Source organism: Xenopus laevis, chromosome 7L, assembly GCF_017654675.1.
Source record: "Xenopus laevis strain J_2021 chromosome 7L, Xenopus_laevis_v10.1, whole genome shotgun sequence".
Classification (NCBI taxonomy): domain Eukaryota; kingdom Metazoa; phylum Chordata; class Amphibia; order Anura; family Pipidae; genus Xenopus; species Xenopus laevis.
The window spans coordinates 129,125,962-129,198,050 of record NC_054383.1 but is presented as its reverse complement, the minus strand read 5'-3'; the positions used below and the strand labels follow the sequence as shown (position 1 = coordinate 129,198,050).

Below are 72,089 nucleotides of genomic sequence, written 5' to 3'. Positions count from 1 at the left end.
GTTCTGGTGATTCCGACCAGAAATCGTGCGCTTCCAGCTCCTCGTCACGCTGGTCTACAGCCTCATCTGTCACTCGTCGCACGGCACGCTCCAGGAATAAAGCGAAGGGTATTAGGTCGCTGATGGTGCCTTCGGTGCGACTGACCATATTTGTCACCTCTTCAAAAGGTCGCATGAGCCTGCAGGCATCGCGCATAAGCACCCAGTAACGGGGGAAAAAAATCCCCAGCTGTGCAGATCCAGTCCTACCACCCAGTTCAAAAAGGTACTCGTTGACGGCCCTTTGTTGTTGCAGCAGACGTTCCAACATAAGGAGCGTTGAATTCCAGCGAGTCTGGCTGTCAGAAATCAAACGCCTGACTGGCATGTTGTAGCGCTGCTGAATGTCAGCAAGGCGTGCCATGGCTGTGTAGGAACGTCTGAAATGGGCCGACACCTTTCTGGACTGGGTGAGAACGTCCTGGAATCCTGGGTACTTGGAGACAAAACGTTGGACTATTAAATTTAACACATGTGCCATGCAGGGCACATGTGTTAAATTGCCTAGTCTCAACGCTGCCAACAGATTGCTTCCATTGTCACACACCACTTTTCCGATCTGCAGTTGGTGTGGGGTCAGCCACCGATCGGCCTGTGACTGCAGAGATGACAGGAGTACAGATCCGGTATGGTTTTTGCTTTCCAGGCACGTCATCCCCAAGACAGCGTGACAACGGCGTACCTGGCACGTCGAATAGCCTAGGGGAGACTGGGGGTGCACAGGTGTGGAGGAGGAGAAGGAGGACCCAGCAGCAGAGTAAGAAGAAGAAGAAGACGAGGTAGAGAGCGATGGAGGAGTAGAGGTGGTGGCAGAACCGCGTGCAATCCGTGGCGGTGACACCAACTCCACTGTTGTTGTTGAGCTACCCATTCCCTGCTTCCCAGCCATTACCAAGTTCACCCAGTGGGCAGTGTAGGTGACATACCTGCCCTGACCATGCTTGGAGGACCATGCGTCAGTAGTCATATGGACCTTTGGCCCAACACTAAGTGACAGAGATGCGGTAACTTGGCTCTGCACATGTTGGTACAGGTGTGGTATTCCCTTTTTAGAAAAAAAATTGCGGCTGGGTACCTTCCACTGCGGTGTCCCAATTGCTACAAATTTGCGGAAGGCCTCAGAGTCCACCAGCTGGTATGGTAAAAGCTGGCGGGCTAAGAGTGCAGACAAGCCAGCTGTCAGACGCCGGGCAAGGGGGTGACAGTCAGACATTGGCTTCTTACGCTCAAACATGGCCTTCACAGAAACTTGGCTGGTGGCAGATGACTGGGAATGGGAACAGGTGGTCAAGGTGGAAGGCGGAGTGGAGGGTGGTTCAGACGGGTCAAGGAGAGCAGAGGTAGAGCAGTAAGATGCTGGACCAGAAGGAGTGTGGCTTTTAGTTTGCCTGTTGCCTTTGAGGTGTTGCTCCCAAAGTGCTTTGTGCTTGCCGCTCATGTGCCTTCGCATAGAAGTTGTACCTATGTGGCTGTTGGGCTTACCAAGGCTCAGTTTCTGACTGCACTCATTGCAAATTACAATGCTTTTGTCAGAGGCACACACATTAAAAAAATCCCACACTGCTGACTTTTTGGAAGTGTGCGATCTGGCGGTAACAGTAGAAGTTGGCGGCATTGGCGGCAATGGCGGGTGCGTTGGCCGGCTGAACACAGGTGCCGATACATGTTGTTGCCCTACTGATCCCTGCGGGCTGTCCTCCCTGCTTCTTCTAAGTCTTATTCTCCTACTGCCTCTCTGACTCTCCGTCTCTCCATCTGAACTACCCTCCTCTTGCTCTCTTCTACTAGGCACCCACAAAACATCAATCTCCTCATCATCATTCTCCTCAGATGCATCAATTTCTTCTGACACATCACAGAAGGAAGCAGCAGCGGGGACCTCCTCCTCATCACTCATTATGTCCATCTCTGTCGTGTTCTCTGCCAGAATTAAATCTGGTGTAAGGTCCTCATCTCCTTCATCTTCTTCTGGCAATAATGGTTGCGCATTACTCAGTTCAAGAAACTCATGGGAAAATAACTCCTCTGACCCCAGTGAAGAAGGGGCACCGGTGGTGGAGGAAGTGTTACGTGGGGTGGCCATAGCAGTGGAGGATGAGGAGGATGTTGTGGTAAAGTTAGAAACGGTAGAGGATGGGGTGTGCTGTGTAAGCCAGTCAACTACCTCTTCAGCATTTTGGGAGTTCAGGGTCATTGGCTTTTTAAAACTGGGCAATTTGCTAGGGCCACAGGATTGCATAGCAGCACGGCCCCTAGCACGGCCTCTGCGTGGCGGCCTGCCTTTGCCTGGCATTATTTTTTAAAAAACAACAACAACAACAAAAACTCAGTTGGTTTTTCTGGAAACGATAATACACACAGCTAGATGGCGGGTTGAAGAAAACAGTGTGCAAATAATGCCTACAAGGTCAACGTATACACTACTACAGCGGTGGATACGGATTACGTAAAATATATTATGGCTGCTTGAAAAAAGTCACTCCGGTGTTTTTTCTGGAGACGGTAATATTATGGATATTTAGACAGAATGTGAACAAGGTCACACAGCTAGATGGCGGGTTGAAGAAAACACTGTGCAAATAATGCCTACAAGGTCAACGTATACACTACTACAGCGGTGGATACGGATTACGTAAAATATATTATGGCTGCTTGAAAAAAGTCACTCCGGTGTTTTTTCTGGAGACGGTAATATTATGGATATTTAGACAGAATGTGAACAAGGTCACACAGCTAGATGGCGGGTTGAAGAAAACACTGTGCAAATAATGCCTACAAGGTCAACGTATACACTACTACAGCGGTGGATACGGATTACGTAAAATATATTATGGCTGCTTGAAAAAAGTCACTCCGGTGTTTTTTCTGGAGACGGTAATATTATGGATATTTAGACAGAATGTGAACAAGGTCACACAGCTAGATGGCGGGTTGAAGAAAACACTGTGCAAATAATGCCTACAAGGTCAACGTATACACTACTACAGCGGTGGATACGGATTACGTAAAATATATTATGGCTGCTTGAAAAAAGTCACTCCGGTGTTTTTTCTGGAGACGGTAATATTATGGATATTTAGACAGAATGTGAACAAGGTCACACAGCTAGATGGCGGGTTGAAGAAAACACTGTGCAAATAATGCCTACAAGGTCAACGTATACACTACTACAGCGGTGGATACGGATTACGTAAAATATATTATGGCTTCTTGAAAAAAGTCACTCCGGTGTTTTTTCTGGAGACGGTAATATTATGGATATTTAGACAGAATGTGAACAAGGTCACACAGCTAGATGGCGGGTTGAAGAAAACACTGTGCAAATAATGCCTACAAGGTCAACGTATACACTACTACAGCGGTGGATACGGATTACGTAAAATATATTATGGCTGCTTGAAAAAAGTCACTCCGGTGTTTTTTCTGGAGACGGTAATATTATGGATATTTAGACAGAATGTGAACAAGGTCACACAGCTAGATGGCGGGTTGAAGAAAACACTGTGCAAATAATGCCTACAGGGCAAATAATGCCTAAAAGGTCAACTTATACACTACTACAGCGGTAGTAAAATAAAAAAAAGTAAAATAAAAAAAAAATGAATATTAAAAAAAAAAAATTAAAGTTGGTGCTGCTGAACTACTAGGAGCAGCAGATTAGCACACCAGTCCCACTCCCCAACACTGCTAGACTAATAGCACTGGGCTCTTATAGTAGTAGTAGTAGTAGTAGTAAAACAACAAAAAAATAAATAAAAGCAGTCCTTACAAGGACTACTGTTATTGCAGCAGTCAGCAGATGAGATCAGAAGCAGGACAGCTGCCCACTGCAGCTACATACAGAGCACTGCAGTAGAAGGTAGATTACTAGCCAGCAAAGCTACCTAAGCTAAAATGTCCCTCAAACCCCTGCAGACTTCTGTCCCTCCAATAACAGAGCAGTATCAAAACGATTACTAGCCAGCAAACTTTCAACTGTCCCTGAAATCACTAACAGGCAGCAGCTCTCTCCCTACACTATCTCTTCAGCACACACAGGCAGAGTGAAAAAACGCTGCAGGGCTTCGGTTTTTATAGGGAAGGGGAGTGGTCCAGGGGAGAGCTTCCTGATTGGCTGCCATGTACCTGCTGGTCTGGGGTGAGAGGGCAAAAAAAAGCGCCAACAATGGCGAACCCAAAATGGCGAACGTCGCGCGACGTTCGCGAACTTCCGGCGAGCGCGAACACCCGATGTTCGCGTGAACAAGTTCGCCGGCGAACAGTTCGCGACATCTCTAGTTATAATCTCACATTTTGAATCTGCCCTTAGTGGCCTGTCTGGGGTAATGTACATAGAGTTCATTGCACTGTATAATATGCAAACCTTTCTCCATTGTAGGGACACTTTTGGCTGAATAATATGCACATAAGTCATTGCTATCCTGTCTCAAATGAGACCGAATATTATGCATGGCGTGCCAAAAGGTTACAACTAGAGGGTAATGTGTATCTTATCTCATATAGATTCCCAATACATTTCAATGAATTTTAAGTTTATTATCCAATATAAACCAGTTGTAAGTGCAATGATTTAATTCATTCCTGTTTTTACCAGCAGCAAAAAAAGAAGCTACCGTATATACTCGAGTATAAGCCCTCATGAGTATAAGCCGAGGTACCTAATTTTACCTCCAAAAACTGGGAAAGCTTATTGACTCGAGTATAAGCCTAGGGTGAGAAATACAGCAGCTTCTGGTAAGTTTCAATCAAAAAATTGAGGGTTTCTGCTCCCATTGGAGGTGCCGGCGTTTCGTTTTTGGATGCCGGCGACCATTCTTGGACGCCGGTGAATATTCTTGTAGACTATTCTTGGATGCCGGTGACTATTCTTGGACACCGGTGACTATTCTTGGACGCCGGCGACTATTCTTAGGCGCCGGCGACTATTCTTAGACGCTGGCGACCGTTTTTGCACTTGACCCGAGTATAAGCCGAGGTAGAGTTTTTCAGCATATTTTGGGGGCTGAAAAACTCGGCTTATACTCGAGTATATACGGTACTGGTTTGGATATTATTTGAACATGTTATATAAATAAAAAAAAGAGACTTACATTCCACTGTAACAAGTCACTGTACAGGTTAGTAAGGTATTATGGTCTGTCTGTGATGGAGTGAAAGTGATGTGGGACAAGTAGGTGATATTATTGCTTGAAGGCAGGAAGTAATTATTTCTTGCCTTTGTTGTGTTTATATTTCCATCCCATGTGATGGTTGAAGAAGTCTCCATACAGTTTCCAAAAGTTCTGCAAGTCAGTGTCACTTGTTTACCGGCGATCAGCTTCTTTTTAGGAAATATATCAGGTTTGTTTAGGTCTGTAAGATTAATGAGACAAAAGACAGAAAGTTACAATACTAAGCCCTAGACTACTGTTCTCTGAGTTTCTTACAACCAAGTGGTGGCTCTCCTTCTTTACACTTTTGACACTCTAAGGATTAATGTTTATCCGCAGGTAAGTGTCATACACAAACACACATACACACACCTATTACACATGTACTTACACACCCACATACTTTTCTACACATACATGCAAATATTTTCTTTGGAAATGTCAAGGCAATTTTTAGAAATATTAGTAGTTTATAGGTTGCAGATTGGGATAAGGTTAGTGATGGACGAATTTATTCACCAGGCGGGAATTCGTGGTGAATTCCCACGATTCGCCGCCTGCGGCGCATTTTCGCCATTGGGTCCATCCACAGTCCTATTTAAGAAAAGCGAAACAGGCTAAAAAAACTTTATGAGATATAGTTAACATCTTTATTCCGTTAAGGACAAGAATTTGTTTTGTAAAACAAAAATATTCAAGTTTCTCTTGAAAAACTCAACTTCCCTATTACTCTTTAGTAATAGGTGTGTTTAAATATTTTTTTCTTCTCTAAAATTCCTTACCATCTAATTTTATTTCAAATATTATATAATATTCAAATATTATGTATTACATTCCTAAAAAAAAGGTAAAGATCTGTCATTACACTCATCATACAGATGGATTTCACTAATTAAAGGGACAATAAAAAAATGAAATGTTCTCACATACAAGGTATGTCCTTATGTGGAGCAAATCAAAAGAGCGTTGTTCTTTTAAAGTCTAGATTTATGTCATATTTGCATTTAGGTTTGGTGTGCCAAACAGTAATTCAGCTACTCGTAAACTTAAAATTCTCTTGGTGTAGTTATAAAGGCACAGGCCTGAAATTGTGAAGTATCATTTTTGTAAACTTCTTTCATTCTATGAGACTAATATAATTAGAAACTGGTTAGTATCACTACCAGGCCCGGATTTCTGGTGAATAAATTTGCTCATCACTACTTATCTGTCATCTACTATGTATCCTGTGCTTGAATGGCTGCCCCCATGGCTACACAGAAGTTTGTTTATATAAACAATAGTAGTACTTATCTGTTATCTACTGTGTTTCCTGTGCTTGAATGGCTGCCCCCATGGCTACACAGCAGCTTGTTTATATAAACTATAGTAGTACTTATCTGTTATCTACTGTGTATCCTGTGCTTGAATGGCTGCCCCCATGGCTACACAGCAGCTTGTTTATATAAAACTATAGTAGTACTTATCTGTTATCTACTGTGTATCCTGTGCTTGAATGGCTGCCCCCATGGCTACACAGCAGCTTGTTTATATAAACTATAGTAGTACTTATCTGTTATCTACTGTGTATCCTGTGCTTGAATGGCTGCCCCCATGGCTACACAGCAGCTTGTTTATATAAACAATAGTAGTACTTATCTGTTATCTACTGTGTATCCTGTGCTTGAATGGCTGCCCCCATGGCTACACAGCAGCTTGTTTATATAAACTATAATAAAGTTTCTGAAGCAAACACACCATTTTTACCAGTGAAGCACAACAGTACATTATAATTTCATAACTTTTAACCATTAAACATTTTATGGTGTTACTGTTCCTTTAATGGAAGGAGTTTAATAACAATAAGAAGCTACTAGTTGTGTGTGTAATCATATTATATGAACAAAAAGAAAATAATACTTACATTCCACATCCAGGATGATGCCGTGATTAGTAGAGATTCCTTTACAAGTCACTGAACAGGTTAGCAAGGTATTATGGTCTGTCTGTAAAGGAGTGAAAGTGATGTGGGACAAGTAGGTGATATTATCTCTGGGTTGTAGCAACTGATAATTCCCTACTTTAATTATATTTATATGTCCATCCCATGTGATGGTTGGGGAAGTCTCCATACAGTTTCCAAAAGTTGAGCAAGTCAGTGTCACTTGTTCCCCAGCGATCAACTTCTTTTTAGGAAATATATCAGGTTTGTTTAGGTCTGTAAGATTAATGAAACAGATTACAGAAAGTCTTATTGAATTATATTAATAATTGCATTGATAAAAATAGGAAGTAATCGGTTTGGTGTATTATATGAATGTGAAGAAAAGGAGACTTGGTTTCCACATCCAGGCAGATCCTTTGCTTAGTAGAGATTGCTTTGCAAGTCACTTTACAGGTTAGCAAGGTATTATTGTTACTGATGAGCGAATTTTATCGCCAGCCATGGATTTGCGGAGAAATTCCACATTTTGCCATCTGCAATTTTTTTCTGAAAACTGCAGCAAAAATTTACGCGTGAGAAAAATTTACAGAGACAAAAAAAAAGTCACAATAAGAAAAAATGCCCATTGACTTTAATTTGGACAAAAAGTGCCATGTGCAATAGACCCTTTAGATGAGTTAGATCAAGGATGATAAGTCTGCCACCCTGGGGTAAAATTGCCTACTCACCAAACTTTCAAAGTAGGCACACATTAAGCAAGCTCATTCTGAACCCATGGTTTCCTCAAATATTCACGTATTCTGCTTTAACATAGACATGCCCAAAGCTCAAGGCACATCTGCTAGCGTTGGTTAGAGTAGTTCCCAGTGTAACATGTCCTTACCATGTTTACATATCTAATTGAATTGCAAAGAATATTCACAAATAGGGATGGGAGAATTTGACCCATTTCGTTTCGCCAAAAATTTGCTGCTGGCGAAATGTCGCTGACCGGCATTAAAGTCTATGGGCGTCAAATTTTTTTGGACGTGCAACGAAATTTTTTTGACATGCAGCTTTTTTTTTTGTGCACGATGCCATACAAGTCTATGGGCGTCATTTCCACGGCGATACAAGGTGAAAAAATTCGCATCACATGAAGTTGTTACCAATAGCTCACCATAAGCTAGATTGGAGAGTGGGTATGTTAAATTCCTTCTGAAGAGGCGTGGTCTTCCATATGAGATGCGTTAAGGTTTAGTGCAGGGGCAATTGACCTGTTTTCGTTGTACAACATTCTCAAGTTGCTCTTATTGTGTGAGTAGACCCAGCTGTTGGAGAACATTGTTTAAAAATAATACATCTGCTATTGTATATATTTATTTTCATAAATATTGCATGAATATTTGAGGACACCATGGATTCAGCAAGAGCTTGCTTGATGTGTACTTACTTGGAAATTTTGGTGAGTAGGCAATTTTACTATAGGCTGGCGGACTTGGTCTAACTCACCTTAAGGGTCTATAGCACATGGAACTTTTATATACATAATTAAGGGTACTGCACCATAGTACCTATTTTTTCACTTCCCTGCAGAGTTTGTTAAGGTATCATGGTCTGTCTTTGAGGGTTCTATGTATCCTTCTGTGATGTATGACAAGTAGGTGGCGTGACTACTTGGATGCAACTGATTTTCTTCATTAATATATATTTATATTTCCATCCCATGTAATAGCTGAAGAACGCTCCACACAGTTTCCAAAAGTTCTGCAAGTCATTGTCACTTGTTTCTTAGCCATCAGCTTTAGGAAATACAGTATATCAGGTTAGTTTAGGTCTGTTACCATACCAGTCTGTAACCTTCCTGCTACAAACAATATTTTATCAAATATTTATTTATCAAATATCTTACAGGTTTGCTGCATGATTCCTAAGCAATTTAATTTTCTTTATGAATTTCAACACATGTTATCTAAATGGCCCAATTGTAACACTTGCAGGGCTTCAGTAGCCCAGACCATCAAAAAAATGACAGGTCTCAGAATAAGGATCACATAGAAAGCTATCAGAAATATTAAATTTTTTTCTCCCAGCATCATTACATTATTGGCTGTATCCTGACTGCTACAGACAATAGGCACTTGTTCAAATTATGGTTTTTACAAGTTAAAGTTAAGATTTTCTCTTCAGATGAAACCTTTTCAAGGTTGCTTTAAAATGTCCAGTTGCTTTTTGGACGTATCAATACTAGATACTGTATGGCTAAATGAAATGCTTAAGAAACGGGCTGGATACATCCAACTTTCAAACCAACCATGCTGGTGCCTGCCCCCATCAGTAAATATAATACAAGTCTTACAAGGCTCATTTCAAGATTAAAGGAGGAGACCACTCTTGGGTAGTTAATACTACTTGGGACACCAGTCAAAAGTGGGGACAGGGACCTTGAAATTATTATTTATTTTTTTTCATTAAAGCTTAGGACATATAAGAGAAGGATCTTCTGCTAGTTGTGAATATTTAAAATTACGTTGTGAGGAAGACTCACATTCAACATTTAAGGTGATGCTTGTCTTTGTAGACTCTTCTTTGAATGTCACTGTACAGGTTAAGGAGGTATGATGGTGTCTTGGTGATGGGGTGAAAGTGATAGTTGACCAGTAGCTGACCTTTCCATATTGGTGTTGCAATGTATGCATTTGTGTTTTTTGTTTATTTACTCTTCCTTCCCATCTGAAGTTGGGTGAAACCTCAGGACAGTCTGTAGGAGCAGTGCAAGTCAGAGTCACTTTTTCACCAGCTATCATTTTCTTGATGGGAGATATATCGGGTTCTTTCAGGTCTGGAATTGTATTAAAAAAAAAAAATTCAGTACAATTACACTTCACAAATTATAATAATCATCAAGTCACTCTGGCTATTGCAGTGTCTTAATACTAGGTAGTACACTGTGCACATCTAAAAATCAACAGAAGAAAAATACAAACTGGTCAAAGTATGTGGTACACCTCTGTAATGTTTTATTGTTTTTGCTCTAAATAAATCATTACTGGAGGATAGTGATGGGCGAGTCTGACCCTCTTTGATCAGCAAAAATTTGTGAAATGGAGAAAATGCCTTAAAGTCAACGGGCGACAATTTATTTTTTCGCACAGCAATTTTTTCCACTCATTGGAGTCTATGAATGTGTATGTGGTTTTTTTTTTTTGAGATGAAACATGGCGAAAAATTTTGCTCATCACTACTGGAGGAATATGTTTGCACAATATTCTTGGACATGTGTGCGTTTATTTATTTTTTTAATAAACAAGTTAAAATGCAGAAGGGCCAAAGACAGAAACGAAGTGCAAATTTTATTTTGTAGAGCTTTTCTTAATTAATTAATTTAATTATTAACCTTTTGTGTGGTACTGTATCAAAAGCTTCAGAGAAGTCTAAATACATCACATGCTCTGCCATCCCAGTGTCTAGGTTTCTGCTCACCTTCTCATAGAGTGCAATGGATATGTTTGATCAGATACAGTATATAATTAGTATATTTATAGTTAATTAGTGTAACTCTGCAATGGAGTCAGGAGCAACACATTAAACATAGGGAAAGGACAAATTACTGTATGATAAAATGTGTATAGGCAAAATAACATGCACTGCACATGGACGCCTTTGTACAAATACTATATTGCAGTGCACTATAGTGTAAAGATCACAATTGTGGTCTCTGCACTAGCTATGTAGCCCCTTTCTTGCCCACATCTGATGCTAAACAGTTAAATGGGTGAGGGGTTGCTTCCCAGATATGCTGTTTTGCAAGCAAATCTTGTAAAATGGTAAGCACTGTTTTATAAAAGCCAACTATTACATTCATATTATTGCTATTGCTAGAATGTCCTATGCACATTTTGATTTCTACAATTTTCAATTGTTCACTTGTTCAGTCAGCTTGTTCACTTTTGAGTTAACCTTTAGTATGATGTAGAAAATGGTATTCTAAGACAATTTGCAATTGGTTTTCACTTTTTCTATTATTCTAAGTTAATTTAAAGGTGAACCACACCTTTAAATGAATGTTCCTGGTTTCTTTAAGCTACATGCAATTCAAGGAATAACTTGGCTTCATAAAATAAATTCATTTTTCATATGTGTAACAAATTCACAGACTGCAGATGTGCTTCTTATTCATATGAATTTGTATATGCGTAAGGGAGGGTTAATCTTTGAAATCCTGTGATAATTCAACAAGCCAATGTAAGATAATAGTAAACTGTGCAACTAAAGGAATCCTAAAGGGGTAATAAACCCTGCACTGCACTGATCAACCAAACTTTTCTCAGTTGAGAATGTATCATATAATTAAAGGGGTGGTTCACCTTTAAGTTAACTTTTAGCATGTTATATAGAACGGCTAATTCTAAGTAATTTCTCAATTGTTTTTTATTATTTTTTATAGTTTTAAAATTATTTGCATTCTTCTTCTGACGCTTTCCAGCTTTCAAATGGGGGGGTCGCTGACTAGTGATGGGCACGAATTTGAGGCGAATTCCCGTGTTTTGCCGGCATCAATATCCGATTTTCACTGTTCAAATTGCTTGATTTTTTTGTGAAAACGTTCAAATTGCTTGATTTTTTTGGTGAAGATGTAAGAATTGCTTGATTTTTTTTTTGTGAAAAATATTTCAATTGCTTGATTTTTTTGTGAAAACGTTCAAATTGCTCGATTTTTTTAGTGAAGCAGTAAGAATTGCTTGATTTTTTGTTAAAAACATTTCAATTGCTCGATTTTTTTGTGAAAACGTTCGAACTTTAAAAAAATTTTGTGAAAACTTTCGAATTTCACAATTTTTTTCTTCAACTTTCCAAATTTTGCGATTTTTCATGAAATTTTCGCTATTTCGCAAATTTTTTGGGAAATTCGCAAATTTTTAGTTGAAGCGAAACAGGAGAGATTCGCCCATCACTATCACTACCACCATCTAAAAAAACAAATGCTCTGTAAAGCTATAAATGTATTGTTATTGCTACTTTTTATAGCTTATCTGTCTATTTAAGTGCTCTCCTTTTCATATTGCAGTCTCTTATTCAAATCAATGCATGGTTGCTAAATTGGACCCTAGCGACCAGATTAAAGAAATTTCAAACTGGAGAGCTGCTGAATAAAAAGCTAAATAATTCAAAAACCACAAATAGAAAATGAAAACAAATTGCAAATTGTCTAGGAATATCACTCTCTATATCATACTAAAAGTTAACTCAAAGGTGAACAACCCCTTTAAGTTAAAGCATGCTGGGAGGTGTAGTCCAGGGTTGAATAATGCAATCCTGATGGATTACAACCCTGCACTACAGCTCCCATCATGCTATTCTTAAAGCAATATTGCAGAATAAAGCTTTACCAAAACTTTTCCCCAAATCTCCACAGCCAGCGACTTTAAAATGCAAAAAATCCTCCCTTATAGGGACAGTTATGGCAAAAAAAGAAAATGTTTTACAGTTACTCATCTACTCAAAAGAATGTGGTAATAAAATTGTGTCTTTAGTTGGAACAGAATCAAAAGAAGCTTTGTTCTATGACTTTTACTGTCCAAATACACACCCTTCTATCACTCTTTTACTGTATGTTGCTTTGGTGATGCCCAGATGCTGCTATAATGAATTGGCAAGGCTTAGCTCTAAAATAACCATAGGTTGAATCTGGGGAAATATTGTGAAAGATTTTTGAAAGTATCAATTTTTTTAAAACAATTGTTATATGAATTATTAAAGTTTTTATAATCACTTGGAGTTTGCTGTCCCGGACAGTGAGCATGCTCAGATTAGCCAACAGTGATCCTTCTGCAAATAGGTTTTTTATTATCTAGAGAGCACTCTGTGCGATGTCACTTGGGGGGTTATTTATCAACGTCTGAATTTATCTCAATATCGGCTGCTACAAACTCCGATCTAACCTGCTCAGGTTTTTAACGCTTATTTATTATTATATTTTTCCCGAAAATTACCTTTGCTGGAGAAACTCAGATTTTTTTGTGAATTTTCCCTGAAAACTCCAAAAACTTAGCGAAATTGCCCAAAACCCCCGGCACAACCAAAAATCTATGGGACTGTTCCCATTGACTGTTATGCAACCTTCAACAGGTTTGAGATGCCTTGTTTTTATATTCGGGCTTTTTAGCCCTCTGGTTTTAATAAATTCCGAAAAATTTGTGATTTTTTTAAAAACCTATTATAACACAAAATTTTTTTCGGCTTTTGAGGAATTTCGGGTACTCGGAGCTTAGTAAATAACCCCCTTGGTGTAGTGGTTAGGAATATGCCTAGAATTTTCACTGTTGTGAGCTTAAAAATGATTTTCCAGACTCTATTTCAATAGTAGTATTTTTTTAAAAGAATTATTATATGTTTTAAATATTTTCGCCTGGTACAAATTTACTGCAAATGTTGTGTTTTTGGCTTTTGCACATGGCAAAATGTTTCACGAATCTGTACTAAAATTTTGCCATACATTTTGTTTTGCTTGCAAAAAATGTATACTTTTGTATTTTAATTTTGGTATTGATTTTGGTTTCTATTGCTGAATATACCTGTCAGATGAGTCAGCTACAGTACATCCTTGTGTTTTCAAGGGTTGTAATCCCTGCATCATTGCACTGCTCTAACAAATTTACTGGTTGCTGGATGATTAAACTTTTCAAAAACTTTTCCCTAAATCTCCACAGCCAGAGACTGCATTTAATGCAAAAAATACAATGAGAATTTCAGCTGATCTGTGAAACTTTGTCCAGCAACAACTGAGCAAGGTTTGGTTGAGCAGTGCAGTACAGCAGGGTTTACTACCCTTTTAAAGGGCATATTAAGGCAAAAAAATAAAATCCCATTTTTACTTTTTTAATGAAAAAGAAATCTATCTCCAATATACTTTAATTAAAAAAATGTGCACCGTTTTTATAAGAAACCTGACTGTATGCAGTGAAATTCTCCCTTCATTTACTGCTGTGGATAGGAATTGTCAGATGGTCCCTAACTGCTGAGCAGGGAAACAATCATACTTATGAACAGCAGGGGGAGCCCCTGCCTTACTTCCCAGCCATGCAGAACTCAAGCAGCTTTGTTTATGACGATCCCTAAGCAGCCCAGACCACACTGAGCATGTGCAAAGTCTTGGTCTTGCAAAGATGTTTAACAAAGTTACAAGGTGGCAGCCCCCTGTGGCCAACTTTGAAAGCATAAATCATTTGTTTGATTAGGCTTCTGGTGCTGTAAGTTCATGTTTATGTTTAGTATATAAAATACAGCATTTCTAGCCTTATTCTATTTTAGACTTTCCTTGTCCTTTAAAGGGACACTAAACCCAACTATAAAGCTGTCCTACTGCGCGCTCTAGTTCTCTATTACCATTAAAAAAACTTAATTATACAAGGGAACCATTTCATACCAATGAGAATTCATTCATCCAAAACCCTAATTACAGAAGCATAAGAAGCGACCAGTGAGAATTCTGGCCAGGCTCTTATCTTATATACAGAGATTATTGTGCCATTTTGGCACATTTTGTGCCATTATATTACCCTGGAATCAAACATGGGGAGGAAAGACAAACTTTTTTGGCACTGGGAGACTGTGCTTAAAGTTTCCAACTTCCAATTGCAACAAAGAACATGGAGCTAGATTTGTACAGATCAGCTGGGATTTTCATTGGCAAATTATTTTGCATTTTACTGCTGCCACTGGCCCAGGAGAGGAAAAGTGTTTTTGTTCAATATTCCTTTAAGATTATAACCCTGAGGTTGCTGGACTACAGCTCCCAGCATGCCTTAACCTTAATTATATGTTAAAGTATGCTGGGATTTGTATTCCAGCAACTACCGAGGAAAGGGCGATTGAGCGGTGCAGTGCAGCAGGGTTTTGTGTGTATGCTGGGATCAATACAAATTATTCTAATTCATAAAAACCAAAATGTTCATTTGCTACTTTAGATACAATAATAATCATCAGCAAAACTTCTGGCTTTATATTGTTTTTATTTTCACTCACCTGACACAGATATGGTTGGTTGGACACCCATGTAGGAAAATTTTAAGGAATATTTATCCTCAAGTCTGAAAAGATAGTGTGTAGCATCTCCTGGTTGTGCATCACTGATAGAGAAGGAACAGTCTCCTGCACTCACTTTCCCAGTGAATATAAAGCGCCCGTTTGTTGTATCAGGGAACTGAGACGCGTTAGTAGAAGCTGCAACTGGGACACTTTTATATTCTTTATATCTAATATATCCTTTATACCAAATTCCAATGGCATCTCTGGTTATGGTAAAATCAGGACCAACCATAAATTTACAGGGGATGAGCACACAGAGTCCCCTCTGCACTGTCACCTTTGCTGGTGCCTCAATTTTAAACCCTGGTAGAATCTCTGTCTGTTGCTGACAGTTCCTGCCTGTGGGTGGAAATATTAATTTGTTAATCATGCAAGTTCTCTAAATGATTCTTTACAGTTGAGCAGCACATTGTAATTGTACAGTACAGAGATTTTTTCCCCTTCTTTACATTATCATATACTTACCCTCCCACTGTAGGGACAGCAGACAGAGTAGAACTGGACGGCATTGCCAAAGGAACTTGCACCGACTGGACAACATCTTGATGGTCAATGTGGTTGGCTCTGTATTTACATAGGGGCTTCAAAAGATAAGTGGAGACTATCACTGTTTAAAATGGAAAATAAGTGCTTGCAGTACAAAATATATTTAATTTACTGAACTTTGTGTTTTTCTAAAAAAAAAAAAAAAGGTTTACAATTAATTTTTTTTTAGGATTTGACTGGAGGCATCCATACTGTTGATGTAACAAGTATAGATTATAGCAGTGGTTCCCAATTAGTGACTCCCCAACCCATGTCGCTCCTGGTGACCCCAAAGCTGGTGCTTATTTTTGAATTCAAGGCTTGGAGGCCTTGGCTTGTGTACTGCCAAAATCTCCTGTAGACTAAGGGGCCTTCAAATAGTCAGACACAGCCTGTAACTGGTACTCCAGGGAATTTTTTTCATGCTTGTGTGGCTCTACAACTTTTTTACAATTGAATGTGGCTCACGAGTAAAAAACGGATGGTGATCCCTGCATTATAGACACCCATGCTTTTGTCACCCATGCTGTACTGTACTAAGAAAAAAAATATCTTTCAAATACAGCACTCCTACAAGAGCGAGGAAAATAAGTAATTTATTAAGGGGCCCATTTACTAAGGGTCGAAGTGAATTCAAAGTGAATTTTCGAATTCAAAAACTTTGAATTTCAAAGTAATTTTTGGGTACTTCGACCATCGAATAGGCCAAAATTAGATTAGAGTTGAAAAAAACGTCGAATATTCAACCATTTGAAAATCGAAGTACTGTCTCTTTAAAAAACGTTGACTTCAACACTTTGCCACCTTAAACCTGCCGAATTGCTACGTTGGCCTATGGGGACCTCCTAGAACCTATAGCCAGTATTTGGCTAAGTTTTTAGAAGTCAAAGGGTTTTTTTTTGAAAATCATTCGATCGATTGATGAAATCGTTCAATTCAAACGATTTATATGATCGATCGAGCAATTTGAACTGATCAAAAACGGCTAAATTCATTTAAAAAAAAACTTTGACTATCGAATTTCTACAATTCGATGGTTGAATTCCAAAGTTTTACCACTTCAAAATTCGACCCTTAGTAAGGGGCCAATTCACCAAGCTCAAGTGAAGGATTTGAAGTAAAAAAAACTTCGAATTTCGAAGTGTTTTTTGGGCTACTTCGACCATCGAATGGGCTACTTCGACTACGACTTTGAATCGAAGGATTCGAACTAAAAATCGTTCAAATTGAATTTTCGGGTACTTCGACCATGGAATAGGCCAAAATTCGATTAGAATTGAAAAAAACGTTGCATATTCGACCATTCGATAGTCGAAGTACTGTCTCTTTAAGAAAAAACTTCGACCCCCTAGTTCGCCACCTAAAAGCTACCGAACCCAATGTTAGCCTATGGGGAAGGTCCCCATAGTCTTGGCTACGTTTTTTTGTTCGAAGGATAATCCTGTGATCGTTGGATTAAAATCCTTCGAATCACTTGATTCGAAGGATTTAATCATTCGACCGATGGATTATTCCTTTGATCGTTCGATCGAACTTTTTGCGCAAAATCCTTCGACTTCGATATTCGAAGTTGAAGGATTTTCATTCCCCAGTCGAATATCGAGGGTTAATTAACCCTCAATCTTCGACCCTTGATGCATCGGCCCCTAAATGTGCCCCTAAGTATCTGTTGATAGCCCCATGCTTGTTTAAAGCAAATGGAATGCAAATCCCCACTTATTTTCTGGGTTTTTAAACAAATCCTTTCTACTCCTCTTAGACACATAAATATGACCCAGAAATGACTGTTCAGGCTAATCAACTAAATCGATAGACAATTCCTCTACACAGATGTAACAACCATTATCCCCAAAAGACTTTCGGGTTATTTTTAAACAATCTCCCTCTAATTATAAATATAATAAAGAATAATGTTTTAGAGATTTATATTAGGGATAGCCCATCAATTCGGCTATGTTAAATGTTTTCTTAGTTTAGTTACACAAACTCTTGATTAAGAAAACGATACCATTTCAGTAAAAGATACAAAGCACGACAACACTAATAATAAAGACTATAAAGTAGCTCAGTGGTAACATTAAAATAGAGAGAAATGCAAACTTACCTTCTCTTATTTAGAATTATGAAAAGTAGTTATGGGAGGCACAAAAAAATCCGGCAAACTTGGAGCCTTGGTTTTCCTTAGGTAAAGGGGTTTGAATAAACAGCGTAATTGTATTTTTAGAGATGATAAAATGTTTATTATGTTATGGAATTGATTGATACAAATAATACAATTAATTTGAGCATTTTGTGTAACTGCACGAAGAAAAAAACCTGCAATTGGAAGGAAGATGTACTTGGCTAAATTTTACCCACACCTTTTCTCTATTTCCTGTGGACTGAACCACAAACTAAAGTGACAGTTTCCTGATAAATGCGAGTAGCACCCTGGAAAGGTGGTCACATGCTCTCAGTTAAAATATAGCAACTTGCGGTCCTCTTTGTCAGATGGACCCTCAGAACTGCAGAAGGAATAGATTTATTGAACAACAAATAAAGAATAAGATGCCCCCATTCTACAGTCTCATCAGCAGGATCTATTTAAAGGATTTTATTTTATATACTATTTATACATGTACTAGCTAATGCACATTTTGTTTGTAAAAGAACTCTGCCTCTCAAAATATGGAATCCAGTGTATGGAAACAATTGGTTGGATAGGTAGTCTAATGGTGGCCATAGACTTAAAGATCCGCTCGTTTGGCGACATCGCCAAACGAGCGGATCTTTCCCCGATATGCCACTTAACTGCGTGGCTATATCGGGGGTAATTCGAACGTTCGGCCGTATGGCCGAACGATCGAATTACGATGCGCCAAGCGGCTCCGACGGGTCGGTCGGGTAAATATCCAACCTTCCCGATCGATATCGTGGGCAGATATCGATCGGAATGACCCGTCGGAAGCCGCAATACACGGGCAGATAAGCTGTCAAATCGGTCCAAACGACCGATATCGGCAGCTTTATCTGCCCGTGTATGGCCACCTTAAGCTGCACACAGGTTTCCTATACAGGTATGGGATCTGTTATCCAGAGACCCATTATCCAGAAAGCTTTAAATTAGGGATGCACCGAATCCAGGATTCGGTTCGGGATTCGGCCTTTTTCAGCAGGATTCGGGCGAATCCTTCTGCCTGGCCGAACCGAATACGAATCCTAATTTGTATATGTAAATTAGGGGCGGGTAGGGAAATCACGTGACTTTTTGTCACAAAAGAAGATTTTTTTCCACTTTTTCCTTTCCAGACCGTAAAGCAAATTAGGATTCAGATTCGGTTCGGTATTCGGCCAAATCTTTCACCAAGGATTCGGGGATTTCGGCCGAATCCCAAAAAGTGGATTCGGTGCATCCCTACTTTAAATTACAGAAAGGCCGTCTCCCATAGACTCCATTTTATCCAAATAATCATAATTTTAAAAAAAATAATTTCCTTTTTCTGTGTAATAATAAAACAGTAGTTTATACTTGATCCCAACTAAGATACAATTAATCCTTATTGGAAGCAAAACCAGCCTATTGGGTTTATTTAATGTTTACGTGATTTTTTAGTACACTTCAGGTTATGAAGATCCAAATTATGGAAAGATATTATTATCCAGAAAACCACAGGTCCTGAGCATTCTGGATAACAGGTCCCATACCTTTTACTTTAGAATGGTGCAGGAACTATCCAATTAACTTCCAAGAAGAGCTGTTTGAATATAGGAATGTTCAGTTTATTGCCCTCAATAGGAGCAAACAAATACATACAGGTACATGTAGTCTTGTCAGGACTAGAGATCCCATAATGCTCAGAGGAGCATATAGTCTTGAAAAGTTCCGAACATGAATTCAGTATGTGAAATATTGTTTAATATTATACGGTTATATACAGTACTTAAAAAGCACCAATGTATTTCAACAGTCTTGGACAATTACAAAAAGTACAATTAATGCCGAATAGCTAATGTTCAGGTATGGGATCTGGAAATCCGTTATCCAGAAACTCAGACATGGAAAGGCCGTCTCCCATAGACTCAATTTTATCCAGATAATCCAAATTTTTAAAAATGATTTCCTTTTTCTCTGTAATAATAAAACAGTCACTTGTGCTTGATCCCAACTATGATATAATTAATCCTTATTGGAAGCAAAATCAGCCCATTGGGTTTATTTCATGTTTACATGATTTTCTAGTAGTAAATTCCACTGGTGCAGTTAGCAGGATCAACAAATCAGCAATTAGCTTTGATTGGTCTTCCATAAGTTATTATTAAAAAAAAAATGAGTTGCTAAATGTAACTGCATCATTGCAATTTAGACCTGTCTTAATAGATCAACCCCAGTGTTAATATTCTTTATTAATAAAGATTAGAAGATATAACAGAGGAATATATTTTGGCATGAAGGGTGTAGCTGACTCATCTGTTATACTCAGCAATACAAACCAAAATCAATATTCCTTCCAATAATGTTTTTAAAATTGAAAGTCATTTTTTGGAGGGGGCGGGGCAGAAACCACTCAGTGAGTCCCGCTGACGGTTGATCCATTCACTGTGCTGTACATATCCAGAGGCTGAATTGTCAATGTCTACAAAGAGATAAAAGAAAAGAGTGAGATTCAATATGGCAGTGAGAGAAGTATAAAGTAAACTTTATAAATAAGTTTCAGGTACTGCGTCTGTGTTATAGATAATGGCTTCCCAGCCAAAATTTAAGGACCACTATATGTTCAAATTTTCCTGCAGAATTATGTAGAGTACACATAATAATAAGGCAGGAATAGGCAAGATTTATTACATAATTTTTCAAGTTCAGAGTTTTGCCCTGCAGGTCTACTAGGCCATCCCTTCTTCTGGCTCCTGGTTAGTGACTTATAACACAGTAAAAGGTCTATAGGAGATGAAAAGGCACATTGTATCCAGAGAGTATTATATACTGAAGCTGTTAGTTGAGTAAGTATCACTTTCATAGAAACTAGGCAGTGGAAAAGGCAGAATTAGTTATACACAGACTGCTCTTAATATTCTCATTACATTTCTCACCTCATATGTAGACTCTTCAGCCTTCGGCTTGGGACCTTCTCTTGTTTCACCTGAATGAATTATAATACAGAGGTGTCAGGTTGCATCACTTTATTGGTAACAATTGGGAACATACCAATGTGGATTTTAATTCAAGGGGATAATATATTTCCAAATCAACTGCCACAAAGGAGCAGTTTTTGGATTTTTTTTTATTTAAACCTCTCTATGAGGATCACCACAAGCTCATAGTAAGGTTATAATTAAAAAAAAAACAGTGTAGGTGTAACAGTCAACCATCTGAGCTCTCTCCCCCTAACTGACCTTCAGGCTTGGCCCCCTTAGCTCATAACATGGTTCCAGATATAAAGAAATATTGAGTAACACTCACCCTGCTATAGTTCCAAGGGGTACCCAGGGCACAAATAAGCACTCACCCCAAATCTCCCCCTAACTGACCTTCAGACTGGGCCCCCTTAGCTCATAACAAGGTTACAGATATAAAGAAATATTGAGTAACAGTCACCCTGCTATAGTTCCAGGGGTACCCAGGGCACAAATAAGCACTCACCCCAAATCTCCCCCTAACCAGGGCCGGATTTACATTGCGGTGCCCCTAGGCCCACTGCTGTTCGTCGCCCTGTCCCCTCCCCTTTATCTGTGCAAATTTTCATCATCTGGACAGGATCAATGGGGATTGTCGCGCAGGAAATTAAAAAAATTATTGTATCTCCAGTGCATCCCCAGTGTTCCAGGGGTACCCAGGGTACAAATAAGCACTTACCCCAAATCTCCCCCTAACTGGCCTTCAGTCTGGGCTCCCTTACCTCATAACAAGGTTACAGATATATAGAAACATTGGGGTAACAGTCACCCTGCTATAGTTCCAGGGGTACCCAGGGCACAAATAAACACTCACTCCAAATCTCAGGCTGGGCCCCTTAGCTCATAACAAGGTTACAGATATATAGAAACATTGGGGTAACAGTCACACTGCTATAGTTCCAGGGGTACCCAGGGTACAAATAAGCACTTACCCCAAATCTCCCCCTAACTGGCCTTCAGTCTGGGCTCCCTTAGCTCATAACAAGGTTACAGATATATAGAAACATTGGGGTAACAGTCACCCTGCTATAGTTCCAGGGGTACCCAGGGCACAAATAAACACTCACTCCAAATCTCAGGCTGGGCACCTTAGCTCATAACAAGGTTACAAAAACATTGGGATAACAGTGTTACCCCCAAAAAGAGCAGATATATTTTAAAAATTATATGTGTAAAGCACAGGTTAAAATAATTCATATTTAGATTCGTTTTGCAGCAAAAATAACACCCATAGACTCCAATGGGTCTATGGGCGAATTGTCACTGTTGCGCAAAATGGTTCTGATTTGCCCATCACTAACCTTGAGCAATTTGACATTCAGTCTTTTGTAAGGTTTACTTATCCTTTAAAAACAAAATAATATGATAAACACAATAAGTGCAGGAAACTTACACCTTGCGCTGTGTAGTGCTATAGTAAACTGACTTGTGCTAGGGCAGTTTAAGCTACTTTCCTTGGTGGGCTGAGACCACCGATGAGCTCTCTTTCTCAGGGGTAAGCCCTCGCAACAGGGTGGAGGCAGGGTGTAGTGTAACTGTAACCTGGTGCGATAGCACAATGATGGGCGCCAGTAGTTCTTTAACAGTTGAACAAAGAACAGTATTTATTGAACAATAGCACAGAGATCATTTAGAACATTGATCCACAATGGAGTATAGAACATACACAGCAGCATAAAGGAAACATATACTCACAGCACGTATAGGCTGAATCCCCACAGGCTAGGGAATATACAGCAGAGAGTAAATTGACAGCATGTGATGGGTATTGCCCAGTTTTCAGGATATCTTCCAGTGGCAGACTAGGGGAATTTCTACCATCCCTATCTCAACACTTGGTTCCCTACTCTGGGTCAGTAATACCCTGGGATCTTAATCCCTCTAATCTCCTCGGCGGAGCCTTGAGCTGCTCATCTAAATAACCTCTCTATCACTCCTAGAGCGATCTATAAACGAGTATAGCTGTCTAATTACTAGGGCCAAGGCTCCTAGGGTCAGCACTACCCATTCCCTTCCAGCCTGCTTGGTTGGGCTAAAGCAATGGACCCAGAGCACATGGTTCCTAAACCTTTTATACTCTTGCACAGTGCCATCTGGTGTACACTGTGTGAACTGCAGGGGTTACATAAGCACAAGGTCCCCATAAGGACCCACTGAGGTGTCCATATTACTAGGGATGTGCCTGTCTTTAAAGTGTAAGGGTGTCTAAGATTTTCACATCCCTGCAGCTGTATTGTGAGAGTGATAGTATCAAGTCTTATACAATTAAATATTTTTTTATGTGTTCCATTAGGTGTGTCATATATATGGCCATGTGTAAAGGTCAGTTCCAGTATAATGGTAGACCAGTAGTTCTTTTTTTTTAAAAAAAAAAAAACATAAATGTGATCTTGACCATGCCGAAAAAAAAATCAACTCATCTGCTGCAAAACTTTTACGAGGAACACAATTGTGATCATAGTAAAATATATACTGAAAGTTCTCAGTTTGTATTTTTTTTTGGAGAAAGGATTTGATATTCTTTTCTGGTCAGCGGATGGTAGACAACTTGGTGCTAGTATTTGTTTAATTACTTAATCACAAACAAATACTAGCACCAAGTTGTCTACCATCCGCTGACCAGAAAAGAATATCAAATCCTTTCTCCAAAGAAAATACAAACGGATTTTTCACCTGCAGAACCTACAAAGGATGTAAAACGAGCAAAGTTAACAAAAGAAAATCAATAATATAACTATTCAAATATAACTAATGAAGAATTTGCCATAAAATCACTTATAACGTGCAACAGTAATAATGTTATCTACTTATTAGAGTGTCCCTGCAACTTACAATATATAGGACGAACTAACAGAACATCGAACGATTTTTACTTCAATCGTTCGAACGCAGGAATTGCGGTAAATCCTTTGACTTCGATATTCGAAGTTGAAGGATTTTACTTCGACGGTCAAATATCGAGGGTTAATTAAACCTCGATATTCGATCAAACATAAAAGTCTACCTGTTACCGACTGCTAATCTGCAGCACAACCCTGCTCCCCAGCGGTCCCTTATTGACAACGATTGCAGAGAGAGACCTTACGTGCCTATATCCTTAAAGGAGAAGGAAAGGCTAAAATTAAGTAACAAACACAGTTATTCTTTCCTTCTATTGTGTACTCATGGGCTTCTGTATCAGACTTCCTGTTTTCAGCTTAAACCTCCAGGGCTAGGGCTTGAGCATGCTCAGTTTGCTCCTCTCCCCTCCCTCCTCCCCTCCCTGCTGTAATCTGAGCCCAGAGCTATGAGTGAGCAGGGAAACTCAGGCAGGAAGTGATGTCACACCAAGAAAATATGGCAGCTGCTATCCTAAACAAACAGATAGAGCTTCTAGAGCTGTTTACTCAGGTATGGTAAAGCATTCTACAGAATAAATAGTGTTATAGCTTGTCCTATTGTGACTACTCTATTGGCAATAAACTGCTTTGCTAGCTTTCCTTCTCCTTTAAGACTACTTAGTGAGTGGTTCTAATATTTTCGTACTTATTATATAATTAAGACATACCACACTATATACTGCTTCCTTTATAGGTTTTTGGGAACGTATCAATTAGCAGACAACAGCGCACCATACCCTGTTTAAATTTTCTACAATTGTGATCATATATTAGGATGCTTTCAGGGAACAAAATTAATTCATTCCAATACGCTAAAAAGTGATGGAAATTTGAGAATTTTGCAAAGGTAACAGCACTGGATTTTGGAATGTTCTACAAAGTTCCCCCATGGTTTTAATGTGGCCATAGAATTGGAACCCTTTTAAAAGCAATTAAACGAGTTGTAATAATAGACGTAACCCTGTCCCACATCGCCCCCCTAGATTTCTATTGAAGTGGTTAAAAAACTTAATTATAGATGCAAAAAACCTGACCAATAAGAATGCTGGGAAACTGAGCTTTAAGCTTCCAACTCCAAATGCAGGAACAAAGAACAGAGAGTCAGATTTATACAGATCAGCTGAGATTCTCATTGGAGGATTTTTTGTATTGTAAAGCAGTGGCTTTATTGTGCAATATTGATGTCGTTGTTATATGTTACATTATTCTGGGATTTGTAGTCGAGCAACAAGTGAGTAAAGTTTGGTTGAGCAGTGCAGCAGGGTTTACTACCCCTTTAAGTGATTTTTTTCATCTTTAGATAAATCATTAACAACTAGAATTGTGTGTGTAAATATACCTTAGATGTGTATTAAATTCCTTCCAATCGGCAAATAGTTAATTATAATTTAGTAATTAAATGGATGACTATTTAAAGTGTTGTCCTGGTATAGTAGCCCTTGGCCTCCAAAGGAAGCGTTATTGAACTGCAAAACATGTTGTTGAGGCTGAAGGTGATATTGAGATGTTGAAAGTCTTTCAAATATACACAGGCCATTTGGAGGCTACAGAATTCAATTTTGTTATACTGGAACATGACCAACACCTCCTGGAAATGACTTCGTTGAGGTTGAAATTTCTGGCCAGCTCATGATAGCTCTGGTACATGTATGGGATTCGTTATCCGGAAACCCGTTATTCAGAAAGCAGTGAATTACGGAAATTCTGTCTCCTTTAGACTCCTGATATGGGATCTGTTATCCAGATACCTTTTATCCAGAATACTCTGCATTATGGAAAGGCCATCTCCCATAAACCCCATTTTATCCAAATAATCCAGATGTTTTTTAAAAATGATTTCTCTGTAATAATAAAACAGTCGCTTGTACTTGATCCCAACTAATATATAATTAATCCTTATTGGAGGCAAAACCAGCCTATTGGGTTTATTTAATGATTTTCTAGTAGACTTAAGAAGATAAGAAATTATGGAAATATCTATTACTTGGAAAATCCTAGGTCCCAAGCATTCTGGATAACAGGTCCTATACCTGTATTCTACTCAAGAAATAAATTCCTCCAGTAATATCAGTTCCCTAGATAGTAGTTACTTCAGTTTGATTAGTTGTGCAGTACATTTCATATTAATGATGGCACCAGAGGAATTTATTAGTGCCTGAAGAGTTTCCCTTTGGCAGCAGCTTGCCAGGGCTTTTATGGAGCAATGCTTAGGAGTTCCTCATCGATATTAGTGTTTTTTTTTAATGTTAACACATTCTAAATACTAAATAATACCTGTATTCTGTATTTCCATGCCCTTTTTCTCTTGCATGTTCTTGGTCCTCCTGAGGTACCAGAAATTCCCCAGGCCCATCAGAATTAAAATTAAAATATTTCCAGCCACTATTGCAGGAATCACTTTTGAATCCAAACATGTTTCCTTGCGATCTAAAAAAAAAAAAAAGAGCATGGAGTGAAATACATTTCTTTTATTCAGCATCTACTGTTCATCTGTTGATATGTTGTATGTAGTGGAAGTATTCGTTGTTACAGGCAGAAATCTGGTAGACATGGTCGTTAACATCCACCACCTCACATTATACCATGAGATAAATAACTAGTTCCTGTGCCCCAAGAAAAATATGTAATATATAATGCAGTAGCACCTAAATAAATTATACAGTGATTTGTTTTGGTGATCTCATACAGCATGGGGAAATGGGTACTGTCACTCCATGCACTTAGATACACTAGGAACATAGTAACATAGTGGGGCACATTTACTATGGGTCGAAATATCGAGGAATAAGTAACCCTCGATGTTCGACCATCGAAGTTAAATCCTTCAATTTCGAATATCGTAGTCGCAGGATTTACCGCAATTCGTTCGATCGAACGATTCGAAGGAAAATCCGTCGATCGATGGAATAAAATCCTTCGAATCGTTCGGATTTTTTCCTTCGAAATTACTTAGAAAGCCTATGGGGACCTTCCCCATAGGCTAACATTGGTGCTCGGTAGGTTTTAGGTGGCGAAGTAGGTGGTCAAAGTTTTTTTTAAAGAGACAGTACTTCTACTATCGAATAGTCGAATGATTTTTAGTTCGAACCGCTCAAGTCGAAGTCGAAGGTCGAAGTAGCCAATTCGATGGTCGACGTAGCCAAAAAATACTTCGAAGTATTTTTCCTTATAATCCTTCACAGTAAATGTGCCCCAGTAAGTTAGATTGAAAAAAAGACACAAGTCCATCAAGTTTAACCTTAAGTCTATAGATAACCTGCCTAACTGCCAGTTGATCCAGAGGAAGGCAAAAAAAAAAAACCTCTAAAGCCTCTCCAATTTGCCTCAGAGGGGGAGAAATTCCTTCCTGACTCCAAATTGGCAATCAGATTAATCCCTGGATCAACTTGTTCTTTGAGTTATCTTCCATAACTAGTCCATGAACAGTGGGTGCTAGTATTATACTAGTACATTATACACAGTGAAGTACTGACACCCCAAACACTTTATACAGTGGATACTAACTCAAAGCATGTTATTCAGTAAAAGACAGTAGGCTTCATTTAGGCAAAGTTGCATTTGGGAAGTAAACCATAACATCCAATCCATTCACACAGCTTAAATCAGAACAAAGAAAACAAGAATGTGTTTGGTTTCCATGGGTTACTTCCCAGGTGCAAATTAAGCCAGCCTTGATAAGTAAACCCTGTGAGAACTAATCCTCAAAATTAGTGATGAAATTTCAGACAGGTTTCGCTGTGAAAAACTTTGCCCGTAGACTCCAATGAGTGAAAAAAATTGTTGCACGTCAATAAAATTTGTTGCTCTTCAATAAAGAAATTTGTTGCCCATTGACTTCAATGCATTTGCCAAATTTTTCGCGTTTCGTGAATTTTAGGCAAAGCGAAATGGGTCAGATTCGCCCATCACTAATCTCATTATATACAGGGAGTGTTAGAGGGTATCAATACCCAAGCAAATTGCACTGTAACTAGATGTGATAGTGAGTGTCTACATTCAAGTATATTATATAGTGAATTCAATGACCATATAAAGGCATGAGGCCAAAGGCTTTTTATATACAGGTCATGGAACTCCCAGGTGACTTCTAATATCCTCATATTTTGCAACAGGGGGTACTTTATTTATTATAATACACAAAAGCCATGAATATCCTGTAAATTATATCCTTATAAACGGTGAGTAGTGATGTCATCAGTTATAAACGGTCAGTAGTGATGTCATTTCTGTCACATGACTCACTAAAATTTGTGTATTATAATAAATAAAGTACCCCCAGTTGTAAAATATGAGGATATTAGAAGTTACCTCGGAGTTCCATGACCTGTATAAAAACACTCGGCCTTCGGCCTCGTACTTTTATATGGTCATGAAACTCCTCGGTAACTAATAATATCCTTATATTTTACAAGAGGGGGTACTTTATTCACTATATAATACACAAGTTTCAGTGAGTCCTGTGACAGAAATGGCATCTCTAAGCTCTTATTATAAACAATGACATCACTAAGGATATTATTTACTATATATACAGGATATAATTTACTGCTGATATAGGCCTACAAAAACAACCAGTAACAGCAATCCCTTATTGTATGTAGGCTGTACTTGCTAACAAGTAATGCAAGCCTTACAGGGCTTACTGCTAGATGTTAGAAGAGATAACTTTCTTGGGTCTGTCTTGTTGGGTCTTCCTCACCAAACAGCAGTGGAAATATATGGACGTCAATCAAAGAGTTTAATCAATATGGTGAAGAGAGGTCCAGAAAAGGAAGCAACAGTGCTACGCAATATGTTGGCGCTATATAAATAGATGTTAATAATAATAATAATACTAGTTATGTGTGTATATAAAACTATGATGAAAGGAAGACTCACACTCGACATTCAAGATGATGCTTTTCTTGGCAGACCCATGTTTATAAGTCACAATACAGGTTAAGAAGGAATTATGGTGTCTCAGTGATGGAGTGAAAGTGATAGTTGACCAGTAGGTGACAGTCCCATCTTGGTGCCTCAATGTATTATTCTGTGTATTTTCTGTATTTACACTTCCTTCCCATGTGAAGGTTGGAGAGAGCCCAGGACAGTGTGTAGGAGCAGTGCAAGTCACAGCCACTTCTTCACCAGCGATCAGATCCTTTGTGGGAGATATATCAGGTTCTTTAAGATCTGCAAGATCAATGGCAAAGACTGAAACATTTTTCACCAAAGGAACTCAATTTTAAATTTTTTTGTGGAAAGGTACTAACTCCCTTGGTATATAGGGATGTGTTGAAACTGCTTATTAAGTACTGTGATCTAAACTGGAACAATACTTATGCTTCATGGCCTTCTGTTACTTTTATTTTGAACACTTATAAATGTATTAGACTGCATAATAACTTTATGGGGGTCCCTCCACGTTTTATCCTATTGTGAGTTGTTTTTATGGGTTTAGGAAGTCCTTTTTTAATGATGTCCGAATAACATTTTGACATTTGGTTTCAGTATGTGAGAATTGAATTGAATCAAACTGGTTCTATGGTTACCAGCAGGGGCGTAACTACAGAGGACGCAGACCCAGCAGCTGCAGGGGGGCCCATGAGGTAGAAGGACCCCATGAGGCCCTAATTCTTATACAATTTCTTATACAGAGGTCAACCTCTGGACTTTCAGGGGGCCTGAAAAATGAAAATGCTTTGGGGCCCAGTAATATCTAGTTATGCCACTGGTTACTAGGGAAAGTTTGAAACGTTAAAGTATACTTGTTCACTTGTGTTGAAGTACAGAGCTTATAGGGACCATGGGGGGTCTCAACAGTATCTGGGACACTTCTGGGTTTAAGTTTCACTCACCTGTCACAGATACATTTGGCTGGATATGACGGTAGTTAAATTTTAAAGGACCCTCAAGTCTGAACTGGTACCGGTCAGTGTCTCCTGGTTGTGCATCACTGATAGAGAAGGAACAGTCTCCTGCACTCACTTTCCCAGTGAATATAAAGCGCCCGTTTGTTTTATCAGGGAACTGAGAGGAGTTAGTAGAAGCTGCAACTGGGCCATTTGGATATCCATTATATCCTTTATACCAGATTCCAATGGCATCTTTGGTTAAGTTATAACCAGGACCAACCGTAAAGTTACAGGGGATGAGCACACAGAGTCCCCTCTGCACTGTCACCTCTGCTGGTGCCTCAATTTTAAACCCTGGTAGAGCCTCTGTCTGTTCCTGACACTTCATTCCTGTGGGGAGAAAATATATTGCATTTTGTATGCTAATTTTTACCGTCAGAATTGGGATTGCTATCATATGATCACAGTATAAATACAAAATCACATATATAACAGTGTCACATACTCACCCTCCCACAGCAGAAAGAGTAGAACTGGGTGGTACTGCCAAAGGAACCTGAACCCACTGTACCACATCCTCATGGTCAATGCAGAAGGATCAGGGGCTACAGACGGGCTCTCTTACCTGAGAAATGGGAAGAAATTGGCTGACCAAAGAAGTAAATATGTACCGTATATACTCGAGTATAAGCCGAGTTTTTCAGCCCCCCAAAATATGCTGAAAAACTCTACCTCGACTTATACTCGGGTCAAGCGCAAAAACGGTCGCCGGCTTCCAAGAATAGTCGCAGGCGTCCAAGAATAGTCGCCAACGTCCAAGAATAGTCTCCTATGAATATTCGCCGGCGTCCAAGAATGGTCGCCAGCATCCAAAAACAAGACGCCGGCACCTCCAATGGGAGCAGAAACCCTCAATTTTTTGATTGAAACTTACCAGAAGCTGCTGCATTTCTAACCCTAGGCTTATACTCGAGTCAATAAGCTTTCCCAGTTTTTGGAGGTAAAATTAAATACCTCGGCTTATACTCGGGACGGCTTATACTCGAGTATTAATAATAAAAACATTTTCAAATAACTGATATTTGCCTTTTTATTTATAAACAATTATATTGTTATTTTTATAGCAATGACTTATTTGTGGGAAAAACTATTGTAGACTTTGTAAATAAAGTATAAGTGGAGGTTTGTCTATAATCCCTACATGTGGTTGGACACCAGATAAAATACATTGGGGACACTCTGGGGCTCATTTATAAACTTTGCACAGGGCAGATTGGTTCGCACAGTGAATATATTTGCCCTGCACATGGTTACATTTATAAAGCTGAATAAGAGCATGCAAACAGAATTTTGTATATATAAGAGCTTTTTAATTATAGCAAAAATCGTAAGTTGTGAATATTATGTGGACACTTTGCACTTGAAAATCTTCACAAAACATTTTCACAAATTGCGAATTTAAGCTACTGTCAACGTTATTTTCACGAAGAACAACCTCGCACAGTGGGCGCACTCGCGCAAACACCCACGTCCCATTTGCGAGCCATTTGCCAATTCGCCAAAAGCGGAAAGACGGGCACAGCAGTGCAATATTTTAGTATTCAGGAAAAAACATGGTCAATACAACCAGTTGTGAATAAATATGCGCTGCACAAATTTTATAAATGAGCCCCTCTGACTGCTCAAACCCATGCTGGAGTATTTATTCTGAAATTGGTACCACATGTCATACTGTATATGATAGACAGTGCGATAACCCAGAACTACTTGGCTGACATTCAGTATTCAATGTTATACACAGCGATACAACTCCTGTTAATACCAGAAACAACTTTACTTGTTCTCTTACCTGAATATATAACCCAGTCTCTAAAACGAACTCCCTGCAAATGCTACTTATAAAAAACGACTTTGCTCAATATTCAGGAAATACAACTAAAATCTGTCAAATTGTATCATCAAATTAGAATGAAATGCAGTAATACATTTCAGAATACTATACCATTCATGCATAGTTACCTTTCTTGAGTGCTTAAATCAATTGCTTCTCGACTCCTCTGTCTTTATTCCTCCTTTTTCTTGTTCCCCTCTCCCTAAACCCAGTTTTTCTTTTGCACTTCTTCCACTGTGAGATCCTGCTGTTGTACACAATCTGCTATATGTTAGACTTGTGTGTTTACACTATAAGTTAGCAACAAAAACCTTCTCACTCATATACTGTTATACTGTTGTTTACTTCTGTCAGTTGGTGTCAGTGTTCATGTTGTATGTTCAGAAAGTTTCATTGAAATGTGCATTCTGGTAAGAGTCCCCAGGCATGAGGTGATGTTATATCCTTCTTCTGCATGTTGTAAGGAGAATAAAGTATCAACCTTGCTTTGATTATCATACTGACTGGTAATTCCTCCCAACTGTCAGGTATTGAGCAGGACAGTCCTATTTTGACAGCTGAACCCACAGTACCGGGTTTGTTGCTGAAAGGTCCCGACTTTGTCTTTGATCTGCACTGAACAGCCAGAGAAAGATACAAGTTTCTGATTTAATTGGCTTTTGGCAGAGAGACCAGACTAGATATAGTACTTAGATACTTTTATAACAATCTAAGATACACAGTTCTCTTGGGAGAACTTAGACTCACAGTTTAAAGGAATTGTTCAGTATAAAATAAAAACTGGGGAAATAGATCGACTGTGGAAACTAAACAATGTTTTCTAATATTGTTAGTTAGGCAAAGATGTAATGTATAAAGGCTGGAGTGACTGGATGTGTAACATAATAGCCAGAACACTACTTCCTGCTTTTCAGCTCTCTTGGTTTCCACTGATTGGTTACTAGGCAGTAACCAATCAGTGACTTGAAGGGGGGGGGACACATGGGTCATAACTGTTGCTTTTGAATCTGAGGATCAATTACAAACTCACTGAACAGTTATGTCCCATGTGGCCCTCCTTACAGTCACTGACTAACTATATTACATACATTTTTTTTTATTTTGCACAGCCTATCTATTTACCTCGTTTTTTATTTTTACACTGAACTGTTCCTAAGCAAAACTGTAATAACACATAGGGGCCCATTCACTAAGCTCGAGTGAAGGAATAGAGGGAAATAGAGGAAAAAAACGTAGAATTTCGAATGCTTTTTTGGCTACTTCGACCATCGAATTGGCTACTTCGACCTTCAACTACGACCTTCGAAGCAAACGTTTCGAACTAAAAATCGTTTGAATATTCGCCCATTCGATAGTCGAAGTACTGTCTCTTTAAATTAACCCTCGATATTCGACCCTAGGTAAATGTGCCCCATAAAAACCACAGAAATGTGTTCAAACTTTCATTATCTGCCACATTTAGTACAATTAACATGGTAATTAGGGGGTGTGGCCACAAAACGGGCGTGGTCAAAAAAATCTTTTTTTCCCTTTCTCTTTTTCCAAAATGTTGGGAGGTATGCATGAGTCCTGACTGTCACTGCATCTCCAGATTACCCAGTTACTATGCTAACAGTATATAAAAAATCAAAACATATATCTATATACATATATATATATATATATATAACACGATAAGTTCATGAATATCATTATAACTGACTCGTCATTTTCAAACACAAATTAGCTCCAGACAGCAGATACATTGTGTCGTCATTTACATTCACACAGACTTCCCTTTCCCAATATTTATCTTTATTCTTCCTCTTTCACTGCCTCTGTTTTGTTTCCTCTCTCACTGCTTGTTTTCTCCCCATCTCTAATACAGAAATGTATTAATTTTTTATGAATTTGCTTTTCTTCTTTTGCAATAGTTAGTAGGGCAGGTGCAAGTTAAGGAGCACCAGGAGGCACATCGGGTCCCTGAGCTGAACCTCTGACACTGCATCGAGTGTTGGATTTTTGATCAAGACCTCAGTTCAGAGACCAGCAACATGGGGGATAACTCTGTAAGGGAGCACTAAGGGGGCACATTCTTGCTCTCCTGTGCTTGTCACCACAGGGTAAGTAAATGTCCCTTATTTCTTTTCCACAATTGGTTAGATTTGAGAAAGGTTTCTATTTTTTTTCCTAAGCAAAAGAACATCAGAGCAGCCTCTTCTTTCTTTCTCCTGACAAGTTCCTTGACTACTGGGCAGTGTCATTCTGTGGCTACTAAAGCAAATAAAGTTCTGTCTTGCATAAAAAAGGGCATTAACTCAAGGGATGAAAACATAATTATGTCTCTTTATAGGTCCCTGGTGAGGCCTCATCTGGAGTATGGGGGCAGTTTTGGACTCCAGTCCTTAAGAGGGATATAAATGAGCTGGAGAGAGTGCAGAGATTAAGTGCAACTAAACTGGTTAGAGGGAGGGAAGAGTTAAATTATGAGGGGAGACTGTCAAGGTTGGGGTTGTTTTCTCTGGAAAAAAAAGTTCTTGCAAGGGGACATGATTACACTTTACAAGTACATTAGAGGACATTATAGACAAATAGCAGGGGACCTTTTTACCCATAAAGTGGATCACCGTACCAGAGGCCTCCCCTTTAGACTAGAAGAAAAGAACTTTCATTTGAAGCAACGTAGGGGGTTCTTCACAGTCAGGACAGTGAGGTTGTGGAATGCACTGCCGGGTGATGTTGTGATGCTGATTCAGTTAATGACTATAAGAGGGGCTTGGATGATTTTTTGGACAGACATAATATCAAAGGCTATTGTGATACTAAACTCTATAGTTAGTATAGATATGGGTATATAGAATTTATGTAAAAGTATGGAGGGGTGTGTGTATGGATGCTGGGTTTTCATGTGGAGGGGTTGAACTTGATGGACTTTGTCTTTTCTCAATCCGATTTAACTATGTAACTATATAACTGTGTAACTTGGTGGTCAGACTGGTGGAAAAAATGACAGCTGGTGGTGCTGTTGTAATAAAATTCATTCATATTAACAGTACGTGTATCCTTTAATATCTTGGAATTAAAAAAATAAATAAATGTACATTGAAAAAGGACTTAGAATAGCCCCCCATCAACTTTATATTCACTTATTTTAAAGGTTTACTTACTGTATCTATTAAGGGTTGTATCAAAGGACCTCCATGTACCAGCAAAGTCCCTTGCTCTTTCTAAGGAAATCTGCTGAGAAGTGGAAATGATTGATTGTTTGCACTAAGAGAAAATTTCACAGGGACCAATTGCAAAAAGACATATTGGGGCATATTTATTAAGGGTTGAATTTCGAATTGAAAAAAGATCGAAATTCAAAAATACCAACTGAAATAAAGTTGACGTTTTTTTTGGTTAAATAGGTCCATATTTGATCGTATTCGAATTGTACGAGTCGAAGGAATAGCACATTCAATCAAATTCGATTCAACGTTTTTCCAAAAAAACCTTTGATTTCATTTTCCACCAATTGACTCCAAATAGGTTCTAGGAGGCCCCCCATAAACTAAAAACAGCAATTCAGCGAATGGCAAATGGTCAAAGTTGAATTTTTAAAGAGACAATACATGATGGATTTTCAATTTTTTTACAGATTCAAATCGAATTGGGACTATTCCCTAGTCAAAGTTCACAAAAATACTCAAAATTCGAATTTTTTTTCAATTCAAAAATTCACCTTGACCTTTGATAAATCTGCCCCATCATGTTGCGCCTGGTTTTTTGGACTTTATACTCTTTAAATGAGACTGAGAGTGGTGTATGGGGAGGTGCATTGTGTTATGTACAATGTAAGAAGGTATTTAATATACACACGAGGTGTCCAATTTATTTTGTGCCTGTGTCTGTTCTGTGATATTTCATTTATATGTATTTTCCTTAGAATTTATTTGTTTATGCTATAATTGCTGCCCTGCTCAACCAAACTTTACTCAGTTGTTGCTGGACAACAAATCTCAGAATAATGTAACATATAATGAAGATTGAGGCATGCTGGGAGCTGTAGTCCAGCAACATCAGGGTTGTATTCTTAAAGCAATATTGTACAATAAACTTTCCCCCAAATCTCCACAACCAGCGACTGCTTTAAAATGCAAAACTTCCTCCAATGAGAATCCCAGCTGATCTGTATCAATCTGGCCCCCTGTTCTTTGTTCCTGTAATTGGAGTTGGAAGATTTAAGTTTATCTTAAGAGAACTTACATGTCCGTGCTGAAGACTCTTTCTTCTAAGCGGGCATGCTTTGACTTGTGCTGGCACTTCAATAACTGGTCTCCACCCCAGTTAACCTCTGACGAAGTGCCAGAACGAGGCATGAAATGCGCCAGGTGATTGTATACGTCACAGTCCAGGAAATAAGTCTCATAAATGACACCTGTCAGCTGCTTTTAATAAAAGCTTGGTAATAAAGGTTTTTTGAATTTTTTAACTCATGGCTTGAGAGACACTTCTTCAACCTCTTTGTTTTGCTGAGTTTTAAGCAGAGTCTGTCCTTTATCCCCATGTTTGATAGCACTGTAATGTCATCAACAAAAAAATTACAATTATCCCTGTATGTAAGATAACAGCAAGATGCCCGACATAGTGCTGCGATTCAGCATTCTTAGTGGTCATTTTTTTTGCATTTTTAATGAAGTTTTTGTTCAGTTGAATTCTCATTGGTGAATTTTCTTGCATCCGTAATTATGTTTCTCTACAACTTCTATAGAAAACTAGGGGGCGCTGTGGGACGGTGTTAAGGCTGGGTTTACAACCCCTTTAATAAAACTGAGGAACTGTTTTACATCATATGAATTGAAACTGTTGCATTGTATTAGTATTTAATGATACAAAATGACCATTCATATCATTTCCTACAATTAGTTCCTTGTTGCGCATTGATTCATTGTCAGTTTCTAGGCTATTGTATCACCCCAGTTGGTAATTTTGCCATGGGATATAATAAACTGTGCCAAAATAAACATTTCCCTTTGCTAAACAGGATTAAGTAGAATCAGATCTCTAATTGTGTTCATGGTCAGTACAGGGAAGTACAGGAGAGGTAACAGTGTAGGTACTTTCCTTTACTAAGCAGAATTCTGCATAATTAACTCTGAAGGTTTGCCCATATATTATACAGAATTATTCACTAGGTGACCCCAATTAGTATAACCATAACCAAAAATAATGAAAGCCGAGAGAGTAGAGTGTTTACTACAGAAGGTGCACAAATTAGCTCCACCCATGGAACATTACTCCATGTGTACCTAAGCACAATACCAAAAACCATTCCCCTTCATTCACCTGTGCACCACATGCCTAATTCTCCATTAACTGATATGGGATCTGTTATCCAGATACCTTTTATCCAGAAGACTCTGAATTATGGAAAGGCTATCTCCCATAGACCACATTTAATCCAAATAGTCCAGATTATTTTTTAAAATGATTTCCTTTTTCTCTGTAATAATAAACCAGTACCTGGTACTTGATCCCAACTAAGATATAATTAATCCTTATTGGAACCATTGTTGTTTAGTATTTTAATCATTTGAACACATTGGGGGAAATATAGAACATTTGCAAAGAGAACAAATTGGCGAAGAAAATTTCCATGTCACAATGTAATATTCTTCATTAGGTTTAGTGATGGGCGACTTTATTCGCCAGGCGTGAATTTGCGGTGAATTTCCGAGTTTCATCGCCCCCGAATAAATTCATGAAATCTGCCGGCGTTAAAATATTTTTGACGCCCAAGACAATTCTGATGCCGCCGACAATTCTAGGCGCCCATTGACTTTAATGGGCGTCAGAATTGTCGCCAGCGTTGGAATTGTCGCTGGCGTCTGAATTGTTGCTGGTGTCAAATTCGCCCATTTCTAATTAGTTTTTAATTGCATTGTGAATTTTAATTGTGCATTGCGAACCTTTAAGACCTGCTTGAAGGGGGCGTAAATTTTTGGCACAAATGTAACAATGTTTTCATTAAGAAGTTTTATTCCATACAAATCTCAAACTATAACATTCTCAATCGAAAGCCTGCTGAAGTGTGAGGGGCAAAGTGTTTGCAAAAACAAAATTGATCACTCACATTTATTCGCAATGCAAATTAATTAGGAATGATTTTTCATTGTGTTTTATTCAGAGTCATAGTTGAGTCCCCATGGTAACCATGTTAAGAAGTTGTCTTATTTTATATACAAGATACATGTATATGTTTATGATATGTGAGGATGTTGCTTATGCCGTACATTTTGGGTTTCCGTGGCAACGTTTCTTTTTGTAATTACGGCACATCCTCTCCCTGCTTCTCATTCTTATACGGATATCCTTTCACGTGCTCAGTTGAATCGACATGAAAACGAGGCTTGACACACAGGAAGGAGGAAGACTGGATAGGGGCAGCGAATTATGATGCATCACCTTGAGAACCATGTTGTAGGGGACATTTTATACCTCCTGAGGAAGCATGGTGGGCGGGCCATTACTACTTGAAAGAGTGAAGGAATGGTGTTGTGCAACTACACTTCGATGTGTGACTAAATAAAATAATTAGATGCCAGAAGATTTTAAATAATTGTTATTGTTTTTCCAAGTTAAACAAGCAGAAACTTTGACAAAAGATGAAGGCTGAACATTGAAGCTCATTCAGTTATGCCAGAATGTTCTTGAACAAAACAAATAGTATCAGGCTTTATTTAGGGACAACCCTTGAGGTGTATAACATACATTCACATAACAGCAAATTCAGAGCCAGCACCTTGTGACATCCCTGGGAAGATGTCATATCAGATTGATAGATGAAATCGACAAACTGGATTAGGGACATCACATAACCTAAATCCCTAATAGGCTGTGATCCCTACACGTCAGGCAGGTCTTGCCTAGGGGGAGTGCTACCCCAATTCTACTCCCAAGCTGCTACTGCTCACTAGTTCTATCTGCTTCACTTTCCTAGACAGTGCTCTTACAGAGAACTACCCTGTCCTGACTTCACCTCATTCACAAAATCCCTATATCCTTGACTTCACAAAGGATCTCTTCATCCTTGGGTTCTTCCATTGCTGGGACAAGTCCCAGGCTTCCAGCAACATCCACTCCCTCCTGAAGTGGAAGGCAAAAGAGGGAGAGAACATGGTGTGTCTCCTTTATAAGGACTTAAGTAACACTGACACCTCCTGGCCATATCTGGAACTGCCGGGGCACACTTCAAACTGGAAAAGCAAACACTCCCACTCCCGTCTCTCAATTAGGCCCATATCTAAGGTGGCCAAACCAAGGGATTTCCAACAGGAAGATATTTCCAAAACATAAGTGAAATTAATCCTATACACATATACATAAAGATAATGCATTTTAAAAAAAAAAAATCAATTTTGCCTAAAATGTTAAATAAGTTAAATATTTTTGCCTAATCTTAACCTTTTTAAAAAACATTCTTTATCAATTACCATGATATCCAGAGTGTATTTTCACTTGCAGTGTGGAAAGAAGCAGAACAAGGAGACAAATAAAAAAGAAATCATGTAAATTAATAAATTGGTGCCTAAAACCTATTTTAAATCATTACACTGGCTGTGTTAAATGTTATGTTTGTTTTTGGTTTAAAAATCTATACCCTTTTAGGTAAAGATACAAAGCAGGGCAACACTAATAAAGATAATAAATTCACTTTACAGAAACTATATTTAAAATCCAGAGATTAGAAACACATGAGACCTTGGTTTTCCTTAGGAAAAGCTATGGGAATAAACAGCTTAATTGCATTTTGACAGCTGATAAAATGTTTTTTTCCTGTCTGGTATGGAATTGATTTATACAAGTAATGCACTTGATTTGAGCATTTTGTTTAATTACACAAAGAAAAAAAAAACTGCAATTGGAAGGAAGATGGTTTAAGTACTTGGATACATTTTGCCCACACCTTTGCTCTATTTCCTGTGGACTGAACCACAGACTATAGTGACAGTTTCCTGATAACTGCGAGTAGCACCCTGAAGAGGTGGTCATGTTCTCTCACATAAAGAATTGCAACTTGCAGCCCTAGATGGTCCCCATAATGTAGCCCCATATTTTGTCCAAGATCCCGTAATGCTCAGAGGAGCAGACAACCAAGTCTTGAAAAATTCCAAACAAGAATTCAGTACAGGTATGGGACCTGTTTTAAAAAGGCTAATGTAGGTCATTTTTAAAGGATCTCTATCCACAAGTCTGAAGTGGTTCTGGTCTGTGTCTCCTGGTTGTGCATCACTGATAGAGAAGGAACAGTCTCCTGCACTCACTTTCCCAGTGAATATAAAGCGCCCGTTTGTTGTATCAGGGAACTGAGAGGAGTCAGTAGAAGCTGCAACCGGGCCACTATCTCTTCCTTTATACCAGATTCCAATGGCATCTTTGGTTAAGTTATAACCAGGACCAATAATAAAGTTACAGGGGATGAGCACACAGAGTCCCCTCTGCACTGTCACCTCTGCTGGTGCCTCAATTTTTAATCCCTGGTAGATTCTCTGTCTGTTCCTGACACTTCATTCCTGTGGGGAGAAAATATATTGTTCATATAACTAAATTGTAAAATTGAGCCAATATTTCAAACAAAAAGGGCCCCTGATTTACACTATAGAGAGACACACACATATACAAATACAAACACACATGCATAAATAAACACACACACATAGACATTCATACACATACAAACATACATACAAATACATAGACACATACACAAACACACACACACATACCCACACACAAGCACACAAACACCCACGCTTATACACACACACATACATAAACACATATACACACAAACATACACACACACACACACAAGTACACACACACACACACACACACACACACACAAGTACACACACACACTTTAATACACACACACACAGACACAACCTTACACACACAAAAACACATACATATACAAACACACACAAACACACACATATACAGAACACACAAATAGTGATGGGCCAATGGATTCATCAGGCATGAATTTGCGACAAATTTGCACGTTTCGCCGAATTTTGTTGCGAAGTGAAATGGGACAAATTTGCCCATCACTACATACAAATACACACATATAAACACACTTATATACATACACACAATCATACACACAAACACATATACACACATACATACACCCATACTTACACACACACACACACACACACACATATATGCACACATCCATAGACACAATTACATACACACACATATGTACACCCAAACAAACACATTCTTTACACACACACATACATAAAAAAAAAATAACATATATATATAAGCAGCTGGGTTAGTTACAGTATAGATGGGCGATATGTTTCTCCCGGGGGGTTATATAATACAACACCCTGGAACATGGAATAATTAATACAGCTCAAAGCTGCAAGGTAATTGCTACAGCTAAAGTACCTGACTGACCTTGGGACGAAGAGGGACCCCTCCCACCTGAGAGAGAGAGAGAGAGAGAGAGAGAGAGAGAGAGAGAGAGAGAGAGAGAGAGAGAGAGAGAGAGAGAAGAGAGAGAGGGGCAAATTCACTAAGATGCAAAGCGTCGAACGCTAGCGTTAATTCACTAGCGTTTGGCATTTTCGCTACTGCGCAAATTCACTAACGAATGCTGGCGTAGTTTCGCTAGTGTTACTTCGCAACCTTACGCCAGGCGAAGTTTCGCTAGCGACGAAACTACGCAAATTCACTAACTTGCGCAGTGTACTGAACGCTACCTTTTAGGCTAGACTTCCTTCGCCACCTCCGACCTGGCGAAGCGCAATAGAGTAGATAGGGATTGTTTAAAAAAAAGTCAATTTTTTTTCTAAGTCCCAAAAAAACGCTGGCGTGTTTTCTACATGATGGCTGATAGGCTGAAAAAGATCGAAACATTTTTGGGGCTCCCCTTCCTCCCCCCTACATTTCCTGACTCATGGCAACTTACCTAGACAGTGGGCACATGTGTAGGGCAAAATAAAAATTTTATTTGCAGATTTGAAGGTTTTCTAGGCATTTGTAGTGCAGATACGTGTTCCTCCATTGAAATTTGAATTTCGCGCCATATGCAAATTAGCCTTCGCTAGCGTAACTTCGCTTTATATAGCGAATCAACGCTAGCGCAACTTCGCAACCTTATGCTACCCCTGAGCGCAACTTCGGATTTTAGTGAATTTGCGGAGCCCTGGCGAAGTGCGGCGAAGTGCGTCGAAGTTGCGCCTGATGCAACTTCGCATCTTAATGAATTTGCCCCAGAGAGAGAGAGAGAGGGAGAGAGAGAGAGAGAGAGAGAGAGAGAGAGATAGCGTCTGAGCAGGAGCTGCACTGCACATTGAAGGTAGTGATTACCAGAGTTTTGTGTTATATTTTGATTCTTTGTTGTTAAGTTGGTGTTGGGAAAGCCACCAGACTGTAGTTAGGCTGCCAACTGTATTTAGCCAGCGCTCTCGTGCAAGGGTTTATTTTTCCTTGTTTTGATTTATTTGAGTGCTTGTTACTAAAGACTATGTAACAGAATAAACTGCAGGCACTTGCCTTTAAGAGGAGCGACTACTGGGACTGTTTTTTACCCTAAAAGACTGTGGAAAGCGGCCCCAAGACACTGATCCAGGTACCCCTACAGGTCTGGTTGTCACAATATATATACACACATATATATTAACACACACACAAATGCATACATGTGTGTGTATATATATATATATATATATATATATATATATATATATATATATATATATATATATATATATATATATATATATATACATATATACACACACACACACACACACACACACAGACATATGCATACACATGTAAACACACAAAAACACATACACAAACATATAATCACATACATATCTACACACACGCATATACATACATATATACAGTACACTCAAACACATATATACATGCTTACAAACACACTTAGGGGCATATTTATCAAGGGTCGAATTTCGAATTGAAAAATCTTTGAAATTCGATTTCAAAAAGACTAACCGAAATTAAGGTTTTTTTTGGTTGAATAGGTCAGTTTTTGATCGAATTGGTCCGTATTTGAATCGTACGATTAGCTAATTCGATCTAATTTGTTTTGACGTTTTTCCCAAAAAAAACTTTTTTCCCATTTCACACCAAATTGACTCCAAATTGACTCCAAATGGGTTCTAGGAGGTCCCCCATAGACTGAAACAGCAATTCGGCAAGTTTTAGATGGCGAATGGTCGAAGTCGAGACAGTACATGATAAATTCAGAATCAAATTTGGACTATTCCCTAGTCGAAGTACACAAAAAATAGCTCAAAATTCTATTTTTTTTTTTTTTTGAAAATTCACCTCGACCTTTAATAAATCTGCCCCTTACAAACACACACAATCTTATACACAAGCACACATACATACATACATACATACACACATACATACATACACACATATACACTGTGACATGCCTCTGGTCTGCAAATGTACTTTTTGGGGGAATTAGCGCTTAGTAGGCAGGTAGTGTAGGATTTGGAGCTTAGAGACATGGACACCAAGGTTTAGGACAAAACACAGGTTTATTAAGCACTGGACATTCCCAACAAAAAGGCAACAGAAAAATGTTCAGGTTACAGTTCAACTTCACTGTAGAACATGCAGGGTACAGTTCAGCAAATACACTGCAAAACATTCAGGTTTTCCCCCCCTCACCATCAAGGGAAACTCTCTCTCTTGCACTTTGAGTTGTGCTCACACAGCCCTTTTACATTACCAGGTAGATCCTCTCTCAGCTGCCACTTAATTACCTGGCTGAGAGGGAATATTAACCCTACCTGAGCTGAGTATCCCATTGCAACACCTATCTTGCAGTTTAAATGCACTCTTTTCCATGTACTTTCCTGCAAGTCAGTGGCGTTTTCCAAATACTCTGTCACAACACATATACACACATACATACACTTACCCACACACACAATCTTATACACAAAAACACATAAATACACACATACATACACAAACACGCATACACACACACACACATATATAAACACACACTCAAACATACAAGCACACACACCTACATACACACACAATCTTATACACAAACACACATAAATACACACATATACACACATACTAGGGATGCACCGAATCCAGGATTCGGTTCGGGATTCGGCAGAGGATTCGGCCTTTTTCAGCAGGGTTCGGATTCGGCCGAATCCTTCTGTCCGGCCGAACCAAATCCGAATCCTAATTTGCATATGCAAATTAGGGGCAGAGAGGGAAATCACGTGACTTTTTGTCACAAAACAAGGAAGTAAAAAATGTTTCCCCCTTCCCATCCCTAATTTGCATATGCAAGTTCGTGAAGGATTCGGGGGTTTGGCCGAATCCAAAATAGTGGATTCGGTGCATCCCTAACACATACATACACAAAAACACATATACACACACGCATATACACACACACACATAAATAAACACAAAAGAAGCAAATCCGGCTCTAAGCATTTGCTTAATCTTAATAAATGCGACAATAGTGCGGGTATCGATTCAAACTAAATAGCTTAATGCAGATTGAACCCTGCTCACCGTAAACATTGGTTGGTCCGGGTGCACTATGCCCCGGACCCCACTCTTTAATCTGAACACCGGGTACTCCTAGTCCGCTGTGCAAGAGTTTACACACTTAAAGACAATCCTTGGAATCTTACCCTGCAGGAGAAGTGACCCGGGTGCAGCCAGCCCCGAGTCCGTCACTAGGAGGGAACGTCAAAAGGTCCAACAGTAAATTTGTAGGCCGCGCACTCCTGGGTATCAGCAAAGATCGCTCGTCTCCAAATTATTTAAAAAGGTAAATTCTTTATTAAGACATACAATCAAATAACCATAGCGTCTGAGGTCTGACGCGTTTTGTGACAACACACTTCCTCAGAGACCTCATTTCCTGTCACATGACACCGCGTTTAAATCCCTCCCAGCACACCTGTACATTAATTAAGACACCGAAAAACCGTTTTTTTTTTTAAATTCACTAAAACTCGCGTCAGTTATAAAAAATAAATGCTAAGTAGGAAAAATTCCATAAGTTAGTTCTTTGATTGGTATAATATATAAACATGAACCATATAATCTAAATTTCATATCTTGGAAAATTACAAAACTTCATTCGTGTGACATACAATTTGCTTTAATCCATAATTCATTTGTAGAATATATAGTGAATAAAGTAGCCCCTCTTGTAAAATATAAGGATACTATTAGTTACCGAGGAGTTTCGAGGCCGAAGGCCGAGTGTTTTTATACAGGTCATGGAACTCCGAGGTAACTTCTAATATCCTCATATTTTGCAACTGGGGGTACTTTATTTATTATAATACACAAATTTTAGTGAGTCATGTGACAGAAATGACATCAGAACTCACCGTTTATAACTGATGACATCACTACTCACCGTTTATAAGGATATAATTTACAGGATATTCATGGCTTTTGTGTATTATAATTTAATATAACTACTACTATTTGGAGACTTATATGTAAAAATATTGTAACTATTTCATCTTTTCTTATTCACAAAGCGATCATGCAACAAAGTATAAATATGTAATATATAATGCCACTAGACATACACAGTGTTACCATATAAAATGGGTTATTATAGTTAAAAGTAACAACTGATGTCAAAGACTGAATTTAGCCCTTCAGGTTGTCTGGTGTGTAATTGGAATATCCATTTAATTTCTGGTTTTAAAACTTGAGCTTGTAAATCACCACCTCTAGGGCCCAGATTCACTCTTTCTATTCCCTGCACTGACATCCATTTAATATTTCCACCACTGCACTCCCTGAAATGTCTTGCCACGGGAGTATTCGCTTTTTCTGATTTAATGTCATTAATATGCTCACGTATCCTATTCTTTCGATTTCTGATCGTACAACCTACATATTGTTTAAGGCACTTTGAACATGTTATAAGTTATACTACTGACTTGGTATTCCAGTTGATATAGCTCCTAATTTGATATGTTTCCTTCGTTACACTACAGGTAAAGATCTCCGATGCCTGAACCACTTCACAAGTGACACATCTCTTTGCTCCACATTTGAACATTCCAACATTATCCAGCCATGTGTTTGATCTAGTTTCCTTATTATACATGCTAGGTGCTAGTTTCATACCCAATGTCGGAGCCCTCCTTGCCACTACCTGGATACCTGGCTCTAAAAGTTGCCTAAATATTGGATCCCCATATAATATAGGAAGATGTCTATTCAATATATGTTTGATCCTATTAAATTGCATACTGTATCTTGTGCTTATTACTATTTTTTTCCTTTCATTTTTCTTCTGTGTATCTCTTCTCATTAGGGATGTAGCGAACCGCCGAGTATGTGTTCGCGAACGCCGTTCGCGAACACCGGCAAAAAATGCGAACAGTTCGCGAACTGTTCGCGAACTTCGAACATCCGAAAATCATTCGATTCGAACGATCGAAGGATTGTAATCGTTCGATCGAACGATTTTCGTTCGAATCGAACGAAAATCGTTCGATTTTAGCGCTCGAATGGTCGAACGATTTTGACGCGAACGCCTATTGGCGAACGTCGCGCGACGTTCGCGAACTTGCGGCGGACGTGAAGAGTCGAAGTTCGCGTGAACTAGTTCGCCGGCGAACAGTTCGCTACATCCCTACTTCTCATTACTTTTCCATCTTCTCCAGACTGACTCTCTGTGCCACATTGATTTATTCTGTCCTTACTTTCCAATCCAATTCAAGTGCAGAAAGAAAGGCCTTCTGTAAACCCTCAAGTTTGTATCCTTTGCATAGGACATTATCCCTTATGTACTTCTCCACTGTACTACAGTTTCTGCGTAATCGCAGAAACTGTCCCCTAGGGATTCCATCATTGAAATGACGTGGATGACAGGAGTCTGCCCTCAATAAGGAGTTCCCTGCAAAGGACTTAACATAGACAGTTGTCAAAACCCTACCATTCTCCTCACTAATCCAGAGATCTAGATAAGCAATATTCTTCTTGTTGAAATTATAGGTAAATTTTAGATTTAGAGTCTCATCATTCAGACTGTTGATGAATTCCCCAAACAGGGTGTCACCCTCTGCCCACACGAACAGAAGGTCGTCAATGTAATGACGGTAAGTGACAACATGCCGGAGGAGTGGATGGTCCCCTCCAAGGACGTGGGTTTCTTCCCACCATCCCATGTATAAGTTAGCATAGGTCGGTGCGAACCGTGCCCCCATGGCCGTCCCACGCCTCTGGAGGTAAAAAACACCCCCGAACATGAAATAGTTATGTGTAAGGAGGTACCATAAGGCCTCCAAAATGAAATGTTTGAAATGTTTGACTCCCTCCGAGTAGCTAAAAAACCAAATATAATTAATAAATATTGGCACCAAGTTGCCTACCATCGATAGACTGCAATAGGATATCAAAACCATTTATGGAAAGCAAAAATGGCTTTTTCACATGCAGAACATGTAAAGGTTGCAAAACCAGTGAAATTAATGAGAGGAAAGTGCATAAATTCATATCCAATGTTACGAAAGAAGAATTCAGTATAAAAACAATCATAACATGTAATAGCAAGAATATTATCTATTTATTACAGTGCCCCTGCAATTTGCAGTACATAGGAAGGACAAACAGAACATTGAAAATTAGAATAAGGGAACATATGAATAATATTAAAAAAGGGCTATTGACACATAGGGGCAGATTCACTAACTTCGAGTGAAGGATTCGAATGAAAAAAACTTCGAATTTCAAAGTATTTTTTGGGTACTTCGACCATCGAATTGGTTAAATTCGTTCGAATTCGAACGAAATCGTACGATTTGAACGATTCGAAGTAAAAAATCGTTCGCCTATTCGACCATTCGATAGTCAAAGTACTTTCCCTTTAAAAAAAACTTCGACCCCCTACTTCGGGAGATAAAACCTACCGAAGTCAATGTTAGCCTATGGGGAAGGTCCCCATAGGCTTGCTAAACTTTTTTTGATCGAAGGATATTCATTCGATCGTTTGATTAAAATCCTTCGAATCATTCGATTCGAAGGATTTAATCGTTCGATCGAACGAAAAATCCTTCGATCGTTCGAGCGAACGTTTAGCGCTAAATCCTTCGACTTCGATATTCGAAGTCGAACGATTTCAATTCGAGGGTCGAATTTCGAAGTTTTTTTAACTTCGAAATTCGACCCTTAGTGAATCTGCCCCATAGTGTGTCGGCTCATTTTAAAACTCACCATAATTCAGACCCTTCATTATTAAAGTTTATAGGTATTGTACAAAAGAAGAAACATTGGAGAGGAAATGATATTGTACAGACTATATCACGAGAGGAAACGTATTGGATACACAAACTTAAAACATTAACTCCAAAGGGCCTGAATATAGAAATCGATTTAAAATGTTTTTTAACGCAATAAGCTTTTCATGAATTTGATTCACCTTTACCCTCTTAATCATGTATTACTTAATTATATTTCATTGTTAGTTTTAATGTATTTATTGAACATAAATTAATTGTGATCGTTTTTAACCATATGGTATTGCCACAAATTAGCTAATTAGCCAATTAGGCTAATGTGTTTAAACCTCTATTTAATCTATGACGTGAAAATCTTAAATTGATCCCTAAACCTTTGCTGAAAAGTTTGTTCTCTAATATACCGGACCGCTGAGTTGGTAAAGCAGAGAGAGACGAGCCACGAGATCGACACGAACGCCAACATACGTGCAGAGACGCCGCAATCATCTGATCCAGCAGCCGCTCCGAATAGGTGACACTGCTTCTTGTCCGCCGACAAGGGAGCGCAACATCGGATGACACGGCACCTCTAGGAGTACACGCTAAATCCCAAGCTCTCTCTTCACTACCATCTGGTAAGTGTAAAACATCTCACAGGGCCGACACCTGCGGCTCTGACAATATAACATCATTTGAAGCCTCTGTATTTCAGGATTACATCGGAGACGATATACACGCATTTAAAACATCAAATATGTGAGCAGTTCCATAGAAAGTTTTTTAAGCTATCTATTCCAGGCGTACTACTCTATATATTTGTCTCTCTATCTAGGTTCCTGGGAACTACCTCTTCAGCATTAATTAGCGCACTCTACCCTAAAATATACCCATTTGAACATAGTGGACAGGTGGATCCACAAAAAACAGTGGTGCAGCTTTAATAAATATAATTAGGGGGCAGATGTAAGAAGGGTCGAATATCGAGGGTTAATTAACCCTCGATATTCGACCAGGAACTAAAATCGTTCGACTTCGAATATCGAAGTCGAACGATTTAGCGCAAATCCTACGATCAAAGGATTATTCGTTCGATCGAACGATTAAATCCTTCGAATCGAACGATTCGAAGGATTTTAATCCAACGATCGAAGGAATATCCTTCGATCAAAAAATCTCAGGCAAGCCTATGGGGACCTTCCCCATAGGCTAACATTGACTTCGGTAGCTTTTAGCTGCCGAAGTAGGGGGTCGAAGTTTTTCTTAAAGAGACAGTACTTCGACTATCGAATGGTCGAATAGTCGAACGATTTTTAGTTCGAATCGTTCAATTCGTAGTCGAAGTCGTAGTCGAAGGTCGAAGTAGCCCATTCGATGGTCGAAGTAGCCCAAAAAACACTTCCAAAATCGAAGTTTTTTTAATTCGAGCTTTGTAAATGTGCCCCTAGGTGTCTGCGCAAAGCTCAACCCCACATAGCACAAATATTTCTTTATAGTTAATAATTAATTGTAAAATGATTGTAAATTTGAGTGATTTGTTGAGGGGGATAGTCACTCAGTGAGTCTTGCTGATTGTTGGCAGATTCAATGTGCTGTACGTATCCTGAGATTGAGTCTTCAGTGTCTAAAACGATATGAAAGAATTATAAAGAGTGAGATTCAATATGACAATGAGAGATTCTATATCAACAAACTTTATATATAAATTCCAGGTAATATGTTATAATTCATGGCTTCCCTGTCAAAATTCAAGGGCCACTATATGTTTATATTTTCCTGCTGAATGACGTACAGTACATGTAATTATTTATACATGAATAAGTAGATTTAGGGAAAGTAACAGTATATTTTGGTCCAGTTCAAAGTATTGTCCTCCAGGGCCACTAGACCATCTCCACTTCTGGCTTCTTGTTAGTGACTTATAACACAGTAAAAGGTCTATAGGAGGTGAAAAGGCACATTGGGGCTCATTTATCAACACTGGGCAAATTTGCCCATGGGCAGTTACCTATAGCAACCAGTCAGTGATTAGCTTTTTGAAACCAGCTGCAAGTAAAACAATGAATGCAGCAATTTGATTGGTTGTCACGGGTTACTGCCCATGGGCAAATTTGCTCAGTGTTGATAAATGAGCCCCATTGTGTCCGGAGAGTAGGCAATACTGAAGCTTTTAGTGGAGTAAGTAACATCTTCATTGACACTAGGCAGTGGGAAAGGTAGAGGGAAATAATTATTATACACAGACTGCTGTTAATATTTTCATCACACATTTCCTACCTCATATGTAGACTCTTCAGCCTTTGGCTTGGGACCTTCTCTTGTTTCACCTTAATGAATCATAATACAAAGGTGTCAGGTTGCATCACTTTAGGTAATGATTTTGAATACACCTGTGAGCATATAATATAACAAAATATATATTTCCAAATTCGCTGCATCAAAGGAGCAGTGTTTTTTTACTTTTTTTGTTCAAACCTCTCTTTAATCTACCCTGTACCACCATAAGCTAAAAGAAAGGTCTAACTTGCCTTTAGAGTTGGAACCCTTAGCTCATAACAAGGTCACAGTAATATAGAAACATTGTGGTCATCCTGCTATAGTTCCTGGGCAAAAAGCCACTCCTGGCTAAGAGCGAATTTCTGTTGAAATTCGGCTTTTCTAGTGTAGAGAGTGCAGTTTCGTTCTCAGCAGTAGCGATGCGCCCCTCCCCTCCCCCCCCCGGACCCCCGTCGAGGTTTTCAGGTAAGCACAATGGGCAGGGGAGGGTGCCATTTTCAGCGCCACCTCAGGTGGCATCACAAGCTGAAATGCACCTGGTTCCAGGGGTACCCAGGGCACAAATAAGCACTCACCCCAAATCTCCCCCTAACTGGCCTTCCTGCTGGGCCCCCTTAGCTCATAACAAAATTACAGATATATAGAAACATTGGGGTAACAGTCACCCTGCTATAGTTCCAGGAGTACCCAGGGCACAAATAATCACTCACCCCAAATCTCCCCCTAACTGGCCTTCAGTCTGGACCCCCTTACCTCATAACAAGGTTACAGATATATAGAAACATTGGGGTAACAGTCACCCAGCTATAGTTCCAGGGGTACCCAGGGCACAAATAAGCACTCACCCCAAATCTCCCCCTAACTGGCCTTCCTGCTGGGCCCCCTTAGCTCATAACAAAATTACAGATATATAGAAACATTGGGGTAACAGTCACCCTGCTATAGTTCCAGGAGTACCCAGGGCACAAATAATCACTCACCCCAAATCTCCCCCTAACTGACCTTCAGTCTGGACCCCCTTACCTCATAACAAGGTTACAGATATATAGAAACATTGGGGTAACTGTCACCCTGCTATAGTTCTAGGGGTATCCAGGGCACAAATAAACACTCACCCCAAATCTCCCCCTAACTGGCCTTCGGACTGGGCCCCCTTAGCTCATAACAAGGTTACAGATATATAGAAACATTGGGGTAACTGTCACCCTGCTATAGTTCCAGGGGTAGCCAAAATGCACCCTAATGTAGAGCAAGAGTGTCAAATTAACACTGACCCATAATCTTATCCAGGCTGGTATTGAGGCTTGGCCCCTGCTTTTTGGTCCACGTAATATTGAAAACTTTAAGGAAACAACATTGATTGTTAGTGTATATGTAACCTTGAACTAAAGTCCATCCATAGTGGCAACAAGGGATATTGTTAATACATTGGGAGGGACACATGCTATTAGGATGCAAGATAAGAGTTAACACTCTCAGACTAAAAATGTGTACATATACTGAGATTTCTCCTATCCACAATATTCTCAAGATCCAAAAAAATTCAAAAACATTTTAGAATAGGTATGTGTGAAGCTCACATTAAAATCATTCATATTTAGGTTATTCACAAAGGAGATCAAATCTTGCTCATTCCCTTTCCAGATCATTTGATCGAGTGCAGCTCAATTAGATCTCACCTCTGGTGGGGGAAACAAAATCAGATGGCAGGTGCCTTTAAGATCATATCCCTCCTAGATACAAGTTCCTTATTGGTATAACTGTTTTATTTCTTAAGGTCAGAGGATGGAGAGATCCGCTCGTTTGGAGATGTCGCCAAACGAGCGGATCTCCCTCCGATATGCCCGCCTTGAGGTGGGCAATAGTGACTGATCCGATCGTGGGCCCTAGGGCCCAAAGATCAGATCCTAACGATGCACAAACGGGCGGTCGGATCGTGGGACCGCATCAACGAATAGATGCGGCCACGATCCGATGGGATTTTCTGTCCCAACCGATCGAGATCTGGCCGACTTTCCACCAGATCTCGATCGGTGAAGCCCGTCGGGGGGCCCCATACACGGGCCAATAAGCTGCCGACACAGTTTGTCGGCAGAATTTTTCGGCCCGTGTATGGCCACCTTAACACATGTTTGAAAAAAGATATTGTTTGAAATACTAAATAATATCTGCATTCTGTATTTCCATTTTACCTTTCTCTGGCATTTTCCTGGTCCTTTTCAGGTACCAAAAACCTCCCAGGCCCATCAGAGCTAAAATGAAAATATTTCCAGCCACCATTGCAGGAATCACTTTGGAATCCAAACACGTTTCCTTGGGATCTAAAGAAGAACATGGAGTGAAATACATTTCTTTTCTTCAACATCTACTGTAGGACTACAAGTGTTCCGAGTTTTCAAAATCTTCAAATAAAATTAAATACATTTCTGCAGTGGATCAAATTGTCTTTTTAAAATGGAAACCTTGTCTGGTTGTCATCTTATTGTGGAATCCTCATCATCATTAAAACTGGGTGCAAATTATATTCCCATCATGCATGCTTAGTTGGTAATTCATTTATATGCACTCTACATGACATGAGCTTCTCCACAGTGTGAAGGGATTGGGGAAAGACTTCATGTTATTCAATTCCCAAACTAAGTACAGGTATGGGACCTGTTATCCAGAATGCTTGGGACCTGGGGTTTTCCAGATAATGGATCTTCCCCTAATTTGGATCTTCATGCCTTAAGTCTTCTAGAAAATCATGTAAACATTAAATAAACCCAATAGGCTGGATTTTGCTTCCAATAAGGATTAATTATTTCTTAGTTGGGATCAAGTACAAGATATTGTTTTATTATTACAGTGAAAAAGGAAATTATTTTTAAATATATGGATTATTTGGATAAAATGAGTCTATTATGCACTGCACATTATATAATAAGATGAATAACTACCTGTAGGTCCTACAGCCCAAGAAAATATACAGTGAGTTGTTATTGCACTTCAAGGGAATAGAGACTTGCACCCCAAGTATTTAGATACACTAAGAACAGTGGATACAAGTTTCCAAAGCACATTATACACAGTAAAACCATGAATACTGACACGTCCAGCACATTATACAGTGAGAGGTGTGGGTACTGATTCTCAAAGCATTTTATACAGTAAAGACAGTGGGGCTCATTTATCAGCACTAGGCAGTAACCCATAGATTATTTTTTTTTACACAGTTTTATGTAAAATAATGAAAGCAAGAACTTGATTGGTTGACATGGGTTATTGCCCGGGTGTAAATTATCTCCAGCATTAATAAATAAGCCCCTGTGAGAACTAATACTCCAAATCACATTATATACAGTGAGAGGCAGAGGGTATTGATACCCAAGTACAATATTTAGTAAGACATAGTATATACATTATTTATACAGAACATTTATGCCCCACATTGACTTTTCTTTCTATCAAGGTCTCCCTTTCCTCTTCTGCTTCTCTGTTCTCGTCCAGCTGTCCCTTTACCTTCTTTAATACCCTCTTCTTCTTCTAACACAGATATTTTCTCTAAATCCTTCTGTATTTCATGTTATCTTTAATTCCCAACATTTCTTTCTGCACCTTCATATATTGTCCTTCACAATTTTGTTTTTCCACCATCTTCCCCACAACACCAGTCTCCTGTACCCATATCTTAATTTCCAATTTTTTCTGCCCTTATTCTTCTGTTTTGCCATTTTTGAGCTGCTTCTTTTGCTGTGTCCCCCCCCCATTATTTTTTAGTCTCTGTCATCTCCCTTCCACTGTTTGACTCTCTCCCCTTTTATGTCCCATTTTAATCTCTGCACCCACTTCTTGCCAGCAGTGCAACCCCACACACTATCATGATTATTATGATCCCCCTGCCAATTCTTCCACCAGCCTATCACGGGTAATAGAAAAGCTTTGTGCAGCAGCAAATGTTTCTCATTTGTCATTACTGCTGGTCATGCTCTGGGATTGGCTGTTGAGACTGGATCGTGTGCAGGAGATTTAACTTCGAACCTACTGTAAAATTCCCAGTCCCACTGCACTGATGGGAGAGTAAATAGAGGGGAATTTCTTTATGTTGGTATATGGTGGTGCCCAGCCAGGCCTCCAGAGAATCAATGAACCACTAAAGAAAGAAAAGGACTGGTAAGCCTAATATATACACAGTATAGTTTAGTATTGTGTAGATATGTGCACAATACTAAATCTAGTGCAAAGTACTATAGTCTCAGTACTATTATACATTGTATTAACCCTCAATGACTGACATGGTCAGCTTCAAAGAGTGAAAATGGAGGAAACCTACAAAACAGCAATGGAGAAGGGACATATATACCATAAGTTACAATACACAGCCTGTCTCTATTTTCAGACTCTAATTAGTCTAAATACAAAGAGACCCTTTAAAATAATCAGTAGCAGAAAGGCCCAATATGTATATGGGTTTATATTGTTTTTATTTTCACTCACCTGTCACAGAAACAGTTGGTTGGATATTTAGGAAGCTGACTCTTAGATTATCTCTATCCTCAAGTCTGAACCAGTACTGGTCAGTGTCTCCTGGTTGTGCATCACTGATAGAGAAGGAACAGTCTCCTGCACTCACTTTCCCAGTGAATATAAAGCGCCCGTTTGTTGTATCAGGGAACTGAGAGGAGTCAGTAGAAGCTGCAACTGGACCATTTGGATGTCCATTATATCCTTTATACCAGATTCCAATGGCATCTTTGGTTAAGTTATAACTGGGGCCAACAGTAAAGTTACAGGGGATGAGCACACAGAGTCCCCTCTGCACTGTCACCTCTGCTGGTACCTCAATTGTAAACCCTATGGGAAAGAGAAAATATCTGTTCATTAAGGTCATATTTAGAATAAACAAAAAAAAAACAGTCAGTGGGGCTCATTTATCAACACTGGGCAAATTTGCCCACGGGCAGTTACCTATAGCAACCAATCAGTGATTAGCTTTTTAAAGCCAGCTGTAAGTAGAACAATGAATGCAAGCAATCTGATTGGTTGTCATGGTTTATTTGCTCAGTGTTGATAAATGACCCCCAGTGTCTTGTAATAAGCTGCATACCCAAAGTAGTATCAATTCCTTACTGTATGTAATCTGCTCTACTTGTTATTGAGCAAGTCTTACAGGAATTACCGCTAGATGAGGGAAATAGTATTTTCTTGGGTCTGTCTAGTTCGGTCTTCCATCACCAAACAGCAGTGGAAATATATGGGCAACAATAACAGGGTTTGGGTTAGTTTGGGGTTCACTGCATGAAGGAAAGCAAATTCATGGGGACAGAAACCTGTTTATGAGATACAAGTAGTGGAAGGTTATGAGGAAAGAGAGGAGGCTGCTAGTTTTGTATGTGCTGGTATGAGACATATTATCCAGAAAGCTCAGGACCTTTAGTTTTCTGGATAATGGATCCTTTCATAATTTGGATCTTCATATGAAATAAACCCAATAAGCTGGTTTTGCTTCCATTAAAGGACTGATTATATCTAGGATTGGATCAAGCACGAGGTACTGTTTAATTACTACAGAGAAAAAGGAAATCATTTCTAAAATTTGGAATATTTGGATAACATGGAGTCTATGGGAGATGCCCTTTCTGTAATTCAGAGCTTTCTGGATAATGGGGTTTCCAGATAATGTGTATAGAAAAACATGATGAAAGGAAGACTCACATTCAACATTCAAGGTGATGCTTGTTGTAGCAGACTCATGTTTATAAGTCACAGTGCAGGTTAAGGAGGAAAAATGGTCACTCAGTGATGGAGTGAAAGTGATATTTGACCAGTAGGTGACAGTCCCATCTTGGTGCCTCAATGTATTATTCTGTGTATTTTCTGTATTTACACTTCCTTCCCATGTGAAGGTTGGAGAGAGCCCAGGACAGTGTGTAGGAGCAGTGCAAGTCACAGTCACTTCTTCACCAGCGGTCAGATACTTGGTGGGAGATATATCAGGTTCTTTTAGGTCTGTAAGATTATTGGCAAAGACTGAAACATAATTCACAAAAGCAACTCATTTGTGGTCTGTATCTTGTGCTACCGCTTATGTTGTGTTACAGGTTTATTAGCACAATCAGCTCAGTCTTAAAGAAAGAGCAAAGAATATTATTCCACTGTCATTATTCAACTGTCATTATTCAACCTGCCAGAAATACAAGATTTTATTACAGTTAATAATGCTTAGAAATTGCAATAACTTTGGCTTAAGATAACAGAAAATATGGTTATGACAATGATCAGCCAATTTAATACTGAAAAGTGAACCTGATACGGCTGCCAATACACACGCTCCACAGTAATTATAAGTTCAGACGTGTGCTGCAGACTGCAATGCTTTTGTCACCATTCCTGTGTTTAAAGGGAACGTCAACCTAAAATATAATGTTTTGCCTAATAAAAGAAAACATATTTCTAAGCAACTTTTCAATACACATTCATTACAATATTCTTTGATTTTTAAGTTAATTGTGTATGTAAAGCTATTGAAAGAAGTGTCTGTCCTTTTCTATTCTCTGCACTGGTGGTTCAGACTGCTGACACAATGTAAGACAAGGCAGCTGATTAACAGACCTGTATTTGCTTTAGAACTAAGGGGGTTATTTATTCAAATCTCAAAGATATTTAGTTTTTTCCTGCTGGAAAACAAAGGGAAAAAAAACCTCAATGTTTTTTTGAGATTTATTATACCCTGATGCTAGGAAAAAATTCACATCTGAAAATCCTCTATCTCAGACCTGTAAAGGTCTGAGATAGGGAGAATGGGAGAAGCACCTATCTAAATTTGAAGTTTTCAGGGTCTGAGCTGGGTTAGCATGAAAATCTGACGTTTTGGGGGTTTTCGGGACAAAAACTTGAAAATTTTGAGCAATTACGGAAAAAAAGTGAAAAGTGATTAGGGTTTTCGTTTTTTTGAGTTTTTCTGCGATCCAATTAAATCAAGTTTTTTAATAATAAATAAGCTAAAATGGGGCATGGGAGTTTGGTTGTTTGTTTTTTAAATAAAATATGAGATACATTTTGATTTTATTAAATAACCCCCTAAGACTTTTGCAACGTTGTTTAAAAAATGACTTCCAGGATTTCAGCAAATGTTGCTTTGAATAGCGACCCCTTTAACAAATAACGTTAAAAGGGTTGTTTACAATTGAATTAACTTTTAGTATGATGTAGGAGTGATATTCTGAGACAATTTGCAATTGGTTTTCATTTTTTATTGTTTGTGTTTTTTGAGTTATTTAGCTTTTTATTCAGCAGCTCTCCAGTTTGTAATTTCAGCAATGTTGTTGCTAGGGTCCAAATGACCCTAGCAACCTTGCCCTGATTTGAATAACAGTCTGGAATATGAATAGCAGAGGCCTGAATAGAAAGATCAATAATAAAAGTAGCAATAACAATACATTTATAGTCTTACAGAAAATTTTGTGATGGGGTCAGTGACCCTCATTTGAAATCTGGAAAAAGTCAGAAAATGAAGATAAATAATTCACAAACCATAAAAAATTTAAATTGAAGATCAAGTGAAAAGTTGCTTAGAATTAGCCTTTCTATAGCATACTTAAAGTTAATGTATCTATAAACCAACCCTTTAAAGCGCTGAAAATTTTTAATAAATGGATATGGGAAAGATTTTTTTGGGGGATTGACTTGCCCTTTAACCTTTACAATCTAAAATGTGTAGCATGTAGATTTTGTTTGTGGTATTTACATTGTGTGTGCTGGGGAACACCATTGCCTTTAATAACTTTTTTTAACTGTTTAACAATTATTATTATTATTATTATTAGTTCATACAGAATTTTCTATGGAGGGATTCTCAGTCACACACATTATAAGGACCACTGGGGAAACTTAACAGTCTCTGGGACTTCTCTGGGTTTCTATTGATTTTATTTCACTCACCTGTCACAGATACATTTGGCTGGATATGAAGGTAGTTAATTTTTAAAGGACCCTCAAGTCTGAAGTAGTACTGGTCAGTGTCTCCTGGTTGTGCATCACTGATAGAGAAGGAACAGTCTCCTGCACTCACTTTCCCAGTGAATATAAAGCGCCTGTTTGTTGTATCAGGGAACCGAGAGGAGACAGTAGAAGCTGCAACTGGGCCACCAAGATGTCCTTTATACCAGATTCCAATGGCATCTTTGGTTAAGTTATAACCAGGACCAACAGTAAAGTTACAGGGGATGAGCACACAGAGTCCCCTCTGCACTGTCACCTCTGCTGGTGCCTCAATTGTAAACCCTGGTAGATCCTCTGTCTGTTCCTGACAATTCCTGCCTGTGGGGAGAAAATATATTGTTCATATAAGTTTTATTATGTCTTTAGTGATTGTCACTAGACTGATCAAAGCTAATGCTGACTGGTTGCTAAGGGTTACTGTACTCAGGGGGCACTGAGTGAAGCACTTGCACCCTAGGCAAGGGCTTCAATCAGACCCCCCCCCCCACACACACAGTCCAACATTACCATTTCCCACCTTACCATTCATATTGCCCCCTGTACCTGTGCCAGCAGCCATTGTGTTGCCTCATGTGCCATCTATCATATTGCTCCCATTTGTACCTATGCCAACGCCAGTCAATCCCTTAGATTGCTCCCAAGATCCCAATCTGTACCTGTGCCAGCATAAGCCAAAACATCCATCATATTGACTGCATTGTTACAAATGTGGCTGGTATTAGTAAATTCCCCCCCCCCCCCCCCCCCCCCCGTTTTATAAGACACTAGTGCTTGTACTAAAGGGGCAGTTCGCCATTAAGGTAACTTTCAGTATGTTATAGAATGCCCAATTCTAAGCAACTGTTCAATTGGGCTTCATGTTTTCTTTTGTATAGGTTTTAAATTATGTGCCTTCCTCTTCTGACACTTTCCAACTTTCAAATGAGGGTTGCTGACCCTTTTTTAAAAAGCAAATGCTCTGTAAGGCTTCACATTTATAGTTATTGGTACTTTTTATTACTCATCTTTCTATTCAGACCCTCTCCTATTCATATTCCAGTCTCTTATTCAAAGCAGTCCATGGTTGCTAAGGTAATTGGGACTCTAGCAACCAGATTGCTGAAATTGCAAACTGGAGAGCTGCTGAATAAAAAGCTAAATAACCCAAAAAACACAAATAATATATAGGTTTGTAAGGGGCCCTCCGGTCATTAAAGGGCACACTACACAACAAGTATATAAAAAAAAAACGTGAAAATTTTTATTGAAGATTTTCTTTTTCCGCATAGAACCGTTTTCCGTGTAGGAATTTCCACCTCTGGCTTGGGTTGTCCACACTGTCCTGACTGTCTCTCTTTTCCCTGTCTGTGGCCGAGCCACGGCCACTAGGCCTCTTACTCCTTGGTGGGGTACCAGCTACCCTTTCTAACTTGCCCTCACTGGCTATGGCACCTAGTGCCCCATTTACTATTTACCTGACTATCTTCTAATTCCAACCGACACACCCTGGCTAAAACCCATCCCTTTTATACTCTTTTTACCCTATCTCACTATTTCCCTCTAGTGGTTGGGACAGAAATTACACCTTACATAACACTATTACATAACCTCTTATATAACTAATGTAACTTTACTGCCATCTAATGGACAACCCTTGTAGTTACACTTCTTGAACATTTCAATCATTTTCAGCAACAATATCATACATACACATACCAGTCATTTGCTCACATTTACACCAACACATTTTGTACTTTATATACAAAATCATTTTCAATCACCTTACAGGTTTCTGAATTTTTGTAGCTCTGTTTCCCACTCCCTCATTTCAGAGATTAATAATAAATAATAAAATGAAAGCAGAGCAGTTTTCTAAATAATATATTATTTGGGTGCCAACTGGTAATCAGTAGGAGCAGAACAATAGTGTAACAATAGTCTAACAGCTGGAGATTGAGAAACTGTTATTTTACAATGAAAGGTTAGGGTTAAATAGGAGCAATAATAAAGAACAAATACAGTAATACAAGTTGCTATATAATGGGTTAGAAATTCACCTGGCTTATTCCCTTTTCCTACTACTAGTTGGGAAAATGCACCTGCCAAATTATTTTCACTTGAGGTTTGTTTGTAGTTCAATTGTTGCAAAGTAGTTACAAAAATGTCCCTTAATATGAAATAGCTAGAATGAACTAAATATGATACAACATGCTTGGGTTGAGCTAATTTACTCTCTGGGACTTCTCTACAGTTAGATGTTCCTACAGATAAACTTCCTCTTGGGTAGACCTCCTTAATACCAGTCTACCCTATGTGTCTTCTCAAGCAGGACATTTCTGCTCTGGCTTCCTCTTTGAACTATCCTCTATACAGGGGTGCTCCACCAATGAGGCGAGTTGAGACACTCGCCTCAGGCGGCAGCGCCCGCCTGGTTGCCAGGGGCGGCAAAAATGCCGCTCCTGGTAACTAAGAGACGAATTTCCGTTTTTCAAACCGGAAATTCGGCTCTTCTAGTGCAGAGAGCGCTTTTGCGCTCTCTGCACTAAGCGTCGCGGACCGCCTCTGCCCTCTCCGGCGCTATAAAGGTTAGTGCCGTGGGGAGGGAAGGGGGCGGCGAATGAAGGCCGCCTCAGGCGTCATTATAGCAAGAATCGCCCCTGCCTCTATATATTTATCCCCCCTCTCAAAATATGTGACAATTCCATTAGTCCTTCCAGTCCATTCTTAATTTACTTGTCTTATGGAGGACCTCTACAAGGGTATTTTCTTCACTATCTACCTCAGCTTGAAGGCCCCACATTCAATGAAACTGTATTTCAACTTTGACAGGGGTGTCACATTGCTGAGAGACTCTCCTCTGGCTAACAGACTTCAGTTCTCACGGATAAATTTGAGGAATGTTGAGATGACAGGGAAGAGGCTCATCTTGTGTCCAGTTTAAGAGGTTTGGAGTGGATGAACTTGATGGCCACAATCAAAGAAAGGACGGCACTCCAGATAAAAAGCAGGTTTATTGCAGTATCCTGCGAACAACTATCACCTTACGCGTTTCAGGAATAAATCCCTTAATCATAGGCTAGGTGCCCCATAGAGACCCGTATTACTATCAGATATGTTCCTTTACTCTTGTACCTGGGATTGCTATCATATGATCACAGTATAAATACAATATCACATATATAACAGTGTCACATACTCACCCTCCCACAGCAGAAAGAGTAGAACTGGGTGGTACTGCCAAAGGAACCTGAATCCACTGTACCACATCCTCATGGTCAATGCAGAAGGCTCAGGGGCTACAGACAGACTCTCTTACCTAGAAAATAGCTGACCAAGAGGAAAATAAGTATTTATAATAAAAAATATTTTGCACTATTGATATTTTTAATTTTTATAGTGTACAGGTATGGGATCTGTTATCCGGAAACCATAGACTCCATTTTATCCAAACAATCCAAATATTTCCTTTTTCATTGTAATAATAAAACAGTAGTTTGTACTTGATCCAAACTAAGATATAATTAATCCTTATTGGAGGCAAAACCAGCCAATTGGGTTTATTTAGGGGCCCATTCATTAAGTTCGAGTGAAGGAATAGAAGGAAAAAAAACTTCGAATTTCGAAGTGTTTTTTTTGCTACTTTGACCATCGAATGGGCTTCTTCGACCTTCGACTATGACTTTGACTTTGAATTGAATGATTCGAACTAAAAATCGTTCAACTATTCGACCATTCGATAGTCAAAGTACTGTCTCTTTAAGAAAAAACTTTGACCCCCTAGTTCGCCACCTAAAAGCTACCGAAGTCAATGTTAGCCTATGGGGAAGGTCCCCATAGGCTTTTCTAACTTTTTTTGGTCGAAGGATAATCCTTCGATCGTTGGATTAAAATCCTTCGAATCTATTTGCACAAAATCCTTCGACTTCGATATTCGAGGTCGAAGGATTTTAATTCCCAGTCAAATATTGAGGGTTAATTAACCCTCGATATTCAACCCTTGATGCATTTGCCCCATAATGTTTATATGATTTTCTAGTAGACTTAAGGTGTGGAGATTCAAATTATAAAAAAAATTCATTATCTGGAAAACCCCAGGTCCAGAGAATTCTGGATAACAGGTCCCATACCTGTAATTATTTTCTGGGATGTAAATCAACCCCAAAGTTTAAAGCAATAACTTCCTATTTGTGGGAAACACTACTTTAGAATGTGTATATACATTTTTCAAGGCATTTTTTGTGGGGCATTTTTCATACATCTCAGGCATTGTTCTCTTAGTCATTTTGGAACTTCAATGATTTACTAACAGTCATCAGGGTAACTTTGCTAGTGAAGGACATAGACTCTAGAGGTACTTCGCTCCCTAACACCAGGTGAATTTGCACGAATGGACATAACTACGCAAATTCACTAAGATGCGGATTTTAATGGACGTTACCTCTTGCGCCAGACTTGCCTTCACCACCTCAGACCAGGTGAAGTGCAATAGAGTAGATAGGAGTTCCTAAAAAAATAGTTGAAAATTTCCCAAAAAACACTAGCGTCTTTTCCTTTTTCAGGGTGATAGGCTGAAAAAGAGAGTAACATTTTTTGGGGGTAACCGGCTTCCCCCCATATATGGCATATAAACTATACATTGGGCTCATGTGTAGGGCAATATAACAACTCTATTTTATTTTATTAATGTTCCCTGAGCTTGTGTAGTGTAATGTATTTGCTGCAACATATACGTCCATTGTACTTTAACTTCCCGCTGTATGCAAATTAGGCAACACTAGCGCAACTTCGCTTCACTTGGCGCAGTAACACTAGCGCAACTTTGACATTGTTCGGTGCCCTGGACGCAACTTCGGATTTTAGTGAATTAGCGTTGTCCTGTCGAATATACACCTGGTGAAGTGTTGCGCTGTGAGCGAAGCCGCCACTGGCAAATTTTCGGAGGTTAGTGAATTTGCCCCATAGAGTCTTAAACTCACTGATATGATAGGACATTTGTTAAAATGAGCCAACTGAAAGTATGTACTGTATGTATATTTTTATTTGTAAAGCGCTCCTTGAGGGCAAAGCACTGTACAACAAAACAATAAATTAGTAGTAACAAACAAGGGGTCATTGGAATAAAAAGTAACAATAAGTGCATTATTAGAATACAATTCACAGATATATAAAATATAATTACAATGCAGATTAAGTGCTCAGTGTCAAGGAAACAAAAGGCTAGAGGACCCTACCCCGTAGGGCTTACAGTCTAAATGGAAGGGTAACATCCAGACACAATTCAGAGGGGTATTAAGGTGCTGTGGGTTACAGTTTGTTACACTGTTATATAATTGCCAGTTCAGGTGTTATCCAGGTGCTCCCAGAGGTAGTCTTTGAGTTTTGTTTTAAAAACACTGAAGGAGGATTCTCTCCTGAGAAATTCAGGAATGGCATTCCAAATATAAGGAGTCGCAAGAGAGAAGGGTTTGATACGGGAAACACCAGTAGTAGTGGGGGTACAATCAAGCGTTGCTCTGAGAGGAGCGGAGGTTTCGGGCAGGAACATATAGAGAGACAAGAGATGAGATGTAGTTGGGTGCAGAGGAATGGAGGGCTTTGAAGGTTATGATGAGGAGTTTATAAGTTATTCTTTGTTTTATAGGAAGCCATGATAAGGACTTCAGCAGCGGAGGGGTCTGTACCTTTTGGATGAGAGGAGGATAATTCTGGCAGCAGTGTTTAATACAGACTGTAGAGGGGAGAGATGGGAGTTATGGAGGCCAGTTAGTAGAAGGTTACAGTAATCTAGTCTGGATAGGATGAGAGCATGCATGAGCGTCTTGGATGTATCAGGTGAAAGGAAGGGACGGATTTTGGCAATATTGCGTAAGAAAAAGTGACAGGTTTTGACAGTGGTGTTGATATGATCAGAGAAGGACAGAGAGGAGTCAAAGATTACCCCCAGACAGCGTTCTGAGTTGACAGCATTAATGAGCCATCAATAGAGATAGTAAATAGGGGAGTAGGACCAGGCTTAGGTGGAAAGATGATAAGTTCAGTTTTTGTTAGGTTGAGTTTGAGGTGGCGCTGGTTCATCCAATTTGAGATAGCCAGGAGGCAGTTAGAGATCTGAGCCTCTGTTTCAGCTGTTAATGAAGGGGAGGATAAATATATTTGGGTATCATCAGCATACAGATGATAATTAAAGCCAAATGAATGGATGAGATCTCCCAAAGACACAGTGTACATGGAGAACAACAGCGGACCAAGTACGGAGCCTTGCGGCACCCCCACATTCAGTGGAACTGGAGATGAGGTTTTGTTATGATTGGTTAGAGAGGTAAGAAAAGAGCCAAGATGCAGCCTGGTTATAGATGCCAAGCGAATACAGAATCTTCATCAGGAGAGAGTGATCAAATGTATCAAATGCAGATGATAGGTCAAGGAGGAGAAGGATGGAGAAGTGACCTTTGGCTTTGGAAACCTGAAGATCATTTGTAACTCTGCACAAAGCAGTCTCGGTAGAGTGAACAGGCCGAAAACCAGATTGCAGAGGGTCCAACAGATCATGGGTGTGTAGAAAGTTGGTAATACGGGAGAACACAATACGCTCTAGGAGTTTAGAGGCAAGTGGTAAAAGGGAGACAGGACAGTAATTTGATAGACAGGCTGGATCATCGTGGCCTTTTTAAGAATAGGCTTTACACAGGCATGTTTGAAAGGAGAAGGGAAGGTCCCAGAAGCTAGAGAAGAATTGAAGATGTGAGTAAGTAGTGGGGTAAGCTCTGCAACACAGTGTTTGAGCAGAGAAGAGGGCATAGGGTCAAGGGGCAAGTTGTGAGTGGGGAGGACAAAAGAAGCTTGGAGACTTCAGACATTGTTACTGGAGGGAAGGAATTAAGACATGCAGAAGGGAGCGTAGGAAGGAGGAACTGGTTTACATTAGTAGAGGTAGGGATCTGATTGCGGATGGACTCCACTTTAAAGAAATCAGCAAAGTCCTGAGGAGAGTGCGTCAGGTTGACGGATACTGTGGATGAGGGATAGAGAAGAGTATTGAATAGAGAAAACAGGCGTCATGGGTTGGATTTGTGATTGTTTATAAGGGTACTGTAGTACTCTTGTTTGGCTTTTGACAAGGCAGAATTGAGGCAGCACAATAGAAATTTATAGTGAATAAAGTCTGCTTGCATACGGGATTTTTTCCACATACGTTCAGCAGATCTCGTGCAGGAGCGTAAGTATCTGGTTTGTGAATTCAGCCAGGGTCGTGGGTTCTGAGCATGAGTATGCTTAGCCTGTAAAGGGGTAAATGAGCCAATGGTTGAGGATAGTATGTGATTATACTCACTTACCAGGATATCAGGATCAGACGTTTCCTTAAGGGAAATGAGACTGGACCTAAAAGACTGAGCTAAGGCTGGAAGGTCAATGTCACGTGTATCCTGGACTAAGACAGTGGGGGAAGAAGCAGGTGGGCATGGAGAGTGAGAGATGGAAAATGTAACCAAATTGTGATCGGAAAGGGGGAAGGGTTCACTGTTAAAACCAGAGAGAGAGAGTTTTTTAGTAAACACTAGATCCAGAAAGTGTAATTTTTAAGAAAGAAAACATTCTTTATACATATCAATTCTGTTTTTGCATAAAATGCATATGTCACTTGGATAAATTGAATAAGGGCCTTAGATATACAATAATTTATGTTTACTTAAAAACTGTAAATATGATCATTACTTCAGATAAAACTGTGTATGGTCTATAGATCAATGCTGGTAAATGATTATTAGCACAATATACACACGTCACTTTGGATAAACTCAAATGTTTTCCAGGTTTGGAGCAAAAAAATGTCTCAAATAATTCGAGGTTTTTTGTTTTTTTTTACAAAAACCAGAACAATTTTGAAAAGACCCCGAAAATTGTAGTTTTATTTCAACTCAAAATTTTTTGTTTGGACTGAAAACTACCCTACAACATTTTTTCAGGAAAACACAACTCAACCTTTGATAAATAACCCCCATAGTGCTTAACACGGGTCATTGAGTTTTTCAAATCTTTGTAATTTTTTATAGAAAATGCCCATGAAGTATTTTATCAATTAAGATGTTTTTTTTTAACTATAGCAATATTGTTTTTAAGTTATCTGCCAAGGTTCAAAATGCTGTAACGAGTGTATATTTGTGTGGAAAATAATGTTTTCTTGAATCTTGAGTAAAGTATGAGTGGAGGTCTGCCTGTCATCACTACTTGTGCTTGGACATCAGATAAAATACATTGGGACACTTTAACTTCTCAAAATCATGCTGGAGAATTTGTGTTAAAATCAGTATTACGCTTCATATACTGAACTGTGGTCCTGTGTTATAGACCAGAAGTACTGAGACAACACACAGTCTTATACACAAGTCTGACCCTCCCATTCAGACCAGAAACAACTTTACTTGTTCTCCTACCTGGGATGTAAAAATATCCAAGCCACTTATACCCTTAATGGGACTGCACTAGGCAAATCCATTATGGAAAAGGACCTTGGAGTCCTTGTAGATGATAAACTTGGCTGTAGCAAGCAATGCCAGTCAGCAGCATCAAGGGCAAATAAGGTCTTGAGTTGTATTAAATGGGGCAGAGAGTCACGGGAGGAGGGGGTCCCACTGTATAGAGCTCTGGTAAGGCCCCATCTAGAATATGCCGTACAGTTTTGGTCTCCATCACTCAAACAGGACATTATTGTATTAGAGAGGGTACAGAGAAGGGCAACTAAGCTGGTAAAAGGTATTGAAAATCTTAGCTATGAGGAAAGACTGGCCAAATTGGGGATGTTCACACTGGAGAAGAGGCGCTTAAGGGGAGATATGATAACTATGTATAAATATATAAGGGGATCATATAATAATCTCTCTAATGCTTTATTTACCAGTAGGTCTTTCCAGCTGACACAAGGTCACCCATTCCGATTAGAAGAAAAGAGGTTCCGCCTAAATATTGGGAAGGGGTTTGTTACAGTGAGAGCTGTGAAGATGTGGAATTCTCCCCCTGAATCAGTGGTACAGGCTGATACATTAGATAGGTATAAGAAGGGGTTGGATGGTGTTTAGCAAGTGAGGGAATACAGGGTTATGGGAGAGAGCTCATAGTATAAGTTGATCCAGGGACTGGTCCCATTGCCATTTTGGAGTCAGGAAGGGATTTTTCCCTCTCTAAGGCAAATTGGAGAGGCTTCAGATGGGTTTTTTTGCCTTCCTCTGGATCAACTGGCAGATAGGTAGTTAATAAAATTAAAAAAAAAAAAAAAAAAGGTTGAACTCGATGGACATGTGTCTTTTTTTCAACCTTACTTACTATGTTACTATGTTACTATGTTACCTGAGAATATAATTTTATTTTTAGATAATTCAGATAATTAAATTACAATGAACTCCCTACAATGCTACTTATGAAAGCAACTTTGGGAAATAAAACTAAAATCTGTTATATCATCACATTAGATAGAAATGCAGTAATAGATCCCAGTATACACCTTGACTTTACCATTCATGTCTACTTACCTTTCTGTTTGTGTTTAAATCAATTTCTTCTGAACTCCCCTGTCTTTTTCCCTCCTTCTCTGTGTCCCCCTCTCCCCAAAACACAGCTTTCTGTTTTTAATTTACTCCATTGTGAAATCCTGCTGTTTACCTGCAAAGAATAAGAAACATAAAGAAGAAGAAAGTAAAACTGGTGCCCAGTTAGTGGCTCAGTCCTGTTAAGCAACAAGTTTCAGCTTTAGAACAACTGGAGGGCAGGAGGTTAAGGCATCTGTAAGAGATGTGCACTATATAAAAAACATTACACATTTATATGACAACTTTAGTTATAATATCCATTGTTTACTATCACAACCAATTTGCAAACACAAATTAGCTCCAGACAGCAGATAAATTAAATTAGAATTCACAAACTTCCCCTTTCCATTGCTTATTTTCCATTCTACCTCTTTCTCTATCTTGATTCACCTCACATTGTTTTCTTACCCACATCTCTAATACATTAATGTCCTTTAGTTATAAACAATTCTTAATTTTATATATATTTGCTTTTCTTCTATTGTAAGAATTAATTGTTTATCATGCCCTTATGCCCTAGTGATGTATCCCTCACTAATACACAGGTATGGGACCTGTTATCCATAATTCTTGGGATGTGGGGTTTTCCGGATAATGGATATTTTCATAATTTAGATTTTAATACATTAGGGGGATTATTTATCAAAGTCCGAATTTATCTCAATATTTTCTGAAAAAAACTCAGACCATATCCACACTGGTTTTTTTGGGCTTATTTATTAAAACGCTTTCCCAAAAATTTTGTTTGCTGGAAATTCATCCAATTTTCACGATTTCTTTTGATTTCTTACACGAAAACTCCCAATTTTTGCCGAAAACTCCGAAATCTTCGGGGCATTGCCAAAAACCCAGTGCACATCAAAAAATTATTGGGACTTCTCCCATTGACTTATATGCAACCCGACAGGTCTGAGACGCTGGATTTTCAGATTCTGACTTTTCCATCCTCAGGGGTTTAATAAATTCCAAAAAAGTCGTGATTTTTTTTTAAAAGTCCGATTTTATTAAAAAAAAATCACAAATTGTTTGTGATTTTCACATTCTGAGTTTAGTAAATAACCCCTTAGGTCTACTAGAAAATCATATAAACATTAACTAAAATCCCAACAGGCTGTTTTTGCTTCCAATAAGGATTAATTATATCTTAGTTGGGACGAAGAACAAGTATAGGACCTGTTATCCAGAATGCTTGGGGCCTAGGGTTTTCCAGATAATGGATCTTTCTCTAATTCAGATCTTCATACCTGAAGTCTACTAGAAAATCATGTAAACATTAAATAAACCCAATAGGCTGGTTTTGCTTCCAATAAGGATTAATTATATCTTAGTTGGGATCAAGTACAAAGTACTGTTTTATTATTGCAGAGAAAAAGGAAATAATTTTTAAAAATGTGGATTATTTCTATAGGATGGAGTCTATGTGAGAAAGCCTTTCCGTAATTTGGAGCATTCTAGTTAACTGGTTTCCAGATAACGGATCCCATACCTGTACAAGGTGCTGTTGGAGTCTATATGGGACAGCCTTTCCATAATTTGGAGCTTTCTTGTTAATGGGTTTCCGGATAACATATCCCATACCTGTACAAGGTACTGATTTATTATTACAGAGAAAAAGGAGATAATTTAAAAAAAAAAAAAAAGGATCATTTGGATAAAATGGAGTATGGGAGACGTGTTCTGTAATTCAGAGCTTTCTGGATAACACATTTCCGGATAACGGATCCCATACCTGGTAAAGGAGGTGTTTAATTACTCTTTGTGCCTGTGGCTGCCTAGGACATTTAATATGATATTTTCTTTTACATTCATTCATTTTCAATTTCAATTGTCTGCCCTACTACATGTATTGTAACATTCCTTTTTTGTTTTTATCTTAACACATACTGTAAGTTGTGCATTGCAGTTTAGCAGTGTCACTGTTATCTGTTTTCCATAAAGTTTACACGTAGCACCATCACATTTTTATAAGCAGTGTTTATTGCTACTTTATAAAACTGAGGAACTGATGTGTTGTTTTATATCATATGAGTTTTATTTCCTGCAGTTAGTTCCTCTTTGTGTATTGATTTATTGATCAGGTCTAGAATATAAAGTCAATATTTCCCTTTGTTAAGTAGAATTCAGTAGAACCCATTCTCTAAATATGCTCAAGTCTGTATTGAGAGATACTAGAGAGGTAATAGCATAGGTACTTTCCTTTACTAAGTACAATTCTGAAGAAACAGTTTGCTCATAGTCTGTACTGAATTGCTGAATTGTGCTTAGTACAGGGAATACCTATGCTGCCATAGTTTTATGGGCTATCTCTGTACAGACTATGAGCAAACTTAGGGACTGTTCCTGCTGAATTGTGCTTAGTACAGGGGAATACCTATGCTGCCATAGTTTATGGGATCTCTCTGTACAGACTATGAGCAAATTTAGGGGCTGTTCCTGCTGATTTGTGCTTAGTACAGGGAATACCTATGCTGCCATAGTTTTATGGGATCTCTCTGTACAGACTATGAGCAAACTTAGGGGCTGTTCCTGCTGAATTGTGCTTAGTACAGAGGAATACCTATACTGCCATAGTTTTATGGGATCTCTCTGTACAAACTATGAGCAAATTTAGGGGACTGTTCCTGCTGAATTGTGCTTAGTACAGAGGAATACCTATGCTGTCATAGTTTTATGGGATCTCTCTGTACAAACTATGAGCAAATTTAGGGGAGTGTTCCTGCTGAATTGTGCTTTGTACAAGGGAATACCTATGTTGGCATAGATTTATGGGGGATGGTCTAACACTGATAAAGGGTCAGGCAACAAAATAAATACAGTTCTTAGCTAGTGGCAGGCATTATAACACTTCCAAAATTCCAGCATCACATATAAATGCCTCTATAATTTCTTTCTCTATTGCCCTCTAGTTATTGTAAGAAGGGGCACTAATTCAAGTTTGATACAACATGACAGTTGCCCGTATTCTCATGGTGGCTGCACCAGGGGAATAATTCATAGTTTGGCTAAAGTCACATAGATCCATTTGCTACTGGAATTGATACAGTAGCTCATTGCCATTGGTATAACTACTGCTTAATCCAAGCTTTACTCACCATTCATACATGCAAAAGAAGAGACAAGATAAATAAGCCCCAAAACAATTTGTAAAATTCACTTTTACTTACTGTCCTATTAAAATGTAATTCAAGAAGACAGCACTTACCTTGATCCATAACTTCGTATTGTGGATGAGTCAGGTGAAACTCAATACTTGCTCTCTCTGCAGTCCCAACTCTCAGAATGGTTCCTTTTTTCTCTTTCTTCTCTTTTTCATTAAATTTACATTTTTCTAACCACTTGCTCCACAAAGCTTTCTCAACATCTCCCTCCTGTCTCTCTCCCTATATCTGTTTGTGAGTAAATACAGTCATGTGTGAAAGTTTGCAAACCTTTTTCTATATTTCTTTATGAATGTGACTTAAGACATCATTTGATTTTCAGAAAAGTAGATGAAGAAGATCTCGTTAAATAAATTAAACAACAATTGTTATATTTAGTTATACAATTATTGAACAAAAGTGATCCAAAAACATATCTGCTTTGGCAAAAGTAAGCAAATCATTCTCTTAGGAGCACATTTACAAAGCTCGAGTGAAGGATTCGAATTAAAAAAACTTCGAATTTCGAAGTGTTTTTTGGGCTACTTCGACCATTGAATGGGCTACTTCGACCTTCGACTACGACTTCGACTACGAATCGAACGATTCGAACTAAAAATCGTTCGACTATTCGACCATTCGATAGTCGAAGTACTGTCTCTTTAAGAAAAACTACGACCCCCTAGTTCGGCAGCTAAAAGCTACCGAAGTCAATGTTAGCCTATGGGGAAGGTCCACATAGGCTTGCCTGAGTTTTTTTGATCGAAGGATATTCCTTCGATCGTTGGATTAAAATCCTTCGAATCGTTCGATTCGAAGGATTTAATCATTCGATCGAACGAATAATCCTTCGATCGTTCGATCGTAGGATTTGCACTAAATCGTTCGACTTCGATATTCGAAGTCGAACGATTTTAGTTCCTAGTCGAATATCGAGGGTTAATTAACCCTCGATATTCGACTCTTGATGAATCGGCCTCTTAGTGTTTGGTGTGACCTCCTTAAACTGGTAATAACAACAAAATTAATGTTAGATGGAGGACCTTAAAGAATGAATTTAGGGATATGGGCTCGAAGATTAAGGGAAGGTTTCCAATGTTATTTTTGTGCCCGTGTCACGTGTAAGTTTAGGAACACAGTGGGAGCTTAAATATGTGGCTAAAGTCGGGGAGGGTTATTTACTAAAATCCAAATTTATCTCATGATTTAAAAAACAAAAACAAAAACCAAATTCCCATACCTGATTTTATCTTATTTATTATTAAAAAAAAAGCTTGATTTAATCTGTTCGGGAAAAACTTGATAAAATTGAGCGGAAACCCAAATCGAACAATTTTTTCATTTTTTTTCTTTACCAAATCCCTCAATTTTAAGATTTTTGCCGAAAAAGCCCCAAATGGTTGC

The 72,089-nt window shown here is 38.9% G+C and overlaps 1 protein-coding gene across 3 annotated transcripts; it reads right to left on the bottom strand.

The window, feature by feature from the left end:
- Positions 1-39,240: 39,240 nt before the first annotated feature.
- On the bottom strand, positions 39,241-70,932 carry LOC108695948 (sialic acid-binding Ig-like lectin 12). Of its 3 annotated transcripts, XM_041569715.1 has the most exons (9): positions 70,751-70,932; positions 67,492-67,621; positions 61,168-61,294; positions 57,929-58,306; positions 55,703-55,996; positions 54,485-54,841; positions 52,201-52,329; positions 50,009-50,058; positions 49,115-49,355 (listed from the first exon to the last, which is right to left on the bottom strand). In XM_041569715.1, exons 3-9 carry the CDS (start codon positions 61,238-61,240, stop codon positions 49,287-49,289), a joined length of 1,350 nt encoding a protein of 449 aa, XP_041425649.1. In that variant the 5' UTR covers positions 61,241-61,294; positions 67,492-67,621; positions 70,751-70,932; the 3' UTR covers positions 49,115-49,286. The 3 variants fall into 3 exon arrangements, with proteins under 3 accessions (XP_041425650.1, XP_041425649.1, XP_018080384.1); XM_018224895.2 differs by lacking the exon at positions 70,751-70,932 and having other exon boundaries at positions 67,492-67,750; XM_041569716.1 differs by lacking the exons at positions 49,115-49,355; positions 50,009-50,058; positions 52,201-52,329; positions 70,751-70,932 and adding an exon at positions 39,241-39,943 and having other exon boundaries at positions 54,828-54,841; positions 67,492-67,753.
- Between the last annotated feature and the right edge of the window lie 1,157 nt (positions 70,933-72,089).

Excerpts from the sequence above, each read along its gene's own strand:
- LOC108695948 (XM_041569715.1), bottom strand. The coding sequence starts at position 61,240 with ATGAGGATGTGGTACAGTGGATTCAGGTTCCTTTGGCAGTACCACCCA. Across the intron at positions 55,997-57,928 it reads GCCAAATGTATCTGTGACAG|ACCTAAAAGAACCTGATATA; the intron begins GTGAGTGAAATA and ends ATAATCTTACAG. Across the intron at positions 54,842-55,702 it reads CATCACCTTGAATGTTGAAT|GGTTTACAATTGAGGTACCA; the intron begins GTGAGTCTTCCT and ends TCTTTCCCATAG.